The 70,927-nt window shown below is 47.5% G+C and overlaps 1 protein-coding gene across 1 annotated transcript; it reads left to right on the top strand.

Moving 5' to 3' along the window:
* The first annotated feature begins 17,220 nt into the window (after positions 1–17,220).
* On the top strand, positions 17,221–65,311 carry B4galt1 (beta-1,4-galactosyltransferase 1). Its single transcript, XM_028884053.2, has 6 exons — positions 17,221–17,863; positions 45,255–45,490; positions 57,269–57,456; positions 60,153–60,275; positions 62,283–62,387; positions 62,799–65,311. Exons 1-6 carry the CDS (start codon positions 17,443–17,445, stop codon positions 62,929–62,931), a joined length of 1,206 nt encoding a protein of 401 aa, XP_028739886.1. The 5' UTR covers positions 17,221–17,442; the 3' UTR covers positions 62,932–65,311.
* Positions 65,312–70,927: the final 5,616 nt, after the last annotated feature.

Below are 70,927 nucleotides of genomic sequence, written 5' to 3'. Positions count from 1 at the left end.
TGGAAGCAAAGGCAGACAGAACTCAGTGAGTTCGAAGCCAGCCCTGTCTATATCAAAAGTTCCAGCCTAGCCAAAGCTGCATTGTGAGACCTTGTTTTAAAAACGAAAACCCATGACCACCACAACAAAAATATTGCTGACTTTTATATCGTCGGGATATTTTAAGGTCTATAATCATTGGTAGCAATAAAGCAGAGGCATTGCGGCTTCCAGGGCTGGGTGGGGCAAGGGTCACCTGGTGTAGCTGGTTCTAATCCAACCAGGAAGGCTATGAGGGATTCCCAAAGTTATTTCTGCAGGACCAGTGTGGGGATGCTGTTCTTACTGCTTTTCAGATAAGACAGTCTTAGTCACTGTTCTATTGCTGTGAAGAGACACCATGACCAAGGCAGCTCCTATAAAAGAAAGCATTTCACTGGGGGGCTAGCTTACAGTTTCAGAGGCTTAGTCCATTATCATCATGGCTGGGAGGGGGCAGTGCGCATGGTGATAGAGCAGTAGTGAGAGCTACATCCTGATCTACAATCTGAGAGCAACGCTGAGCTTGGCTTGGGCTTTTGAAACCTTAAAGCCCACCATCAGTGACACACTTCCTCCAGCAAGGCCACGCCTCCTAATCCTTCTAATCCTACCAAAGAGTTCCACTCTCCATGACTTAACTCAAATATATGAGCCTAGTGTGTGTGTGTGGCGGGGGTGGGGTGGGGTGGGGTGGGGGGTGTCATTCTTATTCAAACCACCACTCCCTGGCCCTCAGAGGCTTATAGGCATATCAAAGTGCAAAAATGTATTGTGTTCCACTTTAAAAATCCCGATAGTCTTTCACAGTCTCAACACTGTTTAGGAGTTCTAAGTCTCTTCCAAGACTCATGGCAATCTTCTAACAGTAACCCCCCTGTAAAACCAAAATAAAAACCAGGTCACAAATTTCCAGCATACAATGACACAGGATATCCATGACCATTCCCAAAGGGAGGAAAGGGAGCATAGTGAGGAAATGCTGGGTCAAATCAAAGCCAAAACCCAGCAGGGCAAGCTCCAAATTCTGCATCTCCATGTCTGATGTTGAAGTGTTCTTCAGATCTCCAATTCCTTTCTGCTTTGTGTTTGTTTGTTTGCTGTTTTTAAGACAAGGTTTCTCTGTGTAACAGTCCTGGCTGTCCTAGAACTCATTTTGTAGACCAGGCTGGCCTTGAACTCACAGAGATCTGGCATCACCAATATCTTTAGGTCTCTAACACAATCCAGCCTTCACCTTCACATCTTCACGCAATGGCCCCTGTAGGCCTCCATATAGGGATACCCTTGCCACATGCCTGGCCTCAGCAGCTTTTCTTAGCCTTGGAGGGAGATTCTACAACCCCTTTCTTGTATTCCGGACTCTAAAACCAGAACTACATTGTGGTGATATTGTGTTCCCCAAAATATTATGTACCCTAAAAAACTTATCTGGGGTCAGAGAACAGAACAGCCACTAGATATAGAGGTCAGAAAATGGTGGCACACATGCCTTTAATCCTAGCCTTGTAGAGGTAGAGATCCATCCAGATCTCTGTGAGTTCAAGGCCACACTGGAAACAGCCAGGCATGGTGACTCACGCCTTTAATCCCAGGAAGTGATGGCAAGAAGCAGAAAGGTATATAAGGCGTGAGGACCAGGAACTAGAGCCTGGTTAAGCTTTTTGGCTTTTGAGCAGCAGTTCAGCTGAGATTCATTCTGGATGAGGACCCAGAAGCTTCCAGCCTGAGGAAACAGGATCAGCTGAGGAACTGGCAAGGTGAGGTGGCTGTGGCTTGTTCTGTCTCTCTGATCTTCCAGCATTCACCCTAATACTTGACTTCAGGTTTGATTTTATTAATAAGACTCTTTTAGATTCATGCTATACTACATAGCCAAAGATGCCAATTTCTGCTGCTTGATGGAGCGGGCATGGTGCCCTCCTTAATTACATTTGCATGGGCTTTCTGTTCTTGATGGTTTTCTTCACTGCTCAAGCTTTTCTTTAGTTCCTTTTCACAAGTTAGAAGCTTAACTGCGTGGAGTCTTGCCCTGAGGTCACCACTCCCTTTGTTCCATGTAGCATCAGGCTTTTTTAAAAACTGCTTATCTCCTTAAGCACAGGACTTAGCTCCATTATACTTCCTGGTACTCCGTTCTCCTCCAACTGTATACTTGGTATTTCTCTGTCTAGCTTCCTCCTTTTTGTGATAGATTTGCATAAGAATGATCACTAATAAACCACATGACACAGTCAATACTAGGCTGTCTTGAAATCTCCTCTGCTAACACCATTCATCCAAAATGCTTCAATTTAGCCTCAGACAGATTTTTAGGGCAAGGGCAAAAAGTGGCCACATTCTTTGCCAAAATATCATAAGAATGGTCTCTAGGCCACTTACTAATATTCTTCCCCTCCAAAGCCTCTTGAGCTGGGCCATCATAATTTACATTGCTTTCAGTACCACTGTCTTCCCTGCTCTTACTAGTATGGCCCATTAAGTCCTACTGTTCAATTACTTTCCTAAACCAATTCCCAAATTCCACATTCTGCTAACAAGCAGCATGGTCAGCAATACCCCACTCCTGGTACCAACTTCTGTCTTAGTTGTATTCCATTGCTGTGAAGAGACACCATGACTAAGGCAACTCTTATATAAGGAAGCATTTAACTGGGGCTGGCTTACAGTTTCAGAGGCTTAGTCCATTGTGATGGCAGGGAGCATGGCGGCACCTGTGATGCTGGAGCGGTAGCTGAGTACTACATCCTGATCCATACGCCAGGAGTGACACTAGGCTTGGCTTGGGCTTCTGAAACTTCAGTGCCCATCCTCAGTGACACACTTCCTCCAACAGAGCCATGTCTTGCAATCCTTTCAAATAGTGCCGTTTCTTGGTGACTAAGCATTCAAGTATATGAGTCTGTTTGGGGGGGTATTCTTAATCAAACTGCCACAGGTGCTGAGCGGGCTAAGGGAAGATTCAGGGTGGCCCAGCCTGTGTGAATCCCAGGGGTTGGTCTTCAATCTGTAAAACAAAACAGAAATGTGTCCACATAAGGCTCTGAGAGGCTAGATCATTGGTCCATCCAAGAAGACCAGCCAGTTTCTGGATGTGAGGCTTTTGAATCCACACTCTTTTTTTCCTTCCTTCTTTCCTTCCTTCCTTCCTTCCTTCCTTCCTTGTGTATTTTTGAGACAAGATCTTTTTGTTGTTGTTGTTGTTGTTGTTTTTTTGAGACAGGGTTTCTCTGTGTAGCCCTGGCTGTCTTGAAACTCGCTCTATAGACCAGGTTGTCCTCAAACTCACAGAGATCCACCTGCCTCTGCTTCCTGAGTGCTGGGATTAAAGGTGTGCGCCACCTTTGAGACATGATCTTATGTAGTCCAGGCTTCTCTTAAACTCTCTACCTAGCCTAGCATGGGAGAGTCTGTTCTGCTCTTATATGACTCTGCTATACCTACTCTATTGCTCCAAACTTCTGGAGAAATGCAGTAGAGCCAGGAATCAGCTTAAAAATATTCAGGAGGGTGGGCAGGGGGTGGTGGCACACTCTAATCCCAGCACTCAGAAGACAGAGGCAGGTGGATTTCATGAGTTTGAGACCAGCCTGATCTAGGGAGTGAGTTCTAGGACAGTCAGACGAACACAGAGAAATCCTGTCTTGAAAAAAAAAAAACAAAACAAAAAAACAAAAAACAAAAACCCCAAACCAAAAAAACAAAACCGCAAACAAAAAAAAAAAATTCAGTGGAGCTGGGAATTTAGCCTAGTCATGGAACAACTTTCTAGCATGCGTAGGGCCCTGTGTTCAGCCCCCAGTAGTTCAGGACTTCCCAGTTAGAGGACAACTCTTAGAGGAGTGGGTTTGGAATTTTGGTGGCCTTGAGCTTGGAACGATCCCTTTAGGGAATAGTATTCAGGCAGGTTTCACTGAGTTCCTCAAGCTGTTGCAATCATCTTCATTTTCCGGAATCTGAGAGGGTTCTTGGGATGTTGGACTTTCTGCCTTAGAAGCAGGGTGGTTCTGGGCAAACCAGGACAACTTGGTCACCTACCTGTAAAGGGAAGACCTGAGCTCTGCCACTCAGGTAAGCTTTGCTGCCTCTCAAGCTCGGGGACTGGGAAGGTGATACGTTGATTACAGGATGCTAGGTAAAACATCAACCAGTTGGGGACAGCTCTCCATAGATACTTGGAGGGCCAGGCTATAACCAACTGCACAAGGCAAACAGTCCCCAGAGCTTGGTGAAAACAAGGTGCCTTTTAGTGTGGCCGACTTTAATGAAACCAGAAAGGCTGGTGGGAGTTACCACTGGGGACTGCCCCAGGAGGGCAGAATGAACCTGGAGGCACTGAAGGAAGTCCAGAAGCAAGGCCTCTCTCCCTGCAGGAAGGAGTAGGGCCTACCCAGTCTCTTCCCTGGTATCTGAAGCTTTATTCCTGCCAGAAATGGCTCCTACCTTCTCCCTTGAAGGACCCATGTTGGTGTGTGCTCTTAGGCTTGATCCTTTTCTCCTCAAAATTTGTTTTCATTTGTGAGACTCTATCGTCTATCATTCCTTTTGGGTTTGAAGATTTGAAACTCACTGGTACAAGATCTGGAAGATTTTAATACAAGATTTTAATACAAGGAAATGGTACATAATGTGAGTACCGTGGTGCTAGGAGTCGAACCCAGGTCTTGCCCACGCTAGGTAAGCACTCTATCTTTGAGCTCTATACCTATCCAGGAGTTTGGGTTCTAAAGCACAAAATTTGTGGACAGAGAGGTTGCTAGGTCTCAAGAAGGAATGAGGGAGAGGGTGAGCAAGCCTCAGGAATATAGGCAAGGTCCTCTCTCCCTTTCCATGCCCACTTCACTTCGAGCTCTGTTTCCTTCTCTCGGCTTCCTCTGCTTCTCTGCACACTGGCAGAGGGGTAATGCTTATGACCTAAATGCCATCCGCACCACAGACTCACTGGCTATCCTGAATTTCAAATTCAAATACTCGGTGTTGACTATCTGATCTACCTTGCTTGGGTCAGATACTCACCCCTAGTATAATCAGCTCTAGTTGGTTGGTAGTTGAGGTGAAAAAGGAGAGAGGGGAGAGAGAGAGAGAGAGAGAGAGAGAGAGAGAGAGAGAGAGAGAGAGAGAGAGAGAGAGAGAGAGAGAACTGCCAAGGCCCCTTCTTGAAAAAGAGCACGTTTTAAAAGAAACCAGCATACTGAGTGGCTGGACATGTTCACTCTGTCACATTTCCTAGAACGGACACAGAAATGTGCCTTCACTTCTCAGAATTTCTCCCTTTTCCTTTGGGTGTCTGTGGCTGAACCCAGCAGGGCCCCATGAGTGGCTAAGGAAGTATCCCGCTGCTCTGCGGCACTGCCAGATTCTTCCCAGAAGCCACAGGATTTCCTTGTGTCTCCTTCAGTGCCTGGTCCAGTGTTAGCCTCCTTTTGGAATATTTTATAAGTTAGTTTAGATAGTCACTATAAGCTCTTCAGCAAGCCAGTTCTTAAGCCCTGTGGCTCATTACCACTATAGCACCCTATTATTTTCTTCTCTGTTTTATGGTTTAGGAACAGGTAACTTTGTCATCCATAGACACGCAGCATTAGTATCACTTAAGTATTGTTCCAGCCTTAACCCCAGCACTTGGGAGGTTAAGGCAGGGGAATTTCAAGTTTGAGGTTAGCCTGGGCTATCCTGTAAATTCCAGGTAGCCTGGGGTATGCAATGAGATTCTGTCTCAATAAATCAAATAAACAAGGCTGGAGAGATGGCTTAGCAGTTAAGAGCACTTGTGGGTTTTTTTTTTTTTTTTTATGACAGGGTTTCTCTGTGTAACTGCCTTGGCTGTTCTAGAACTCACTTTGTAGACCAGGCTGGCCTCGAACTCACAGAGCTCCGCCTGCCTCTGCCTCCCGAGTGCTGGGATTAAAGGCGTGCGCGGCCATGTCCAGCTGCACTTGTGGTTCTTTCGAAGGACTGGGACTCGGTTCCCAGCACCCACATAATGGCTCACACTCACACATAGCTCCAGTCTCAGGGGAGCCAGTGCCCTCCTCTGACCTCCCTGGACACCAGGAATGCACGTGATTCACATACATACATGCAGAGAAAACACTCACTCACATATAATAAAATAAATAAATCTTAAAAACTTTAAAGCAAATAAAAACAAAGCAAAACAAGCAAATGAACAAAAGCCGCTGAAGAATTCTTCCCTGACCTAGTGAAGCTGCACCTACATTAAAAACAAAAAAGTTACATTTTTACTTATTCATGAGTATGTGGAGGTCAGAGAAGGTTCCCTCCTCTCACTGTGCAGAAGCTTGAAGACTGAATGCAGACAAATGTCAGGTGTTACATTTTTAAAGGAGGTGATAGAAGCTTGGGGATTGCTGTTCTCTCTACTTCGTACACTTTCCATATTCAAGTTTTCCATAACAAATGTGAAAAGAAAAGAACAATGGCTAGAGGCACTGGAAAGGCTCAGTCTTCTAGCTGCTCAAAATAAATTTGTTTCCTAGCCAAATGAAGTAATCCAAGGCATGCAGCCTGCTGGCCAATGAATCGCGCAGACCTCAGTGGGAAGATTTGGGAGGTAAGTATAGCTCGGGGAAGTTCTGGAGCACTGGTCACTGCGAATGCTATTCTAATTCCACCACAGGAAAGACAGCAGTTTAATCCTGTTAGCTCAGATCTACTTAAAGAAAAATGGGGGGAGGTGGCACTTAGAACAGTGGGTCACAAGCAGTCAGACGCGGCTCCCCTTACATCCTTGTTGGCTTCATGCTCCTTGGTTCCTTCTACACATGGGGCTGTAGTTGCTTAAATAGTGAATTTCCAAATTTTACCTTCTTCAAAACTTCAGAATTGTATTTATGCGGAAACACAGTCTTTGCAAATGCATTTGTTAAGTGAAGATGATGTCATAGTAGATTAGAGTTGACCTCAAATACATTGTGGTGTCCTAGAAGAAAAGGTGAGGCTGGATGTGTTAGGAACATCGCTAATCCCAGAACTCAAGAGACTGAGACAGGAAGATCTGGGCTGACAGACAGCTGGGCTACATAGCAAAACCCTGTCTAAAGAAAGTAAGAACTCGAGCAAGAGTAAGAAATGAAAAAGAAAGGGGACAGAGAAAGAAGCCAGGGTACGTTAGCAGAGGAGAACTGTCCATGATCAACGTGATGTGGTGGCGTGGCCACCTTCACAAGGATGGGATTGTGATGGTTTATAATCCTCACTGTCAACTCGGTTGGATTTAAAACGCGCATTGAGACACCAAGATGGGTGTGCCTATGAGGGTGTTTCCAGAAAGGTTTGACCATGGAGGGAAGAGAGAAGGCCAATCAGAATACGGGCAGCAGTCCTCAGACTGAATAAAAAGGAGAAATGAAGCTGAAGACCACCGTTCTTCTCTCTGTTGTTCTCTCTGCTTCCAGCCTGTAGAAGCACGTGACCAGTCTTGTGACCTGCCATGCCTTCCCCGCCATGAGGGACTGTACCCTCACACTGAGAGCCAAAAGTGGGTTTTGTCAGGTCTGTTTGTCACACCGGTGAGAAAAGTAACGAATTTAAGAACCATAAACAGGAAGAAGTCTACATGAAGACAGCAGGAGAGACAGAGTGAAGCTACAGATCACAGAATGCTAAGGATTCCTGACAGCCACTAGCCGCCAGAAGATGCATGGAAGGATTGTTCTGTTTTAATTATTACTATTTTAGATTTATTTGCCAGGATGGATGTTTTGCCTGCATGTAAATATGTATACCATGTGCGTGCCTGGTTACCCAGGAGCTCAGAAGAGAGCCCTGGATCCTCTGGAGTTATGGATGGTTGTGAGCCAGCATGTGGGTGCTAGGAACCCAGCCCCAGGTTCCTCTGAAAGAGCAACAGACACTTAACGTCTGAGTCACTTCTCCAGCCCCAAGGATTCTTCAGCATGTTTAAGAGGATCATGGCCCTGTTGCCACCTTGATTTCAGACTTGACGTCCAGAACTGGGGGAGAATTATTTCTGGGTTTTGCTTTGAAGAAATGGTCTTACTGTGTAACCCTGGCTGGCCTGGAACTTGCTTTGTAAATCAGGTTGGTCTCGAACTCACAGAGATCCACCTGTTTCTGCCTCCTGAGTGCTGGGACCAAAGGCATGCACCACTGTCATTTGTTTTTTGCTCTTGGAGCGGGGGCTCACCACCCAGCTCCCAAATACATCACACATGGAGGCTTAGTCTTACTTATGAATGCCCGGCCTTAGCTTGGCTTAGTTTCTAGCCAGCCTTCTTTAACTTAAATTATCCCATCTACCTCTTGCCTCTGGGCTTTTCCCATTCTCTTACTTCAGTAAATCTTACTCTTCCTCTGTGGCTTGCTGATTGTGTAGCTGGGTGGCTGATCCCTGGAGTCCTCCTTCTTCCTCTCTCATTCTTAGCTCTCTCCACCCAGATTTCTCTCTATATACATTCTCTGTACCAGTCATCCCCTCCTAGCCTTTCTCCTGCCTTGCTATTGATCAGTTCTTTATTTATCAGGTGTTTTACACAGGCACAGTACCACAGCTTCCCAGAGTTAAACAAATGCACCATAAGCAAAAGAAACACACCTTAAAATAATATTCCCCAACATACCACCACTGAATTTCTGTTGTTTTAAACCATCAAGTCTGTAGCAACTTGTTCCAGGGATCCTAGAAAGATAATGTAATACTACAGAATGGCAATTGCAGAGGAAAAGAAATGCCTTTTCTCGACACTAGCAGCAGAAATTGTAAGGCAAAAGTGGGCACTGCTTGTCAATCATCTTTGGGCCATGTGTTGCTCCCTGAATTAGTCACTATTGTCTGAGAGATTATCTATCTAATGTAAGTTGCCTGATCCATTCAGAAACCTGTCCTAACCATGTGGAGAAAAAAAGAGGGGTCTCTCTTTAAAAAATAGTGTTGTTTTTTTTTTTAAATGTGTATGGGTGTTTTGCCTGCATGTATGTCTGTACCAGTGTGTGCCTGGTGCCTGTAGAGACCAGAAGAGTGTGGTGGGTCCCTTGGAACTGGACAGTTGTAAGCCACCATGTGGATGCTGGGACTAGAAACTAGGTTCTCTGGAAGAGAAGACAATGCTCTTAACTGTTGAGCCATCTCTCCAGTCCTGAAAAGGTGGAGGGTATCTCTTATTAGAAGAAATAAAGAATAGAAGTCAAACAAAACCAATATCTGTCCACTCCAGGAAATTCATTAGTCAGCTTGGGGTTACTATAACAAATGCCAAAGTTAATCAACCTGCAAATAGAAAACTTCATTCTGGCTTAAAATTTTGGGGATTTCAGCCTATGATTTTGTTTGTTGAGACAGGGTCTCATGTAGCCTAGGCTGGCCTTGGATTTACTTTGTAGCTGAGGATGACACTAAACTCCTGATCTTCCCCCAGCAGAAATTACAGATGTGAACCTCCACACCCAGCTCTCAGTCCGTAACTGACTGAACCTGTTCCTTTGGGTCTGTGGCAAGATCACAGAAGTCCATGGTGGAACAAAACCACAGACCTCATCACCAGGAGAGAACAGAGAATGATGAAGAGACCAGGGTCCCATAAATCTTCAAGGGTCACCTCCAATTACCTGGAGACTTCTTAGTAGGCCCCACCTTCTAAAGCTCCTACCAACTTCTCAGTAGCCCCGAGCTGAGGGCTGAGATGTTTTCACACATGGACCTTTTGGGGACACCCTGGATCCACACTATAGTAGGGAGAAAAAAAATTGATTCTGCAAACTATATTCTTATATGAAAGTAGGTTTTGAAAGATATAAAGGAAGTGGTTTATTCTGAGAATAAGCCAGGGCAAACACAATCACATTTCCCATTTGACAAATCCCAGAACTGACAGACTACAAGATCTATGTGTTCATCTGTTTGCAAACAGAGTCCTTGGCAGGGCTCTTAATCTCTGGCATGATATTCTCATAGGTAAAATAGAAGAACTGGACAATGCTATAATTAAGAGGGAAAGCAGGCATGGTTGGATGCCTGCAACCCCAGAACTTGGGAGCTAAAGGTGAAGATCAGGAGTTCAAGGTCAGCCTTGGTTATATAGCCTGGGGGCTACATGAGACCCTATCTAAAAAAAACCCAACTGAGATGTGGCTCAAAAGATTGCTCAGGCTGGGTGTAGTGTAACTCCAACACTCGGGAGGCAGAGGCAGGTGGATCTCTGAGTTGGAGGTCATCCTGGTCTACAGAGTGAATTCCAGGACAGCCAGGGCTACACTGTGTGTGTGTGTGTGTGTGTGTGTGTGTGTGTGTGTGTGTGTGTGTGTGTTATTGTTTTTAAGAAACTCACTTTTGGAGTCAGGTATGGTAGCACATGCCTTTAATCTCAGCACTCATGAAAGTCTATAAATCAAGTTCCAGCACAGCCAGGGCCACACAGAGAAACTCTGTCTTGAAAAACCAAAAGGAAAGAGAGAGAGAGAGAGAGAGAGAGAGAGGAGAGGAAGAGTGAGAGGAGAGAGAGAGAGAGAGAGAGAGAGAGAGAGAGAGAGAGAGAGAGAGAGAGACTCACTTTTGAGCCATTGGTGGTGACGGCACTTGTGGTATTGCGTGAGGCAGGAAGACCAAAAGTACTGGGGGTGGGGATCATTTCGGGTCAGAATTTTTCTTTGGTTTTGTTTTGCATAGTGATTAATCAAAGGGTGGCAAACTTTTTTTCTGTGAAAGATGAGGTAATGCAATAAGTATTTTTGGCTTCGTAGGCACATGGCCTCTGTCACAACTCCCTAATTCTGCAGTTGTAGCTTGAAAGTCACCGTAGACAAGACGCAAACAGAAGTGGGCTGCTGAGTTCTAGCGCACTGTCCTTCACAAAAATGGGTGGTGGGAGAGGTCCAGTGCATGGGACCTCGGCTTCCCAGACACGCTGGTAGACAACACACGCAGAAACTGCAGCTTCCGTAATAGAACCCTAAAGTGTGACATTTGACTTTGGGACCAGGAAGTCCGAGGAGTTCTGAGTGCAATGAGGATGATCAAAGTCCAGTGATCAAACTATTAATCATAATTATTCACCCAAATTACACACTGATAACGTGCCTTAACCAGAGAGTATGTGGCCTTGACCTGGGGATTTCTAAGTACAATATTCCAAGTCCAACTGATTCCTTTTAGCAGCCCACAGAAGAGTCCAGCACTGAAATCAGGCTGTGCCCTCCACTAGGTTACTCCACACTGTATACACTACTGTGGTTTTTCTGATTCTGTTAGTTTGTTTTGCTTTGTTTCGGGCTGTGTGTTGCTCTAGGAAACTCCATTTGACAAGCAGCTTTCTTTTTGAGGGGAGAGGTTGACTATAAGCACACGAGTGGGCCTAGAAACTGCACCATCTGCCAGGTAAAAGTGATGGACACCCAGCACCACAATGGCATGGTCCTGCAACAGCCTAATATCTGACTGAGTAACATCTGGAGTGTTTGTCGAGGCCTGAGGACTCCCTGACTCAGTTAATCCCCCACTCTTGAGCAGTCTGCTGCCCTGTCTGCTGGACCACCTGACCTGTTCGTCTGTCTGGATCTGGATCTGACCTGCCATTTCCTGCTCTGGACTCAGTTCCGTTAGCTGTTCACCTCAAAGCTGAACTCGGCAGCTTCAGTTTCACTCTCCAACTGGATTCTAGCAGCCTTGGTAGCGGTTTCTCCCAGCACTGGTCTGATTCACTATCTTATCAGTACCAACTCCTTCTCAACCTACTTCTGAGACCTCTTGTCCTCAGCAGCAGCCTCTTTTTACATCTATGTATAGAACTGTATAGGAATATTTGCCGTATGATAAGAGAGTTCATATTAGTGGCTAGGATAAAAGAACTTACATTTGCCTTGGCCGGGCTACTAAGGCAGGTGGGTTTTATGACAAATTATTATCATTAAAACTTCCAAACCTTGTGAATTTACTGTTATTCAGTAAACTCTGACATTGTGCAAAGACTGACTGCTTTTGGTTTATGGCATTTGTGACAACAGGAAAGAAAACACCATTGACTTGGCAAGACTTAGAGGATCTCAAGAGGGTCCAGCCAGGACAGTCCTAGAGGCAGGAAAAAAAGTAAGCTAAAACTTCGGACAAAGTAGGGTGTGGCAACAATCTCTAGGGAGGCTGAGGCAGGAGGATCAAGAATTTATATACACAATTAATACAAAAAGAGGCCATGAATTTGAAAGAGAGTAGGGGCAGGGTATATGGAGGGCTTAGAGGGAGGAAATGGGAGAAATGCTGTAATAAAATTATAATTTCAAAAACTAAAAAAATATATTTCGCATACATTAAATTATATTTTTATGTTGTGAATGCATTATTATAAATATATATTAAGATTTTTCTCTCATTGTTTACTAAAAGGAGAGGCTGATATAATTGATTTTCAGATATTGAATATGCCTTACATGCTTGTAAAAAATCTCACTGGACATGGTGTATTTTAAAAAAAAGAAAAAAAGAATTCTTTGAACTAACTTCTGAATCCATTTACATATCTTCATTTTGATGATATGATTCATCTTATTTTCTGGCCTATCAAGGAGTAGGCTTTTCTCCTACAACACTTAGGTTTTGTGTTTTTGTTTTTTGTAGGGTGGGGTTTAAGGAACTAAGATTTGGTGCCTAGCTGTGCTCACCGACTTGGTAAATTTCTGCTTCCAGACAGTCAGACTCATTTTCTTTTTCTTTCTGTTTTTGGTTTTTCGAGGAAAGGTTTCTCCGTGTAGGCCTGGCTGTCCTAGAACTCCCTTTGTAGACAAGGCTGGCCTCAAACTCTGAGATCTGCCTGCCTCTGCCTTCCTAGTGCTGGGATTAAAGGCATGCATCACCACTCGCCGGCTATTCTAGGTTTGGGACCCATGCCTGGGTTATTGGTTCTGAGAATGGAACCCAGAGTTTCAAGCATACTAGGTTAGCACTCAGCTGAGCTACCCCGGCCCCACATTCGCTTTCTTTCTTTTCTTTTTTTTTCTTTTCTTTTCTTTTTTTTTTTCCCAGATAGGCCTCACTTGGCCCAGGCTAGTCAGAAATTCACTTGACAAGGATGACCTTAAACTCTGGATCCTCCTGCCTCCACTTCCAGAGGACTATGATTATATTTAAATACTACCACACATAATTTATAACATAACTTTGCTGATGTCTCTATCAGCTCCACTCTCTGTCTTTAACTTGAGTGGATGGCAGGTGCAGCTCTGAGGTAGAGCCTTTGTGTAGCATGGGTGAAGTTCTGGGTTCAAACGCCATCGATGCAAAAGTAGTTCCTCCAAGTGGACAGTCGTGAGTTCATATCACTTTCTCTCATTCAAATAAAGTTTCAGAAGATTCATTCTTGTTCTCTGCATTTACCTCCCGTTGGCATAGAGTTGAAGACTTCAGTAGCTCTCCTTATCCACATACTGAGTTTCTTTTTAACCATATGCCTGTATTTAACAATGTCCTTTCCCTACTTGGGCTACACACCCTGATTCGGATTGCTCTAGCTTTTCTTCTGAACGCTAGTCCCGAGACCCTGTAGATGCCCCCTTTACTCTGCTTGAGTGTCTGTACTCTGTCAGGCTGCTGTCCTTACCCAGCCCCCCCTTCTCCTCCTGGTGGATTCTACCCTCGCATGTGCCATCTGGACTACTTACCCTGTTGAACTCTAGTAGCTTCTGGACTGAAGTTCTCAGGAAGGGTGGATGAGGAAGAGGAAGAAGGTGATTTATAACTTACAGGTTACTGAACTCAGGGACTATACCTGGAACTGGTTTAGATGATGAAATTTTGCACTTGAATGAGCTTTTGGGGAGGACAGGACTTAGAACTACAGATATAAAATGTTATATATTTTACACGTGAGAAGAATCTAAGTCATTTGTAGCTACTGGAAAAACTTAGAGATGCCTGCAAACTTCTTGCTCTTTCTACATCCACTAAGAAGTCTTTATTTTTTTTATTTATTATTTATTATTTTTAACTCTCTTGGAACCTAGACTTCCCTGTTACTTTTTGTTGTTCATTTTTAGACAGGGTCTTCTATTGCCCAGTCTAGATTAGAACTTGTTATTTATCTAAGGATGGTCCTGCCTCCACCTCCAAAGTTATGAGATTACAGGTGTATGCCACCATACCTGACTTTAAATTATCTAAAAATTTTGATTTTGAGACCGAGTTTCACTCTGTAGCCCTGACTGGCCTCAAACTCAAGATTCTTCTGTCTTCGCCTTTAAGTGCTGCTAGGATTACAAACATGTGTAACCATGTATAGCTGTGAAATCTATTTTAACCCAAAGAATTCTCTCAGAAGTGATGCTCTGGGGCCAAGAAAGTGGTTCAGCAGCTAAAAATGCTTTCCATCTGAACACAATGACCTGAGTTCAACCCTCAGATCCAAGGTGAAAGAAGTGACTTCTGAAAGTTGTACTATGAACTTCACACACTTCTGACATGTATGAACACACACACACACACACACACACACACACACACACACACACACACGAACAGAAGTGATGTTTTAAGGCTGAGTCTTAGGAAATGCTCTTGCGTTTATCTTGAGCTGCTTTTGGAACGTGTCCCCAGACCCAGTTTGTGAGGACAACCAAGCCGTTGTCAGCCTAAGTCATTACATGGGGAGGCCTTTGGGGTGGGGGTCAACTTGGGGAATGAAGGTCCCATAACTCAACCCAGCTAGGCCTTAGGAGCTCCCAGCCTGCATTAGCACCAATCACCAGGGCACCACAGGAGCTTGGAGAAGCACTGTGTGAAGCTATTGTGAAATGTCCAACTGCACTACTGCCTTGGTTATTACCACAGGAACCAGAACTGCCAGCCGACAACCCAAAGTGAAAAGCTGCTGTAACACTGTCTGGGAGTTGTGTGATAGACCTGTAAAATAATTGCCTGTTATGTGCTGGGTACTACTGCTGATCTACTGGGGTGAAACAGACATGTAAACTGGCAGGTGTAGAAAAGGTTCTTCATCTTCCTAGACAATTACCAGGTGCTGTTATTTTTTTCCTGGCTTTCTGGCCCAGAGGGTCCTGGGATAGATCTGTGGCCCTAACACTCTTTTAATCCCTTTCCCTGGCCATCATCTGTACCTAGAAAGACTCTCCATTTTCCTCTGCTCATTTTTTTCAGACAGTGAATTAATATGCCTCAGTCTAGCTCACGCCCAACCAGAATTTCCCCACTAGCATAGGATGGTGGAGTTAGCTTCACCCTGACCAGCTCTCAGAAGAGAACTTGTGACTTTATGTTTTAAACTAACAAAGGCTTTGTTTTAGCAACAAAGGCTCCCCTTTCCTTTTTTCCATACCAAGACAACCATTTCTAGAAGCCAGGTAGGTGACTCACACCTACAATTCCCACACTTGGGAGGTTGAGGCAGAAGGATTGTTATGAGAGTTCAAGGCCAGCCTGGGCGTCACAGAGTTCTAGGCTAGCCTAGGCTATAATGTGTGGGGTCCTGTCTTGAAAAAGAAAGAAAAGAAAGGAAGGGAGGGAGGAGAGAGAGAGGAAGAAGAAATGAAGGGAGGAAGGAAGGGAGATGCTCACAGGCATCCCTGGTCATGATAATGCAGGCCTACTTATAAAGTCAGACTTGTGAGGCTGAGAGGCAAGGATGCCAAGTTTGAGATCACCCTGGGCTATGCAGTGAGACACTAATCTCAAAACAAAACACAAGCAGGTCAAGCAGATTTTGCTATGAGTAATAGAATAGTCCAAGAAGGTCTTCTCCATAAGGTAGCATTTGAGGACTCTGAATGAAATTTGAGGGAAGAGTATTTCCGGTCAAGCGAAGAGCGGGTACAGAGGTCCTGACCTAGGAAGAAAGGAAGACTAGGGAGGGGCGGAAACAGGTAGCTACTTAGAAGGCAACCTTATAACCCAGGCCAAGATGACAGTTGCTTGCTCTGGGATGACGGCAGCAGAGCTGCAGGTGGTGGAGTCTGGTATTTGAAGGCAGCAGTGGCAAACGTGCTGAGGGCCTGGGAACATTTGGGAGCAAGGATAGCTTTCAGGTTTTGGTCTGGGGGAACTGTGCAAACAGTGGTGCCTCTTTCTGAGCGAGAAGAGGATGGAAGGGGACTGTAGGGGTGAAACTGTTGTGGGTGGGATTTGTTCAGTTGAGATGATACAGGAAGGTGGAGCTTAGGGAAGAGATGCGGGCTAGAGACGGAAATTTTTGGTGTCATCAGCTTACAGTTAATGGAAGTCAACAGAAGAAAAGTACATTTTATATGATTGCAACAAAATGTCAAACTGCTCAGCCTGTTTTCTCATCTATGAAACCGAGACAGCCCCTATTTCAGGGCATATACTGAATAACAACACAGGAGTAGCCAGAATTAGTTAACATTTCCCGTCTTAAGGGTTCTCACCCCAGGGCGAGGATGCACGCTTGTAGGGATGGGACTGGCAGAAAGATGCATTGATTCACAAGCCTGTGTGCAGGAGAACATCCGTTTTACATCCTACACGGTTGCACCTAGAACCAAGTTGGGCTGGCCCCTGAGGTTCCCCCCCCAACCGGGCAAACACCAAAGTATGGCAAGTTGGTCACTTCCCTCACGGCAGGACTCTCCACTAAGCCGCTCCTCTTTGCTAGCTCTCACCATCACCTCCAACACAGTCTGGCGGACCCAGCTAGGCTAAGAGGATCTTTGGAACGCCCCAGAGAATCCGTCCGCTGGCCTCGCGGGGCGTCGAAGCCGGTTTCCTAGACGACCTTTCTCCGCTCCAGTTTCTCACTAACCCCAAGGGCTACCCGCCAGTCCTCTTGGCCTCACACGCTCCTGTCCCAAGCGCACACCCGAGAGCAGCTCGTTGAACGAGGAGGCACGGTCTGAAGAGACTTAAGCCCCACGGTGAACGCTAGAAGGGAAAGCCGAGCGCCGCTGGGCGTGGGATGCCGGTTCAACCCCTGGATGCAGTGGGGCTGGCGGAGCGCCACGTTTAGTCCCCAGGAGCCGCTGCGTCCTGCATCCATCCCACCCTCCCGTGGGCCCGCCCCTCAAGCCCCGCCCTCCCTTAGCGGCCTGAAACCCCGGCTGAAGGTCCCGCCCCTGGGTCTCGTCCACCCCCCGCCTCGTCCCTCAAGCCCCGCCCTCCTCAGAGACCCGCGTTGCGGCCCCGCCCCGAGGCCCCGCCCCCTCAGGTTCCGCTCTCCTCGACTTCTGAAAACCCGGTGGAGGCCCCGCCCCCGGCGGAGGCCCCGCCCCGTGCCCATCCGCGCCTGTGGCTCCCTGCTGATCTCTCCTGAGTCCGGCGGCCCGGGGTGTCGGCTTTCCGCCGCGGGCGGCCGGCGCTGAGCTCCCTAGCTCCCTCCCCCCCACCTCGGCCCCTCCCTCGATCGCTGTGGTCGGGTGGCTCCTGGCGGGCGGCCTGCGGGCGGGCCGCCCTCTCAGCCGTAGCCCACCCCCTCTTAAAGCCGCGGCGGGAAGATGAGGTTTCGGGAACCGCTCCTGGGCGGCAGCGCCGCGATGCCGGGCGCGACCCTACAGCGGGCCTGCCTCCTGCTCGTGGCCGTCTGCGCGCTGCACCTCGGCGTCACCCTGGTCTACTACCTCTCGGGCCGCGACCTGAGCCGCCTGCCCCAGCTGGTGGGAGTTTCCTCGCCACTCCAGGGCGGCACGAGCGGCGGCGCCGCCGCCGCCAGCAAGCAGCCCTCGGGAGAGCTCCGGCCTCGGGGCGCGCGACCGCCGCCTCCTTTAGGAGTCTCCTCGAAGCCTCGGCCGGGTCCCGACACCAGCCCCGGTGCGGCTTTTGACCCCGGCCAGAAGAGCAACTTGACTTCGGTCCCAGTGCCCCCTACCACTGCGCTGTTGTCGCTACCCGCTTGCCCGGAGGAGTCCCCGCTGCTCGGTAAGAACTAAGATCCAAGGTCAGGGACGCCTCGGATTTCCTCTACGGGGTCCCCGGGACGTTATCCTATGTTCTACTTTAGGACTGCCAGCCTCCAGGTTCTGATCATCCCCAAGACCAACTTCGGGGCTGCCCTGGGAGAGGTTGCCTAGTGTCTCAGAGGCTGGGGCCCTGTTGGGAAGCCCTCATGCTCCTCTGGCCCCAGCACCAGAGAAGGCCCTGGAAACATCCTTGTTCTGGCCCAAGGCTCAGGACGTTTTGGAGTTGGGGTCGGTTTAGGGTAGACGGTAGACTGAAAGGCTGCTTCCAGCCTTGCCTACCTGTAGCAACACCGGTAGCAACTTCTACCGTTTGGGGACGGGACCGGCAGCGAGCAAACCACCTCCTTCACCACCAGCCTCCTCCACTCCGCCTTTGAACAAGTGACTCAACTTTCTCTTTAAGGTTTCTTTCTGGTAAATGGAGATAATAAACCGCATCTATTTAGGGGGTTGTTTTGAAGGAGTAAATGAAACACCGTAACTAAGAGTTGAAATAATGAGGATGAACTTTTACAAAGTTGCTACATTTGTGGGATTTCCTGGACCAAGGGGCCTTCCGTCTCCCACCCCATGTTCCTCCGCCTCAAGGTTCCTCTTAACCAAAGTGAGCCTGTCGCTCTCCAGGCGCAGAGGGCCTGTGTACTCAGGGGACTGGAGGGCTAAAATTATCCGGATCGCTGGGGGCTGCACTTTCCTGGCATTACTTGACTAGCTGAACTGAACCCTGGCCTTCACCAGGCAGGGAGCCGGTAGATTGGTTTACCTTTCTAGTACTAGGAGGCTGGCCCAGGGTAGACCTCCTGTTTGCCCTGTAGACCACAGGTTGCTTCCACCGCTACCAGCCAGGTGGCTGCTCATTTCTAGTGCCAGGTTTTAGAGAATGCTGTTTGGAGGAGCCCCACCTCCCCACAAACAGGCAGGCAGTCTGCCAGCAGTTCTGTCACGTTCCCGGAGAGCCCTGGCAGAGCAGGCCTTCCTATAGTCTCTTGCTCAATTTCTCCAATAATTACTTCAATATTTTCATATCAAGTTTGGGAGGAACCTCTTGGAATTGGCCAAACATGAGCAGAAAATTGAATTCCTTTGGACTTGGTTGTTGATCTGGGAAACAGGAATAGCCCTATGGAAAGTGAAGTAGAATATTAATCCTACTGATAAATGTCCAGCTTCAAACATGATAGTGTTCCTTCCTAGTGTGTAACATAGGCTTGTCCGTGCTTCCCTCACAGGGTTATTTTAGGACTGGTTGAGATTGTGTACATAGTAGCCGCTAGGTCCCAGATAGCAAGTAACCAGCAATACAGTCTGAGGTTTTCTTAGGCCCCCGTGGAGATGGCCCTGAAGAACACAGAGGAGGAAGAGAGTGGGTCCCCAGACCACAGTGTCTGGGCCTTTTGCTTTTGTTTTTGGTTGTTGCCTGGGCATTATGCAGATCAAATTAGTCAAGTTCCTAGGGCCAGGGACATAGCTCAGTTGGAGGAGTGCTTGCCTAGCGTGCGGAAAGCCTTGGGTTCCATCCCAACACCACGTAAAACTGAGAGCATGGTGGTATGTGTCTGTAATCATAGCGCTTGAGAGGTCAAGACAGTAGGATCAGTTCAAGGTCATCTTCTGTGTAGTAAGTTGGAGGCTAGCCTGACATACATCAGACCCCGTTTCAAAAAACGAAAACCAGGTGAACATGGTTATAGTTGTTTGGAGTATAGGGTCTTCCTGCTGAAATCTGAGAGACAGTGGTGACTATAGTTCTCTTGGGTTGGGTTTGGTAATGTGGTGTTGCTGAATTAATTCTGAAATAGACAGCTCAACAGGGCCTTCCTGAGAGAACATTTTTAGACTGTGGAGCCAGAGGGCCGGGCCTTTTCTAGCTTGGCTACCTTCATGTGTCTTGCATGGGACTGATGTTCAGGCTGCTGCTGAGGCCACAACGCCAGAAATGAGGGTAGAAGTTTTATTTATTTATTTATTAAGCTCCTAGAGTTGAATGATTGGGTGCAACTTTTGGAGGGCAGTTCCTGGCCAGGAGGAATCTTAAGAAAGCTTTAAATCTGCCAGGGACTGTGTGTGTGTGTGTGGGGGGGGTAGTCCAGCCCATCTGTCCTGCCGGGCAGGTGTCAGCCAAAGCCCTTGGCTGTGTGTGGTTTTGAGGTTTTTGGGAGAAAGCATCCCTGGGGTTAGCACAGTGGCTCTTTCACTACTTACAGTTTCTTTCCCCGACTTTCCTCTACTTTCTAGTGTCCAGCAGTCTAAACCAGATGCTTGGATCTTTTTCAGTTGATAGCTGGTAACTTTGAGGTGGCGAGGGACCAGACCAAGCTGCTGTTAGGTCACTTGTAGATCTGTCTTTGGTCTATTGGAACATTTGAGTGGATGTTAGATAGGCTCAGGTTAGAATTGTGCTGCTACAATGGGTGTGACCGGGGGCAGGCTGTATTGTTTGGAGTACTAGTGGTGGTGGTGGGGGACTCCTCTCCTGTGGGGCTAGTGTGAGTCCTTGGCTGTCTGTCCCACCCTCCCTGACTCCAGTGTGGGCTCCAGGGGTTAGCTGGCCTTTCCTGAGAAGTTCTCCAACTTGCCCAGAGAATTCCAGTTACTTCAGGCTTTTTTTCTCTAGCCTTGTGACAGGCCCTCAGGTAACTGTGCACTGTGTACTGTACTGATCACGGCAACCAGGCTCTCTTTTCTGGCCACCTGGACGCTTGCCTGGGATGGGAGGAGCCGCAGCCTTGCAGTTCTTTCCTGGAATGTTTATCTTTATCCAGAATGTTTTATCTGCTCATATTTGGCACAGCTCAATGTGATTTGACTGGCTGTGGCACAGGCATTTTGGGTGTGGTGTTGCTGGAGAAGGTGGACACCATATCAGTTGGCTTGATTTCGGGAAGCAGGGCTAGCTGGCTCCGCTGGGGGCCTGGGACAGATAGTACAAATCCTTCAAGGGGGCGGTGAGTTCTGGGCATCTTAAACCTCAGAGGCCCCTCTTGCCCAACTATGCTTTAAGGAGATACCCTTCATGTGTTGAAAAGGGAGGATTAATGTGTGTGCTGCTTTTGTGTATTTGTGTATGTGTATATGTGGATCCATGTGCCATGGTGTGAGTGTGGAGTTTGGAGGATAACTTGTGGGAGTCAGTAGTTTTCTACCCTATGGGTCTTCCGGGATATGGGTCTCAGGGATGGAACTCACGTGGTCAAGCTTGGTTGCAAACACCTCTACCTGCTGAGCCATCTTGCTGGCTGAGGATTCTTATCTAGAAGCAAACAGGAGCTGTAGGTAAGCAAGGCCCTCTTAGAGTACTTTTTCTTAGCCAGCTTCCCTGGCTTTTTGGGGGGAGCCTTTAGCCGAGCCTCCGCCATGGCTTGTGACATTGAAGATGAAGTGCTTGCTAGGTCTCTTCTGGGCTCTTGGCTCTCAGACATTTCTCTTTATCATGTTGCTGCCTTCACCCACGTGTGCACATGCAGACACAAGCAAGCTGATTAGAACAGCCTGTACTGTACACGTGGGAGAGGGCTGTCCTTGACTTCCCATTCTGGGATGACTCGGGACCTCATCACCCTATGTTTTAGGGTGGAATTTCATCCTCGGGGTTAGAGGAGGTCCTCACCTGGATGCAGATCTTGCATTTTTGGATTTGGGTAACTAGCCCTTTAAGCCAGTTTTGTCTTGCTGCTTTTCTCTGGAGGCAATAATTTATTGATGTGCACACAGATCCCACTGTCTCTAACAGTCACATTAGACATACCCTAACTTGCCTGGAGCAGAGATATATGTTCCAGGAAAAGTATTACAAGGCCCCAACTCTTCCCATCTCAGACACAGTCAGGTAGTTAGAACATGGAAACCTGGTGGCCAAGGTCCTTCAGAAATACCCTCCATGACGGTCTGGATCTTTTTTTTTTTTTTAATTGTGAAACCTGTTCATTTCTCCCAAATAGCATTATGGCAGCAGAAGTGATCCCTGCCTGTTAGTTATTTTACACTTGCTACAGATGTGGCTCAGTGGTTGCATATACAAGGCCTTGGGTTTAATCCCAGCACTGGGGGAAAAAAAAATCCCAGGCTCTGAACGAGTGTGGGAACCACCGTGTCGGGAGGGCATCAGATAATCTGGTAGATGTTCCTTGGGACATGGAAAACAAGAGCCAAAAGCAGGATTGGATTTAACCATGGTTTCTCGGGTTAGCGTTCCTGGTGGGGGGACTCGGTGGTATTCTTGCCTCAGGTTAATGCCCAGAGGACCAGGAGTTGCCTTGATTGAAAGAAGATCTTTCTAAGGGTGCTTGTGCATCCCTTCCTCTGAAAGGTCTTATGTGCATGTCGGGGTGAGTGGTAACTTCATTCATTTACAGTGTGGACTGTGTGGAGCTCTAGAGCTACAGAGAAGGAAGAGGTCTCCCTTGTAGCAGTTCACAGTTTAGGCAGGAGAGACATAATTACTATCCCAGCCTCTCTGGACTGTGTGTGTGTCCCTTTCCCTGACACTATGCTGCCCTCCTTTCATTCAGAGAGAAACTAGGCTTGATATCAGAGTTCTTCTGTCCTGGTTTTATTTGATTGTGTGAAAATGTTCCTTTTCTTTCCGAAGCCGTCCATTAGCTCTGCTGGGTAATCTTAACTTGCTGCTTTATAATGATTATAATAAGATATCAACGGCCATCTGCCTGGGTATTATGGTCTTTGAGTAGCAGCAGGGTAGGGATTTCCAGGCTAATTTAGGGGTTGAGAATGATGGGGCAGTTGGTGCCAAGTCAGTCTGAGCCCTCCCACAGATTCTGCCCTGAACCATTCAGACTTTGGACGCACAGTCAACCGGTTCACCTGGAGGCATTGGGCTCAGTGGATGAAGGGTCTCTGTGAAAGGGACCTAGGTATTTTTTGGTCAAGCCTGGTGATTCCTTCACTTCCCATTTATTTACTGCCTCTGTTCCTTATTCCCATTCTTTGTTCCCTGTTTGTTCCTACCAAGAGAGACAGCAATTCTGCTTGAATTAATTAATGTCTACTTGGAATTTGCAGGTTTTTTTTTTTTAATGCAGAGGAGTGGTAATCTTTTATAAGAAAGAAATTGTATGCATGTGTGTGTGTGTGTGTGTGTGTGTGTGTGTGTGTGTGTGTGTGTAGGTATGCTTGCCATGGCACCCTTGTGGAGGTCACAGGACAACTTTGGGTATTAGTTCTTGCCTTCCACTGTGTTTGAGACGAGGTTTCTTGTTGTTTCCTGCTGCGTTCATTAGGGCTGTCTGTCCCATGAGCATCTGGATTCCTGGCTCCACCTCCCACTGGCTGTGGGAGCACTGGGAACATAGACGGGCTATGGTCTGGCTTTTACACGGGCATTCAAATTCAGGGTCTCCTGATTTTACAGCAAGAACTTTATCCACTGGACCATCTCCCCCGCTCTGGAGTGGTCTTATGACAAATAGGCTTCTCTTTGAGACTGATAGTGTGATGGTTTTACATTTGATTCTGTCATAACTGATGTGCTCCCTGGGCCAGTGGCCAGCCAGGCCCTGGAACTTTGAAGGGCCTTAGCAAGGCATGGGACTGAATTTCATGGTCTCCATAGAGCTAGTCTTCCTGTATCTAAACTGGGCAAGATCTCCTAAAGGCTGACTGCAGCTGTGACTGAAGAGACCTCAGCTGTGGAGCCTTTGTTTGTCTGGGTCTCTGCAGGGTGTGGTGAGGGTGCCATTGTCCTGAGCTCACTAAGGCCTGTTCTGAAAGTCAGAGACCTCCAGGTTAGAGGGTTGTAGTGGTTTGGCCTGATCTTAGTTCTAAGTGAACGTGGCCTAAAGGGATTCGTCATTAGGAGACAGAGGGATGAGTCACACACTCGTGGTCTTGTCCTCAGCCCTCCACTTCCTTATACAAATGGAGGCCAGGGGCTGTATCATTTATTGGCTGTTGCTGAATTCTCTGACGGTGATTTTAAGTATGTTCTGGGTGTGTTGTGTAACTATGATGATTTGCCTCATGGAGGTGTCAGGACAAAGGTTCTTTGCTTTTTTCTTTTTGAGGGTAGGAGTAACCTTTCTTTTGTGGAGAGTAATGCAGGTGGTTGGGGGTGTATAACTCAGTGCAGAGCACTTGTATGACGTCCTAGGTTTGATGATCCCCGGCTCTGAAAACATACACACAAAACCCAGGCACATTGAAAATAATTTGCCAAGTTAAAAAAAAGAAAAGTACACTCACATTCTTTTCACCTAAGATAAACATGCCTCCCTATTTTCTGCTAGTCTTTTCCTTCAAGTGTTTAAGAATATAGCTGATACTTTGTTTCTGGATTTCTTTCTTTCTCTCTTTCTCTCTTTCTTTCTTTCTTTCTTTCTTTCTTTCTTTCTTTCTTTCTTTCTTTCTTTCTTTCTTTCTTTTCTTTTCTTTTCTTTCTTTAACAATGTCTTGCTAGGTTTCCCAGGCTTATAACTCTTGCCGCAGCCTCTCAAGGACTAGGGCTCCAGGTGTGTTGGCACCGTCCTCAGCTCCTCAGCCAACTGGCTAGTTTTTATGTCATTTGACACAAACTAGAGTCATTTGGGAAGAGGGGACCTCAACTGGAAAAATGCTCCCATCAGATTAGCCTATGAGTAAGCCTGTGGTCCATTTCCTTAGGGCTTGATCCAATGTGGGAGGGCCCGGTCCATTGTGAGTGCTTCCAACCTGGGCAGACCGTCCTGGGTGCCATAGGAAAGCAGCTGGGCAAGCCCTGCGTAGGAACAAGCCAATGTGCAGTCTCTCCAAGGCTTCAGTTCTAAGTGTAAGATGAAATGAACTCTCTCCTCCCCAAGTTGCTTTTGGTCATGGTATTTAGCATGGCAATAGAAATAAATCCTAACTAAGATGCCCAGTATGGCTGATATCTTTACAGGAGGAAGAATAGAGTGATATAAATTCATGTAGTTAGCCTGGTGATCATTCTTTTTAATTTAAGGTTCTGTTACAATCTTGGTCCTGCATCTTTAAAAAAAAAATCACAGAGGTGGGATGGGGATGTAATTCAGTAGAAGGGTGATTACTAGCAGGTGTGAGGCCCCAGGCTTGATCTCCAGCACTGCAAGAAAATAATAAAACAAAACTAACCAATAAATCACAAAAGCGGTGTCATCTTGGTCAGGGAATGTGCCATAGCTTTCCTTTCTCATCACTCAGCTGTTGTTAGACACATATATGTGGGTTTTGTTTTTGTGGTGGTGTGGTGAGCTTTGTGTGCAAAATTGTACTTTGTGTATGGTGTCTGTAGGACGTTTTCCAAAAGAGAAAAAAGAATGAGTTCTGTTTGAGAAGCCCTGGGTTTCAAGCCTTCTTGCAAAGGGTTAAGTACATTGGAAATGACAGGTTTGCACAGTGCTGTTAAATGAATATCACTTACGTGGAATGATATGTTTAGAATTCTGATTAAAAGGAGAAAAGGCCCAGGAAGTACCAGGGCAGGGCCAGAGTACAGTACACAGCAGATCTGTAGATCTGGCTGAGCAGACCTGCTGTGAATAGAATCCGTGGGGATGGTGCCACCTCAGGAACTTCTCCACTTGTTTCCTTAGCCGCCAAATCCCTGGGTAGGTTTATGTGGCCTAATATGGCTCCAGGGCTGAGGGCCGGATGAATACTAGTGGACCAACCAGTGCTATTGACCTCATCGAGATGTGACCCAGGAGAGGTGGGAATGAGCCAACAAATTAGATGCTGAAACAGACACAGCTTCCTACTACCACGGGTTCCTGAGTTCTAGGGAGGGTCTGTGGAGTGAGAATCTTTTACGTTTCCGGGAATTCTCTTAAGGGAAAAGCCTGGGAAAGTAACAGAGGCTGGCTTTCAGCGAGGACTTGGTGGATTACGTCAACAAAGCCTCAGGCTGCTGCGCTTGGCTCTTCCCAAGGAGCGTGTTTTGAAGTTACTCCATTTTGAATGTTCTCAGTGGAGCTAGATTCTCTTCTGAGGGCATGTTTGGTGCGGAGAATCTGCCGGGGCTCATTTGGCACTGAGCTTTTTGGAGTGAGAGCAAGGTTGCCTTGAAGGAGGGGGCAGGATTCTGCCAGACTAGTTTGACCCATGCAGCGTCTGAGGTCAGGTTCCTTCCTGCCTTTCCATATGGGCCTGGAGAGGCCTGGCAGGGGCGTCAGTAAATGCTTGGCCCAATGACAGGGTTCATTCTAAAAATGCCCTTAACATTTTCTTTGAAAGTTCCTTCCTGTTTTGCGTAATGTCCACTTGTCTTTGACATCCTGAAACCACAGAACTGCTGTTGGTGTGACAAGACATCAACAGCTTGAAGAAAGAGAAAGACAGACTGACAGGCAAAAAGTACTCTAGGATGAGGGAGACGCAGAGGAGCTGGCGTTTGTATTAGACAAGCATGGAGGCATGGCCTGGTGGCTTCTTATATTCAGATGAGCACTGTAGGCAGCCTGAGCAGGGGCCCTGCTGGCCAACATGCTTAAGAGAGACCCCAAAGGAAGGGGACAGACATGAGCTCGTTTGTTTACACAGCAGACTTTATGGGAAACTACACTGTACGAAGTGCAAGAGGTAGACCCAAACGAGGTCCAGCCTCCTCTTCTAGAAGAGTCCCTTCCCAGTGGGTGAATCTTGGCCGGCCAGGGCCAGAAGCCTTGCCGTTCAGAGGCTCCTAGGGGCAGGGAGTGAAAATGGGTGGTCTGGACTAGGGCCAGCAGCAGACACCAAGGGCCCCTTGCACACACTGATTCTGGCAACCCTGCCTCAGCCTGTCTGAACACTCTCCCCGTGCTGTGGTGGGCTGGGGTCTGTTGCTGGAAATAGCCCAGCATTTCTTCTAGTTGCTGTCACACAGCCAAATCTCCAGCTGTTGCCCACAGTCCCCCACAGGGTAGGAGAGGAAAGGGAGCGAAAGCCGAGGGCGTGGAAGATGATCAAAGAGGCAGTGGTGGAGTTCAGGCTGTGGGGACTGCTGTGGGCAGGCATCAGAAGGTCAGGGACCTCAGCGAGGAAGTGAGGGAGGATGTCAGTGTGTAGAGGGCAGGGACAAGTCTGGAACCGCAGCGGAGTCAGGCTTCTGCTCCTTGGTGTCAGACTCCTTTGGTTCACGTTGCCTTTCTGAAGTTTTAAGTGGACTGTTTCTCTCCCTCCTAAATTCTAGTGCGGGGTGTGTGTAGAGACAGCAGCAGCTCTGTCTGCATCGTGGAAGGCCTCAGAAATTCTTTGGGAAGCTTACCACCCACTACTTTCAGAGCATTTGTGCTGAGGCTTCTTCTGAGGATTTTGTCATCTCTGTCAAATAGGCGTGATGATTTTAGCAGGTGCGTGGCTGACTGAGAAATGGAGCGGGGAGGCCGGAGAGGTGGCTCGGCGGTTAAGCATGAACTGCTCTTCTAGAGGACCCAGGTTTGGTTCCCGGCACCGACATCAAGTGGGTCACAGTCACCGTGATCCTAGCTCCTGGGATCTGATGCTCTCCTGACCTCTGAGGGCACCTGCACACACATCGTATCCACTCTCACAGACACACAAACAAAAATGAAAATGACTCTTAAAAAAAATGAAGTGAGGAATGTCTGTCATACTAGGCAGCTGTGAGATGTGAGAAAGTTGCCTCTGTGCCTCCATGTTCTCATGTATAAAATGGGCTAATAATAGTATCACTTAAGAGATGAGAAGTTTAGGGAGTGGCCATGAAATGGCCTAAATTAGTGCTAGCATGTATTAAACTCTGATTATGTTGTTTATCCTTGATAGTAGTAATACTGTATAGTCCCTTGAGGATACCCGAGGCCACACAAATTGTACTGAACCCTATTTGCCCATGACAAACCTTAATTTCTAAATCAAGCATAGTAAGAGACAATAGTAATAAAAATAGAACAATTTTGGGGGCTGGAGAGATGGCTCAGCGGTTAAGAGCAATGGCTGCTCTTCCAGAGAGGACCCAGTTCAATTCCCAGCACCCACATGGCAGCTCACAACTGTCTGTAACTCCAAGATCTGACACCTTCACATAAACATACATGCAGGCAAAACACCAATGCAAAAAAAAATTAAAAATAAATAAATTACTTTAAAAAAAAGAACAATTTTATAATTGTTACCAATATGCTGTAAGAAGGTTATTTGGGAATGGTGAATTGTTTGTTTCAGGAACTTTCCATGTGGTATTTTCAGTTAGTAGACACGACTGGAAAGGGATGGTAACTGAAATTGTGGAGTGGGAAACTGAAGTGGGGTGTGGGTGGGCTGTAGTTCTTATTTTGGATGAATTTCCCCCTTGACAGGGGTCAAGAATTGAACTGGGAACCTTAAAACAAGCACGCTACCACGGAGCCACATCCCCAGCCCAGCCTCCCTTGTGTGTGTGTGTGTGTGTGTGTGTGTGTGTGTGTGTGTGTGTGTGTGTGTACGTGCAGGCTTGCTTACAGGCACACATGAATTATGTGCGTGTGGAGGCTAGAGATCATCGTCCTGTGTCTTCCTCAATGATTTCCACCTTGCTTTTTGAGGTTTCTCCTTGAATCTGGAGCTCACTGTCTAGCAAACTCTGGAACCCCCCTCACCTCATTCCTCCCAACATCAAGGTTACAGACGGGTGCCACCATGTCTGACTTTCATGTGATGCTGGGGCTCTGAACTCAGATTTTCAGCCTGCACAAAAAGCACAGCACTTTTCCCATGAGCTGTGTCTCCCCTCCCCCACTAATTTGTCCCCACTTTGATTTTTGCTTTATGAGATCTCTTCCCTTTACAGTTAACAATGATACCACATTAATTTTTTTTTAAATTCTACCTGCTACTGTAACAAAGCTACTTCAAAATGCATGCATAATTTACTATGTTACAACCATAATTATTGTGTGAAACTAATTTATATTTAGCTGTTTGTCCATTACCTTCCAAGTGTAATTTTGCCTATAATTATCCTGATTATCTTTAGTTGTGGCTGCCTAGTACCTTTAAAAAATTTTTTTTCAAATTTTAAATATTTATTTATTTTATTTTATTTTTTTCTTTTCTTTCTTTTTTGCGGGGGAATGGGGGCTGGTTTTGAGACAGGGTTTCTCTGTGTAGCCTTGGCTGTCCTGGAACTCTCTCTGTAGACCAGGCTGGCCTCGAACTCACAGAAATCCTCCTGCCTCTGCCTCCAGAATTCTGGGACTAAAGGTGTGAACCACTACTGCCTGGCTTAACTGTTTTTTTAACTAATTTTTTTTTCTTTTCTAATTAAAATTTTTTCATACGATATACTCTGATCATGTTTTCCCCTCCCCCAGTTCCTCTAATTTTCACTGTGTAGTCTAGGCTGACCTAAAATTCATAATCCTCCTGCCTCAGCCTCATGCCTGTTTACTAACCTTACTGCTAATTCCTTAGTGTTCTTCATTCCAGGTTTCCCTGTCATAATCTTGAGCACATTTTGCAGGACATAGCTCTTTATTTCAGTTGAATTACTGAAACGTTTATCTAATTATTCTGTATCAAAAAAAAAAAAAATTGGGAGTCAGATATTGGGGTAAGAACCTGAAAGGGAAGAGATGCAGGGACGCAGTCACCAGTAACCTCCTACCTCTTCTGTTCCTTCCTCCAAAAGGGCCGAGTCCTCTCTCAGCCCCGCCTTATTACTTCCTGTTTTCTATCTGTCCTCAGTCCTCCAAACCTCTAAGTTTAATTTTGGTCAGCTAGTGTCTAGCTCTGCCCTCTGACTCAAAGCAAGCTTTATTTTCAGAATGAAATAAAAATATTATACAATAAATTGCTTCCTTGGGATACATTCTTAGAAGGAATCTGTAGGCCAGATAGGGTCATCTTGACAACATGGGTTCATACTGCCACACTACTTTCTAAGAGGTTTGGAGTCATTCACAGGCTTTAAATATGAAATTCCTGGCTTCTAAAGAATGTGGATCCAGGGATCCAGAGAGATGGCTCAGAGGTTAAGAGCACTGGCTACTCTTCCAGAGGCCCTGAATTTGATTCTCAGTACCCACATCATGATGCTTACAACCATCTATAATGAGATCTGGTCCCCTCTTCTGGCATTCACCAAACATGCAGGCAGAACACTGTGTACATAATAAATCAATAAATCTTTAAAAAAAAAAAAAAAAAAAAAAAAGAATGTGGATCCAAGGAGTGTTCAATCTATCTTGAGTTTCATGTGAACATTTCTAGTGTCTCTCTCTCCCCCACACCCTGTGTGTGTGTGTGTGTGTGTGTGTGTGAGAGAGAGAGAGAGAGAGAGAGAGAGACAGAGACAGAGACAGAGACAGAGAGACAGAGAGAGACAGAGGGAGAGGGGGAGTTTTCCCAAGTTAGACATGCTTTTCTTGACATTGATTGCCTCTGGGCTGTTCCTTCCCGGGTACTCAGTATTCTGAAAAGGAATCTGTGGATTCTTTATACTCCATAAGCAGAGATGATTTATACAAATTAAGAATGAACTTTCCTCTTTCCTTTTTATGTAAAGCCAAACTTACAGAATAGGATCAGATGTTGGCTATAAAAACCCAACTTTAAAATGATATTGATCTAAACCTTTGTGAGTTGGTTGCTAGTAACAGCTGCATGCAGCCAGCTATAGAGACTGTTATTAATAGTTTGTGGTAGACTAGCCTGGGTGCCTGGTCATTTAACCTGAGTGGACAAATTCCCGAATAACAGTTCTGGTTTTCAGAAGCCAATAACAGTACCCAAATCAAAGAACACTGAAATTATATTGGATTCAAAATAAGTTGGCGCAGTTGTCTAAAATCTGCAGCTATGAAGGGCTGATATTTTCCTTGTACATGCCTTTTGTCTGGCTTACAGGGCTGGAGTCTGAATTCAGGGCCGCATACATGCCAGGGCAGGCCTCTTTGAGACACTAATAGAAGCCTGCTTAGTTGTAGAAATAGTAAGTAATTCGAGCCAGTGATTTCAGATGACCACAGGTTTACAGATCCAGGAGATGAGGCCATACCCAACTTGTAAGGGACACTGCCTTCCTCTTTTAGTCCCTTCCTGTATCTTCTACCAAATTCACATTTCCCTTCTGACACAATAGGACATCTAGGTCCACTGAGTCAGGCCAGAGCTGTTTTTTCCTACGTGAAATGGGATCACTTCTTTCCTTGGAGAGTTCGCAAGTGACATGAGGCATAGAATTGTTGATAAATACTATTCCCTTGGGCACAGAAGGCATACATTCAGTTCCTTAGGCGATTTGGTAAAGTTTCTTCCAAATAGAGAAGTGTGAAGCTATGACCAAAGCTTACGGAAGTGGAAAACTCAGAGTTGTGGTCTGGGGAGATGGCCTGGCCGGTGTGTACAGGTCTACTCTAGGCCACAGGGAGAAGGGCTCCATCTTGTTAATCCACACTGGGATCTTGTTAATCCACACTGGGAACATACCTGGAGTATGGGCTTCCATGTGTTAGGTGTGCCAGCCTTCTCCAGGTGGACCTAGTTTATGAGTACTCGGAACATAAACAGTTAAAAGTTTTTCAGAAGGAGCCAGAAAGGAGTGTTGGATGTTTTGTGGCCTCTCAAGATGTGAGAAGGTATGTTATTAAAATTTAAAAAAAAAAAAAAAGGAAAATTCTGCATAGAGAAACCTTGTCTTGAAAAAAAAATGGAGAGAAAAATGTGTCTTCAGTTAGGTTGTATGTCTGGCATGTTGGTAGACCACCTAAGACACACCTGGGATAGCCTTCTATGTTCTGCATGGGAGCTGGAGTTGAAATCCAAGATGCCTTGTCCGGAAGTCAGGTCTGTTGCCAATGTACTGAGCAATCTCTGGGTCTCAGTTATCTAGGGATAAGACTGAGGGTTGGCTTAAGTGCTCATTGGAGTATCTTCCTGCCTGATGTTGCTATTGTAGCCGTGGTGTAGCCGTGGTGAGCCAAAGGCTTCATTGGAAGACCCTGGAGTGCTTACTAGGGCCGCCTTGTAAAGCTGGGAGGGTTGTCAGTGGGCCTTGAGAACCAGGATTGAGTCTTCACTGAAGAAATGCACACCTGTCCGTCCTCACATGACGTTTTTGTTTACGGATTCACACTTGAGAACTGTGCAATCCAGTCACAAGAAAGCTCTCTCTCTCTCTCTTTCTCTGTCTCTGTCTCTGTCTCTGTCTCTCTCTCTCTTCTCTCTCTCTCTCTCTCTCTCACACACACACACACACACACACACACACACACACACACACCACACATATACACACACCGCACTCCGTGTGGCGCTGCATTCACAGCGGTCTGTGGTTGCTTTTGGCAGACACACCTGCGGGACTCATCTGGCAAACCTGGGGCCTAAGCGGGACAGCGGCCGCTGGGGATCAGTTGACGACTTGCTCAGTGTGAGACTCGGGTCAGTAGGAGCCATTCTGACTGTAGAGCCCTAGGCTGCAGCCACGCTAACATCAGCCATGCACAGCTTCACATTTGTTCAGCATTCCCTGCAGGCCAGGCACTGGGAAAGTTTTCCATTAACAGTTACAGCAGCTCATTTTCTTGCTTGATTGTCCTGACCAGAACCTCTGTTATAATGCTGAGTTGGTGTGGTAAAAGAGGACATCCTTTTGTTCTTCCTTAGTGGTGAAATACTCAGGTTTCAAGAATTGGGTTGGGAGTTTCATGGTGCACGCCTTTTATCCCAGCACTCAGGAAGGAGGCAGAGGCAGGTGGATCTCTATGAGTTCGAGGACAGCCTGGTCTATAGATAAAGTTCTAGGACAGCCAGGGCTGCACAGAGAAGTCATATTTTGGAAAACAAAAGCAAAAAGCAAACAAGCAAGCCAAAGACTTCTGTAGATGCAGACGGCCCTACACAGAAGGCCACAGATTGCTCAGGGAGCTGAGAAGTCAAAAACCAGAGTGGAGAAGTCAGTGTGCTCTAGCCTCAGGCTGTCCTGGTGACAGATAACCCAGATCTGCAGGCCTGGGAGTCATGCCTTCCTCCCTCCCTCCCGGCAGCCCTTGAGGAACACATCCCGCCCCGTCCTTGTTTTCTTCCTTTCTTTTAATTTTCTCCTTTCCCACCCAGCTATCAAACGTCCCTTCGTGGCCGGCCCATTGTCATCTTTGTTCTGCTTACAGATTCTCTCGCCTTGCTCGGATTTGTTGTATTTTGTCTTTATTTTCACTTCTGTTTCTGAACCCTGCCCCAGGCAGCCCTGCTCCTGTGTTCACAGTGTGTGCTCCTCACTTGCCACGTAGAAGCCACTGGAGTGTGCATGTGTGTATTTTTAATTAAAACCATTACATTTTCTAGATTATCATGCAGTGACATTGATTTGTCATATAGTTTTATGGACTCAAACTTGCTTATATTTTATGGACTCAAACACCACCATAATCAAAATATAGAACAGTTTAGTCCTTTCCAAAGTCCTCCTTATTAGTCATAGTCTCCTCTCATTAATCCCAGACAACTGTTTTGTTGGATACAAGGTCTTACTTTATAGTTTACACTGCCCTAGAACTCACTGTTCAGGCTAGGCTGGCATTGGACTCTGAATAATCCTCCTGCCTCAGCCTCCCTCATGCTAAGATTATGAGTATGAACCATCACACCCAGCCATCTTTTTTCTACTACTTCTATCTCCCTCCATCCCGGGCCTTACATGTAATGGGTAAGCATGTTACTACTGAGCCCCAGTGTGTGTGTGTGTGTGTGTGTGTGTGTGTGTGTGTGTTGGCATTATATGCACCACCATGCCTAGTTCCTTACGAAGATTTTGTCAATTGTACCAATAATGTGGTAAAAAGAAGATGAGCAATTATGTATTATATTCAGCCTCTCCATCTGGCACCATATCCCAGACTTCTTTGTATTTTAAAACAGGATGTTGTTGAATAATAGAAGCCAGTTATTTGTAGAAGTTTCCTCAGGTTTGCTGTTTGTTCATGATGACACTTTTTGTGTGCTGGGTCTCACTATGTAGCCCAGGCTAGCTTTGTACTTGAGTTCCTCCTGAGCTATTCCCTCAGCCTATTGTTATTATGTAACTATTCGATTATTCTTCAAACTTCCCTTCACTGGATTGTTTTTCACATCTGTGGTCATTTATTCCTGAATCAGTTACGATGGTGGTTGATTTCTTTGCATTTGTTACTTAAAAGAGATCCCCCCCATCAATTCTCTGTTTCATTTACTCTTTGATTTATAGATAATGCAGACTGTGATTCCTTTTTTAAAGTATTTTTTTGAGGTTATAGTATAATTACACCGTTTCCCCTTCCCTTTCTTCCCTCCAAACTCTCCCATATACTCCTCCTTGCTCTTTCAAATTCATGGCCTTGTTTTTTCATTAACTGTTGTTATATACATATTTGTATATGCATCTATATCCCTAAATGCCTAAGTACAGCCTGCTCACAGACTGTTGAGTCTTGGTTTTTACTTTCTTCAGTGGGTTACAGCTTTTACTGTCGTTATTTATTCCGATGCTTACCATCCCAGGCTTACCAATGAGATCCCCACTGGCTGGCTCCTGTATCCTTTTGATATATCTGGTCATTCTTAGAGCAACTTCTTGTAGGAAAGAGTGAGGTGTTTCGGGAGGCTGCTCTTTCCCCGACAGCCCTGGCACCAGCCATTTTTCCAGTGAGTCCTAGTTCTTTTCAGGAGAGGATAAATTTAGAGAACAAGAATTAGCTGCCAGGTGTTTACTTTTGTTTTTAGGGTCCATTTACCATGTGTACACTTAGCCTGTTGATTCTGACTGCCCAGTGATACTCCTCCGATTTTCTCCTCTCTTTCCCTTTTCCCACACTACTTGGCTAGATAGCACTATAAGGAGCATCTTTATACAGGATTCCCCCGTCCTTGCCTTTTATCTCATTGGAGGAACGCCGGGATTACAGATGTGTGCTAGCAAGCCCAGCTTTGTGTAGGTTTGAGGATCTGAACTCAGGGCCTCTTGCTGGCGCAGCAAGCTGGGCTATCTCCCAGCCTGCCATGGGGTTTCTAGGAGCCTTCTTTCTGAGCTGGACAGCCAAAGGCAGGTGCACTTTCTACAAACCCCAGCAAGGGGTAAGAGCAGGAATCTGTCTTTAGGCTTGCACCAAATGAAGCAGAAATTCTTGGATTTCCCTACAAAGGTGGACACCAACCTAGTTAATTGGGCCAGAGACATTCTTGACCTGCAGTCACAAACTCGTAAGAGTCTTCAGTGCTGGTAAAACCTCTCACCTTGGGTGGAAACCTTTTTACCTTTGGACAGAAGTAAACTGTCACTTCGGGTGGAAACCTTTTCACCTTTGGACAGAAGTCAACTGTCCCATCTCCAGTTCTGGAGTCTCCTGGAGGATTCCTGCACTGTCTTGTTTCTACTGCCCCCACTGAATTCAAGAGCCACAACCAACCGAGAGGCTGAGGAGAGGTTAGCTCAGTGAAGTCATGTGAGACCCAACTTTTGTGTCGCCTCCCTCCCTTGACTCCCTGGAACCCGAGACTGAGAAGGATTCAGAGACAGAGATAGGGCAGAGCATGGGGACACGGGGACAGCAGAGGCCTGACTGTTCACCTCTGCTGTCCTCCATGTAGCTGTATCATGACCATCAGAACCCTAGGGGATGAGTGAAGGGCAGGGACAGCTCTTCAGAGGCAAGATGGCTCCTGCCGACTGTGTCAGCCCCTCTTGCCTTAATTTCTCTTCAGATGGAGGGATTATGGTTTCCCCTCTGGCAGGAGTCTTAAGGGTCTGGTTTAGGTGGATCCTGACCCTTCAAGGTGATGTAATCTGGTCATAACGTTGTTCCTTTACTTAGATTTAGTTAGGTCTTAACGCCTTTGGTGACATCTTCACGGACTGAATGGCCAAGGCTTAGGCTTTTCTGGTCATCCCACAGCCTGAATAAGACGTTGAGATTTGGAGATCTGGGCTTATTCTCACAAAGAGTGAGTAGCACGGGGTGAAGAGTGTGTTCTGTATGGCAGCGTGAGGCCCAGATGAGGAAAGGCAGTGCATTTTCATTAGGTTAGTCCATCCTTTGCCACAAATGCAAATTACAGGCCTATAGCCTGAAGAAAGTTTAAATTAAACAGTTAACCTTAATTTGGGCAGTACCAGCAGCTGATGAATCAGGAGCTGTGCCTGGAAACAAAAGGCTTGCTTAGAGTCTAGAAATAAGAGTTTTGTCTCAAAACAAAACAAGACAAAACCCAAGCGAGCAAACAAACAAAAAACCCTAGTACTCATATTAAGATGCAGCTTCCTGGAGCTGGAGAGATGGCTCAGTGGCTAAGATTAGCTGCTGCTCTTCCAGAGGACCTGGGTTCAATCCCAAGCATCTACATGGGGGCTCATAACTGTCTATAACTCCAATTTCAGGGGATCCGATGTCCTTTTTTGGTCTCCAGGGGCACTAGACACACATGTGGTACATATACATGGAGATAAAACACTCGTACACATACAATTTAAAAAAAATCAAATCAAAATCAGAGATGCAGCTTTCTGGGCTACTCAGAATGTGTATGTGAGTAGACATGCTGCCCAGCACGAGTTTCCCTTCAGTGCACAGCTTGAGTGTGGTAGATGGCAGCCTCACCAGCAGTGTGAAGGCCGACCACGGCACTTGGCTTTGAAGGCTAGCTAGGTCTTGAATGATGTAGACAGCCATGTGTCACTGTGTGGGAAGTGACCGGTCCATGAAGCTGATGGCTGACGGTTGCTGAGGCTGCTCTCTACACATGGAAGGTGACAAAGTGAGGCTGTGTAGGCCGGTGACAAGGCTGCCCCAAGCAGAGAGGTGGACAGAGCAGCCACCAGCCCCTCTGTGATACAGCTTTCTGCTTGACCGTCCGTCCGTCCGTCCAGCTTTGTCTTGTAGGTCTCCTCAGGCAGGTCCCTTTATGTTTTGAGCAAATGCTTTGTTTTTCTCTGTCTCTAAGTCTAGAGATCTTCTCCCACAGATGTGTTCGGTTTCCTGTCGAAATAGGCTTCTCCCTCTGGGCCGAACAGTGGGTGATGAGTTGGCAGGAAGAGCAGTGGGTGTGGAACTTGTGTTCTGTGCACATGCCCAAGATGTTGTGTCAGCAGCAGGAAAAGAGACGCTTCTTTTTCTTCTCTCAGTTTGCTCTTTTTCATAGCCAAGTCCTGTGATTTGGAACCAGACATAGTTGTACACACCTGTAATCCCAGCACTTGAGAGGGAGAGGCAGGAGCAGGTCAAGGTCATCCTCAGCTGTACAGTGAGTTTGAGCCACCTGAGCTATATGAGAATCTGTCTCAAAATTAAACAGAAATTATATGATTTGAAGCTTTAAAAAGTTTGCATTTATTCAGGCTGGAGAGATGGCTCAGTGGTAAAGAGCACTGGCTGCTCTTCCAGAGGATTCAGTTCTATTCCCTGCACCCACATGGCAGCTCACACCTGTCTGTAACTCCAGTTCCAGGATTTCTCGACACCCTCACACAGACATACATGCAGTCAAAACACCAACGAACGTAAAATAGAATAAATTATTTTTAAAAATTTACATTTATTCATTTAGTGTATGTCTTAGTTAGGGTTTGTATTAATGAAGTGACCCCATGATTGTGGCAACTCTTATAAGAGAACATTAATTGGGGTGCTCACTTACAGTTTCAGAGGTTCAGTCCATTATGGTGGGGAGCATGGTGGGAAGCATGGCAGCGAACAGGCAGATGTGGTGCTGGAGTAGCTGACAGTCCTACATCTTGCCAGCAACAGGAAGTTGACTGAGACACTGGGCGGTATCCTGAGCATAGGAAACCTCAAAGCCTGCCTCCACAGTGACACACTTCTCCAATAAGGCCATACCTTACTTACCCTTATCTCACTGGCCCTGAGTTCGATCTTAAAACTTAGTGAGAAATGCTTTCTATGGGAATTGAGAGTCCATCCTGGTGTCCTTCACCCTGCTCCCTCACGGCTTCACTTGGAATTTACTGAAATGCTTTGTGTTTGTGTCGGTAGCAGAGCAGCAAGGAGAGCAGAGTGCAGGGCCAGGTGGGTAGGTTGGGTAGCTGGTTTTTGTTTTTTTACTCTTTGGGGGCCCGCTACCCAGCTCCCAAATAAACACGGGGAGACTTATTCTTACTTAGGAATGTGCAGCCTTAGCTTGGCTTGTTTCTAGCCAGCTTTTCTAACTTAAATTACCTTGTTTCTCTTTAACTACATTTTGCCTCTCAGCTTTTTACCTTTCTTTATCCTATATATTTTTTCTTTCTTTCTTACTCTGTGGCTGGTTGGGTGGCTGGGTGGCTGGGTGGCTGAGTGGCTGGCCCCGATGTCCTCCTTTCCTCCTTTTCTTGCTCTTCAGTCTCTTCCCAGATTTCTCCTTTTATTCTTGCCTGCCAGCCCCACTTACCCCTCTCCTGCCTCATTGTTGGCCACTCAGCTCTCTATTAGACCATCAGGGGTTTTAGACAGGCAAAGAATCACAGCTTCACAGAGTTGAATAAACACAACATAATGCAACGCATCTTTGCATCATTAAACAAATATTCCACAGCATAAGTGAATGCACGACATCTTAAACTAATACTCACAACATAAGGTGTTTTTGTTTGGTGTGTACTATGTTTCAGAAGCACAGGCCAGTGGCTACAAATCTATGTGACCCCCCCCCCAAGAGGCACCAGAGGCCGGGCTGAGCGAGCTGCTTGTCTGCAAAGCTTTCCCTGACTCTCTTCTGGCACTGGTGTTGATTTCCCTTCTTTGGTAACAGTTCGCCATTGTCACATGCTCCACCATGATCAGCTTTGCCGGTCCTCCTCAGGGTTTGTCTTGGCTCTCCCCAGCTGTCACTCTGAAGGCAACAGCCATTTCTTAACCCACTTCTGCATGCCTGGTACTTAGTACGTGGTAATTCCTAATGGGGTACCTGTTTGAGTAAATTTGATGTTGTGAATATTTCAAATAAGTGGATGAAAATAAATAACAAACCTCCTGGGATGGCATCCTGGAGGGGGTGCTGCTAGAGGCGTGATAGGTTTAGTGATAACAGTTAATCAATTAGTGGACATGTCTAGAGAGCTTGTCTATTGGGGAAAATTATAAAGGCCACTCCACGTAGTTAAAAGGAAGATTTATTTAGTGGATGACTTACAAATGAAGGAATAGATAGGTTGCGGGGGTCTGGGGAAGGTATATTGCAACCAAGCGGTGTTCTTTGGAGCTCTGCTCGGTCAACCTCCACCGTCCAGGGTCCAGGCACAGAGAGAGCGCACAGAGCAAGCGCTCGCCCATCCAGCTCTCGGGTTTCCAGCACCTCCCCTCGCCCCGCCTCGTAGGCGTGACAGTTGCCAGAGTCTCAATGAGGGTTGGAACTTCCAGATCCAAGCTGGAATGGCTACCCACTACACTTGTCCTCCTCAGAGGGCTGAAGAGAAGGTTTGGGGTGAGCTCTCTGCAGCAGTCAGTGGTCTCATTTCTAGGCTGACAACCATCTGATAGAGCCTCAAGTAGCACAGGCTGGTCTTGATCCTCTGACCCAGCTACACTTCCCAGGAGGTGAGATTATTGGCGTGTGTCATCAGCCCTGGTTTAATAATATGTCTTTCCCAAGCCCCGACATTCTGTTGCATTGCCCGGCTTCTGGTCCGTTCCTGCCCTTTGGAATCACAGAGGCCGGGAGAGGAAAGGCTCGACACGCACACTGAGTCTGTGGAACAGCACGGTATTGGGGCAGAAGGTCAAAGAGGGACTAGATGATGAGCTCTGAGACCTGGCCCCAGAAGACAACATCACAACCGTTAGACTGTCAGCCTCCTAGGCTCTGTCTACTCCTACACATTCCCCAAATGGTGGAATTTCTTGCTCAGAAATTTTTCGCAAGAAATTTAGAAGCCTCACCCTTGAATATCAAGAAAGATATTGTTAAGGTAAAATTTTTAAAAAAAAATGACTAACAAAATCCACCATGGTTTCTTATTTTCCTAAGAAAAAAGACCTTTGAACAGACAGATGCACTCAGTCCTGGAAGAAGTCCTCCTCCAGTGGATCATGTTAGCTTCACGTACATGATTTCAGCATTTCTTTTCTTTCTTCTTTGGTTTTTTTCGAGACACGGTTTCTCTGTGTAGCCCTGGCTGTCCTGGAACTTGCTCTGTAAACCAGGCTGGCCTTAAACTCAGAGAACGGCCTGGCTCTGTCTCCTGAGTGCTGGGATTAAAGACATGTGCCACCACTGCCCTGCTGATTTCAACATTTCTTAATCTTGTAAACTGTTGTCACAGCCTAGCCTCAGGTAAGGATCATGTCCTAAAACACTCACTGGCCTGTCAGTTGGAAATCAGTGAAATCAATGTTCGTTCCAGCCTGTTTTGCTGAGGCTCAAGGATTGAACCAGTGGCCCAGCCAATTTGAAAGTGGGCCTTTGTTGGGGCTGGCTTAGATTAGCCCTGTTTTTTTTCTTCCTTTTTTTTTTCTTTTGAGACTGTGTGTGTGTGTGTGTGTGTGTGTGTGTGTGTGTAGCCTTGGCTGTCCTGGAACTCACTCTGTAGACCAGGCTGGCCTCGAACTTAAAGAGATATGCCTGCCTCTGCCTCCCTAGTGCTGGAATTAAAGATATGCACCACCACGCCCAGCTTAGCCCTGCTTTTGATACAGGGGCATAAGTGTGTTTGGATTTGCTGTGTCCTGTAAGGAAGCAGTGGAATTTGCAGAGTTGAGCTCACACATTGAAGTTATTGAGCGCCTTACACAAAAGGCCACGACCTGGACTCCCAGCCGCGAGGCCCACGTGGCAATGCTCAGGCCTGGGGAGCTGAGGACAGCTCACATCTCATCTGCTTACGTAACCCTGCCTCCCAGCTTTCGGAGCCAAGAAAACACACAAGCCAGCCCAGCGGGGCTGAGAGCCTGTGGAAGCTCATGCCATGCGCCACGCAGCAAGGGGGCCTTGGCCCAGCCTGAGGATTCTCATGAAGTCCTCAGGCTTTGGCTGCCTCGTGTCCCTCTTCCTGTGTCTCAGTGGTTCTGAGAGGCTCGCAGAGGCGTGTGTATGTGAATGGTGTCAGTCCTTGCCTGCCTGCCCGGAGTCCAGCTCCTCGGGTTTTGAGGTAGAGCTGGGTGTGCAGTGGAGGCTAGCCCTAGGGCGCAGCACAAGTTCCTGGCTGACACGGCCCCAAGATGGCATTCACCTCTGGGCCTGGTGCTGCTGTGAGTTCTTCACGCCAGAGGTGTGAGCTGCAGGATTCCCAGAATGTGGGGGTGTCAGAGAGGTGGAGGGGGGGGAGAATTGTCATGCGGTAAGCGGTGTGGGGGTGAGGTGCTCTCAATGTATTGGAGGCGCGGTGGGCTACAGAGGGGAGCTGGAGGGTGAAGAAAGGCTGAGCCGTGGCCAAGCGGTGTGGAGCCGTTGGAAGAGCGCATGCCTTGGGCAGCTGGAAACCAGGGCAGTTTTCAGTTATATTTAGTATATACCCAGTGGGGAGCTTCTGGGAGGTGGGAACATTCTTGTCTGGCCTCTTTCTCTAGTTCCTTCAACTTACCTTTCTTGGGCTGGCATGCAGATGCGCACTCAGTTGGTACAGAAAGCACTGACTGACACAAATTGAAAACATGTTCTTGTCTTATCACAGGGAGAGTTTGTGCAATGCAGACATTTCAGGATAAAGGCTGGTTTCCTTCTTGGTAGGCTCCCAGGGACTCGGTCGGCATGCTGTTCATGCCTGCGTGCGTGCGCAAGTCTGTGACAGAAGCCAACAGAAACAGGGAGAGAGAGTGCTGGAGTTGGGTAGGAAGAGGAGGGAACGGAAGGTAGACTGCCCATGTCGGCTCCCCCACTGCATGGAAAGCAGTGTCGTGACCAGGGGAGTCCTGGAGGAGAACACGTTAGAGGGTAGGTGCTGAAGGGTAGCAGGCGTATGTGTTATTTGGGGTAGGTTGATTAAGGTGTCTGTGGCACCTGGGGAGCCAGCAGAAAGCTAGGGAAGAGAGACAGAATTTGGGGAATGGTCATTGTTTAAATCAGAGACCCGAGCAAAAGGGAGAGTGATTGATGTTATCAAGGAGAGAGCCTGAGAGGCTTGGGTGGTGAGGTAGGGGACATGAGAGGTCATGGTGTGTGGTAACTAAGGCTTCCTCCTGCCTCCTCTCCCCATCCAGGCATGCATTCATTTCTTCCTTTCTGCTTGGTCATTCATCCATCTTGGGATCAAGGAAGGTGAGAATAAGGATTTTCAGGATCTCCTAGCTTGGGGTCTGGTCTTCCTAGTTTTAACCAGCACTCTGAGCCTGTCGGATGTTTGTGAAACCTTAGAGTTCATCTAGTCCAATTGTTGCAGTTAATGGATGGGAAAATAGGTACCCTGAGAGTAGATGGAAATTGTCCGAGGATCACCCAGTAAATCACTGATGCAGCTGCACTGGCGTCTGGGAATCCCCCGTCTTATTTGGGGCTCTTGACCTCAACATATTTCCGCAGGGGCAACACGGGACACTTCACCTTGCAGGTGTACCTTTGGAGAGGCTTGGAAGACCACATGTGAACTCCTGTCTTCTGGGTTGGTTTCAGAAAGTGTAAGCAAGCTGGTAGGAAGGCAGCCCAGCTGCCTCTTGGGTTCTTGTAAATAGGGTTATGTTTTTCAGTATCTCTAGAACAAAGGGTATGTAGGGAACAGATGGTGTGGGGCCCCCTGAAGGAAGAAGAACCCAGTGAAGGCTCATGAGTTCCCTGTACCTTGAGATCTCTCAGAGGTCTTGTCCTAGGATTTAGAGAGCTGAGCCTCTAAACCTAGTAGGTCTTGTGGGAGAGTGGGGATCTCTAGGGACCTTCATTGCTAGAAAGTTTCAAGGCTTGTGAAAATTGGCCATCAAGCTCTCTGTTGTCCACTTTGCCCAATAATTACTATTTGGGGGCTGGGGAGATGGCCCAGTCAGTACAGTGCTTGCTGCAAGCCTGAGGACCTGGGTTCAGATCCCCAGTACCTAGGCTTGGCAGCATCTGTCTGTAACCCCCGTGCTACAGGGGCAGGGAGCAGGAATGCGACAAGCCCATCCCTAGAACTCAGCCTGGCTCAATCAATGAGCTCCACGTTCAGTGAGGGACTCTGTCTCAAAAATTAAGGTGGAAAGCAATGGCGGGGGGGATAATGTTGACTCTGGCCTTCACACATCTTACACACCCATAGGAACACATATGTACACAGCATACAGACACATTTAAACCAAAATCTACTGGGCTTTTTGTTAATTATCCACTTCTGGCCCTCCCAAGGTCAGCTGAGTTGAACCGAGATTGTGTGTTGGTGCCAGTTACCCCAGGAAATTCTGCTGATAGGATTGAGGTGGATTGTACCAGGTGACCACTAACCTAGTCCTAGAAGAGAGTGTCTGCTCCCACCTCAGGGCATCTTGGGAGGTCAGAACTGGGACAGCAGCAATATTGTTAAGAACTGGTTCTACAAGACCCCTGGCCTCCAAAAGGGAGGTCATAGCCCAGATTCGAGGCACAGCCTTTCTGCGGCTCCGCTGCTTGACTGAGCTCTGTGGTCGTCAAGAGATGAAGTTCTGCTGAGGCCCTGCCTGTCAGTGCAAAAGTTATTTGGTTCAAGGAAAGTAGGAAAGGCTAAGGAAATCGCCACCAAGACGGGGAAGACAGCTGAGCGGTAGGCCTTGTTGCCTAGCCAAAGCGTTTGGCCTCATTTTGTGTAAGCCCAGACAGCTTTCACCATGAGGTGATAAGATTAGAGCTGTGTCTCAGAAGAAAGGGAACTAATGGAAACAGGTCCTGTGATGAAGGACGGAGAGATAAGATTGAGGAGGTTCCCAGGAAAGGGAGAGGAGGTGGCAGCTGTCCAGAGCGTTTACCGGGCACAGGGAGCAGCTCACGGCTTCCTTTGATAGGAAGATTTGCGGAGGGCAAATGCTCTCTGGGCATGAGAGCTACGTTGTTTTTTAATAAACAGGACAGATTGGGGCCTGCACAGCGTGGGATTTCAGGTGACTGATCTGTTAGTATCCCTCCCGTAGAGAGTCCCCCTGTCTTCTGGTACCTAGTTTGTTTCAGATGTGAAACAAATGACGTTCCCCCAGTGACAGCCTTAGTTCAGTGGTGATGTGGATTTAGGAAATGGTGAATTCGTGAACTGCAAGGGGTTTCTCCACAGCACAGCGTTTTCAGTGCCTTGGGTGCGGCGGCTCCCGTCCCGGCTTGTCCCGGGCAGGTAGTTCTCCACTGAGGACTGTGAGCCTGGGCTTGCGGTCCTGGATCTCTCCGAGTCCCTGTGAGAGCCTGGACCACTGGGTGCACTCCACAGGCTCCTTCCTTGCCTCTGTTCCTGGCCACCATGTCAGAACCGACTGTCTGCCTTTTCCTCGAAGCCAATCACTTTCTTACTGGCCCATTTCTCTGACCAGAGGACAGAAACTCTGGAGCCATCCAGACCTTGCCTTCTTGGTTCTTGGTTCATATACTTTATCAGCCACTATTAGGAGGTGTTCTCTCTGTCTGTCTGTCTGTCTGTCTCTCTCTCTCTCTCTCTCTCTCTCTCTCTCTCTCTCTCTCTCCAGGGTTTCTCTGTGTGGCTCTGGCTGTCCTGGAACTTGCTCTGTAGACCAGGCTGGCCTTGAACTCACAGGTTGCTGGGATTAAAGGCATGTGCTACCATAGCCTGGAGGTTTTTTGTTGTTGTTTTTCTTTTCTTTTTTGATGTTCTTTCTGAATGTCCCTTTTGTTCCCCTCTTTTTCTTCTGGGGTCTCATTCCCTCCATCCTTCTCCGTTGAATTCCTTCCCCTCCTCACTAACCTCAGTGTGAGCCCCACACACCACACCCTCCTTTCTTTTCTCTAGATTTTTTTTTTTTTGGTCTAGTTAAGTTTTATTTATTTATTTATTTATTTATTTATTTATTTATTTATTTATTTATTTTCTGAAGCAGGGTTTCTCTGTGTAGCTCTGGCTGGCCTGGAACTAGATTAGACCAGGTTGACCTCAAACTCAGAGATTGGCCTGCCTCTGCCTCCCTGAGTCTGGGACTAAAGGCGTGCGCCACCACATCCTGCTTAGATTAAGTTTAGAAAGAGCCGTAGTAGTCCTTTGTCTAGAACCACACAGATGGCAGGTGGCAGAGCTACGTCAAGTCAAGACTTGTGAGAAAGTGCTTCCTCAGCTGTGCTCACCAGTCTCTACAGCAGCCGTCAAGTAGTCTGGGCAGGACTCCATCTTCCAGCGCAACCCGAGGGGGAGAGAGTCTCTTGGGCTCGAGTGTTCCATGGGTAACTGAAGGTCTGGGTTTGCCCAGCTCTAGGAGCTCCTGGAACGAGGGATTTCCTGAGGTGATTAGTCACGCCACCGGTGGGCATGGATGCCCTTTCTGTCCTCCCTCCTCCAGGAGGAGCTGTCTCTGTAGCTGTGGTCTGGTCAGCTGATGCAGTCTGTGGCATGGTGGGCGCTGCCGCTGCCTAACTTCTTCCTTCTGCCTCTCTAGTTGGCCCCATGGCGATTGAATTTGATATTACTGTGGATCTGGAGCTTTTGGCAAAGAAGAACCCAGAGGTACAGATGGGCGGCCGTTACTCCCCCAAGGACTGTATTTCTCCTCACAAGGTGGCCATCATTATCCCATTCCGCAACCGGCAGGAGCACCTCAAATACTGGCTGTATTATTTGCACCCAGTCCTACAGCGCCAGCAACTGGACTATGGCATCTACGTCATCAACCAGGTGAGGTTTGGGAAGATGGGACGAGGGAGGTAGAACCCGGGTGCACGCGTGCAGGCACAGTCGGTACTAAGGGAAGGGAGTGATTTCATAGACAGTGTGACATTTTACAGTGAAGTCCCCACCCTACCTGCTACTGCTGCTGCCCTTATAAAACAGTGCACTGAGCTGAGTGCCAAATGGTGTGCTTGCTTATCGATAACAACCCTGTTAGCCCTGGAAATAGGGAGGGTGGGTTTTAGAAGTAACCTTCCAGCAAAAATGAAAAAAAAAAAAAAAAAAAAAAAAAAAAGACTGTGTCTAATTATCACAAAGTGAAACACTGATTATCATTTTAAGGTAACTGTGTATTTTTCTTCCTACTTTACAAAAAAAAATATCCAAAAATCCATTTTTGTGTCAGATTTTTGGACAACTTTGAAATTGACCCAACTGGACAGTATCTTTCTTCTGGGGCATCCATAAGAGACCATATACCAAGTTGAGGCTGTCATGGTGAAAAGTCAGGGAAAGTCCTATTCAAGAGCCTCAGAGAGTGATGTGGACGAGGCTGAGTTTCCCACTGCACATCAGCTCGTGTGTGTCAGGCTGTCAACCACTTAGGACATGAATGCCGAAGACTTTCCTGCCTTATCACCAGAACCTGGAGACTCAGACAGACCTAAGAACCTTTTTTAAGGTTCTTTTGAGGCAGGATCTCACTATGGAGCCCTGACTGTCCTGGAACTCACTCTGTAGACCAGGCTGGCCTCAAACCCACAGAGATCCCACTGCCTCTGCCTCCCGAGTGCTGGGATTAAAGGCGTGCGCCACCACTGCCTGGCTTTATCCCCAATACTTAAATTCATGTTTATACTGTAATCTCTTAGGTGCATTCACAGGTCTGAGTTATCTGTGTGCCAGATTTCATTGAAATGTGTTTGAAAAGACAGTTGTTCCCTTTTGTTTCCAGAACAACTTTGAGCCTGCTTGAGGTAGTAAGATTGCTAACTGTTTTCTGCTTCCATCAAAGTCAAGGGCTTTGTTTGTTCAGGGAAGCTGGGATAGTTGTTGCCCATTTAGCTAAGGGCTCCTGTGGCATGGTGCTGACTCAGTTACTATAGGGAAGTTCCAAAGAAGTGTAAGATTCTGCCATCCTGAAGCACTCAGTCCACTTTAGGCAGGTGAGACTTTGCTCTGAAGCAGTTTGTTAACAATTAAAAAAAGCTGTGAGCCAGGCAGTGGTGGCACACACCTTTGATCCCAGAGCTTGGGAGGCAGAGGCAGGCGGATCACTGAGTTCAAGGCCAGCCTGGTCTATAGATCGAGTTCCAGGACAGCCGGGGCTACACAGAGAAACTCTGTCTCAACACCACCACCACCACACACAACACCCCCCCCCCCCCCCCCCCCTGGCCCCAAATATGATTGGATGATGACAGTCTAATGCTTTGGAAGTTTAGAGGAAGGAGAGAAGGCCGTTCCCTGATAATCTAGTACAGGGGTTCCTAATTTGTGAGAAGGCAGATCTCATTGTCACGGCGCTTCCCATGCCCTGGTACACTGTGACCCTGGAAGCTTTCCTAAGCTAGCCAGCCTAGACAGAGCTGTTTTCCAAGAATCATCTCCAGTGATGAGTGTTCTGTGAATCACACTTTGGTGAAAACAACCCTAACCCAGCCCCCTCTCTACTTCCTCCTCCTCTCCCTAGGATACCAGGAACTCCTTTCTCTTCTTCCCCGCTTGTACCTTAGTAGCAGGAGCTGGGGTTGTAGCTCAGTGGTAGAGTGCCTGCCAGGCATTTAAGAGCCTTATCTCCGAGCTCCAGCACTGAAGAAAAGCAAAAAAGTCCTGTGGTGCTTTCCCTTCCCCATTTGCCGGGCCTTGCCTAGACCCTAGAGGGCGGGGAGGGAGCTTTCTGCTGTGTCTCAGCTGAGAGACTCAGAGAGAGGGAATAACCAGCAAAGACACATATGGTCACAAATAACAGCGGGCTGCCACTAACCCCCACCCCAGACTCCGCGTTTAATGCCCACCTACTGGGTCACAGTAGCACTTTTTGAGGCCATTTAGCCTCTTCCTGGGGTGTTTCTCAAAGCCTGGTATCCAGGGCTAGGAGTAAGCCTCATTCATGCCTGGAGAATCATTTCCCATCAGTGATCCTGGGCAGGCCACGTAAGCCCTTGACACCTCCAAGAAAGAAGGAGTTAGTATTTCCTCTCCAGGCTTCGAAGCAGCTGTTGTGTGGCTAGCCCTTAGTAAATATTAGCTGTTATTGCCTTCCTTTGTGTCTTTCCCTCTGTCCTTCCTGCCTCTTGCCTCCAGCTGGTACTTTACTAATAAATTCTTTGTTTTTCTTCCTGCCTTCTGCTTTATTCCAATGTAGTACCAACACCAGGGGCTTGCCTTCCACCTGTTGGGACCTCTGTGGGGTCAGAAGATTATTTGTTATAGTGGTGTGAGTCAGAGGACAGACTCGGGAGACTCAGGGACCATGCCGTATAAACTTGTTCAGTGGAAGGTTGTATCTTGAGTCCCACACACAGAAATGAACTTCCACTAGTTTTTATGGTTTATAGTTGTTCTCTCTGTAGGAAGCTGTTAACCTTGTTCAGTGTAGGCTCCCCAGCCACTGTGAAACTTAAAGGTTCAAAGTAAGTGTGCCAGAGGGGTGTGGGGGGGCTTCCCAGTTGTTGCAGAGGAGCAAGTCTGGCTTTTGTCCTTTGGGTTTCTGTTTCTCTTCTTGCCATAACATATGTGGGTCCTGTTAGAGTCCCAGCGCATCCTACTTAGTGCCATGTCCTACTCTGAGACATGATATCCAGCTAAGTTCAGCCCTGGGACGGACCTTGACATGGAAATGAATGTCAAGGTATCATACAGCAAACAGGGGATGCATTCTGTCTCTCATCCTTTAGTCAGAAAAGAACAAAGCCAGGTAATGGGAAGCCGTTGCCACCTGGTAGCACCAACTTTAAATTAAGAGAAAGGAAGGAAGGAAGGAGGGAGGGAGGGAGGGAGGAAGGAAGGAAGGAAGGAAGGAAGGAAGGAAGGAAGGAAGGAAGGAAGGAAGGAAGGAAGGAAGGAAAAGAAAGGCAAGATGCTTTGGGGACTATCCATCATTTAAACCCCTCAACAATCTCCCCACTGCCTCAGGCAAGGGCCAGAGTGATCTGAACCTTAGCTGTGATAGCACCTGGGGGCTGGTCCTGAGCTCCCTCCTGCCACTTCCTCCCTGTCACCCTTCACACAATGTGCCATGGGCAAGCTGCCTGTCCTCCTCACCCAGACACTGGTCCCCCCTCCTCGTGCCTTTTTTTACCCTGCCCCCTCTGTCCATGCCTCACCCCCCCCCCACCCCGTACTGGCCTTTTCTGGATGCGTTTTAAGCTCCTCTCCTGTACCTCAGTAGCTCTGTGAAGCCCCTGAGGTAGAGGTGACTTCTCCCTCCTCACTGTTCCTAACCCACTTGGTGCAAGGGACAGCCTCCCCCAACCCCAGACAGGGTTTCCTCTGTGTAGCTTTGGAGCCTTTCCTGGATCTCGCTCTGTAGCCCAGGCTGGCCTCGAACTCACAGAGATCCCCCTGCCTCTGCCTCCCGAGTGCTGGGGTTAAAGGTGTGCGCCACCACCGCCCGGTTTGATAGCCATCTTTTTTGTGCCTCATCTTGGCCCTGGATTCCCAGTCCCCAGCCAGACTCTATCCACATCTCTGACCATGCCATTCCTCCACAGTCTAGTATGGACTCTGTAGGGTTTGGAGTATGGAGTATCTTGCCTTGTGCCCTGCCCATTTATTTATACCACACTCAAGATGCCTGCTCCTAGTTCTCTGCTGGGTCCATCCCTGCTGGAAGCAAAGTCTCCTTTCCTAGCTTGGTCAGACCATGACCCTCGTAGAACTGGCCCTGTCCTTCCCCAGGACCCTTCCCTTGAAGTTCCTGTGCATTGCTGACCAGGGCATAGGCTGCCTGTGATGCATCTCTCGGGGTGGCCTTCCCCTCCGGGAAAGATGCAATGTACCTTAGCGCCCTGTGTTTGTTCATGGTCATAAAACTCATTTTTGAGCCAGTCATTTTGCTATAGTCAGTGATTCATACCTGTAATTGTAGTAAGAAAGAGGAGGATCGCAGGTTTGAGACCAGCCTCACCACACAGCGTGAGCCTGGACTACACAAGGTGAGCCTGGACTACGTAGCAAGACCCAAACCAAAAGCAAAGGCTCTTGTGTTCCTTTGCGTTTTGACTTCCTCCAGTGAGGGCCTCTCATTTGTCCCTGCTCTGAAGGCTGCAAAGGGAAGCATGGCATGGCCTGTAGCAGAGCTGGATTAGACAGACGTGCTGAGGAATATCTGCGTGCTGTGTTTGTTTCCAGAAAGGGCCACAGACACTTGCCCGGGTGAGATGGGCAGTGGCTTATGTGTAGTAGCCACAGAGACCCCGGGAACCTTTCTCACTTGTTATGCTTCTCGGCAGACCTGGGGCTGAGCAGGCTTTGGGAAAGCGGAAGAGCCCAGCCTGGGCCAGGACGGCAGGATGGTGCTCCGTCTGGCTGTGACGTGTTCTGTCTCTGTTTTTTTATTTCAAAGATTTTTTTAAAGTGTGTGTGTGTGTGTGTGTGTGAGAGAGAGAGAGAGAGAGAGAGAGAGAGAGAGAGAGAGAGAGAGAGAGAGAGAGAGAGATTGTGTGTACATGAGTGCAGGTGCCCACAGAAGCTGAAAGAGAGCATCAGATCCACTGGAGCTCGAGCTATGGCCAGTTGTCAGCCTGGTGTGGGTACTGGGAATGAAACTCAGGTCCTCCCCTAGAGCAGTGGGTATTCTACACCCCTGAGCCACCTCCAGCCCTCCCGCTGTGGCCTGTTGTAGGTTAATAAGATGCACTTGTCATGGGCTGTGGTCCAGGACTCCTCCAGGAGGCGGGCATCAGTTGTGGTGAGGATGAGGGTGGCTGCCGTATGGCCCCTGTGGTTTGGCTTCTGTCTTGATTATCTATCTCTATGTCACCTCTGTCTACTGTTTCCTCTTCCCATCAGTGGATGCTAGAGGGGTGGGACTTCGGCAGGGGAGGGCTCGGCTGTTCACCCTCCCTTTCCTCCCTTTGCTGGCACAGAGGTGGTGTGGGGAGGCTGAGAGTGTGTGTCACCGCAGTCTGCCACCCCTGCTCTGCTGTCTCCCTGACCAGGCCTGTGTATCCTCCCGGGGAGTGGATCCTAGCACTTATTGGCACTCAGTTGCTAGTGAATAGCCTCCAGACGTCATTCTGGGAAATGTCAGTTTTCCCTACGCACCCTTCGTTCCACAAGAAGGAAGTGACAGCTAACTGGCCTTGGCCCTGGAACGGGGTAGTCAGAACGGGTCCTTCCCCTGCTGCAGCCCAAGTTTGCCTGACACCCATCTCTTTTGCATATGCCTTTTTTTTTTCCTTTCAGTGGGGGACTTTTGCCTTTTCTTGTTAATCCTGTTAGCAAAGCAAACTGAAGGAGAGGCTCCCATTTGTGGGCGGCTTCTTACTCTTCACCCACCTTCTCTTCTATCCTCTCTGCCTCCTCTAAAGAAAGAAAAGTCGACTTACCTACTGCTGCTATCCTAACTACTGCCGCCACCGCTGCTGCCACCGCCGCCACGGCCACAGCCACCCTGGTAATGTTCTCACATCCGACACAGGCCTTGCTGGCAGGGGAAGCTGTGAATAAGCCTGTGAGTGTGCTGCCCTCCCGCTGTGGGCTCTCCCAGACAAGCTCAGGACAGCTGTGGGCTTGCTGGGAAAACATCGAGATCAGTGGAAGCCAGCTCATGGTGCAGAGCCCGAGAGACTTCGCTGTTGTAGATTAAACCCTGCTAGAGCTCATAGTGTATGTATATAAATGTTTCTATCTTGATGAGACTTCGCTGTTATGGATTATACCCTGCTAGAGCTCATAGTGTGTGTGATATACATATATATACATATATATATATATATATATATATATATATATATATATATGCCTTTCTCTTCAGCTCCATATCATCAGCATCTTCCCACGCTGTTTCATAGTCTCCATATTCATAACTTCCATGCTTTCATAGTAGTTGATCACTGAGTTCTACCATAATTACCCTTTCTTTTATTAGAAACCTAATAAACAGTAACAAACATCCTCAAGTCTCAGGTTTACTCTGTCTTGGTTTCTACATTCAAGATTGTTTCCTCAGACTGGATTTTCAAACATAGGATAGTCTGTTAAGAAATACTTCACACATTTTTATAGTTAACTGATACAAATAGACAAGTTGCTTTGGAAGGAGAAGTCTTTATTTTAGCTTGTGTCTTACACCTCCTGGAAGTGTTAGTACCTCCTTTTTGCTGTATTCGGCAGGTCTCTGTGCCTTGGGCCCAGAAAGAGGCAAGCCTTCTAAGGTTATGGCCTCAGTGTAACTGTGGTTCTAAGCTGACCTCTGCACACATCACCCAAGAATCCTGTGCTGTTCCTCAGACCTGTGTTCTTGGAAAGCAGTGTGCTCATCCTTGTGAGTGACTACTTCAGCTAACAGAGAATTGGGTGAAAAACTTAAGTCTCAGGTTCAAGTTTTGTTGGAGACTGTGTCTAAGCCCAAGGCCACTATCTTATGGATAAAAATTAGAACCTAACTGCTAGGAACTCAAGAACAGATATTACCCCCCCCCCATTCAGTATTTGTATAACCCCGGGCTCTTACATTGCTCCCCTAGGTGGTACCTCCAGGCTGTCTGCTGTTCTAAGGTCCACAGTGAGGCCTGCAGGGCTGCCCAGTCAGAGCTTCCTCAGTCCTAAGCTGTCCGAGCCTCCTCACAGCCCACTCAGCTGAGATCTTCTTGGCATCTGAGGAAGCATGGAAAGTCACTTGGGGCTTGGTCAGCAAGTGCCAGTGCCATTGGCTGCAGACCTGCAGCTGGCTCTGGGGGTCACTGAGTGGGCGTGGCTCTGTAACAGGGGCCACAGCAACCAAATCCCTCCCATCACAGATACGGTGATTCATAGTAGAGGATCTTGGGAACACTTGGTTGTTGAGCTGTCTTGTGCTGGCGGAGAGGCATGTGTGGTGTATCCCCAGGCCAGGCAGGTCTCAGGATAGAGCTGTTGCTGACACACGTGGTGGGCCTGCAGTCCTGGCAGGCAGGACGGTTGGACAGAATGAAGAGTCTAGAGGCTGTCGAGACATGGACAAGGTGAACCATGGCTTTCTGTGGCTGCTCCTCTGGCCTTTGTTGCAGTCAAGGGATGTCTACTCTCGCCCTCCGTAGCTGCCCTCAATTTTTCCTGGAGACTAGACTCGACTCTGGTACCTGTCCTGGCCTCTCCCCCAAAGGACTCTTAGGAGTGGACATACTTAAGGACTGGGCATGAGAAGGAAGTGGATGAAGCCTCAGCCTGGAGCCCTGAGACGAGGGATTCAGTCGGAACTTGCTCACCGTTAATTACTTCCTAGGCTTGCCTGTCTTGCATGAATCACAAAACAGCTTTCTAACTGGCTGTCTCCCTGCCTTTACTTGGATGGAGACACAAATCCCCCCGATAGATGAAACACAGTGTAAGGCTCTCTGTGGCCTAGATGAAGATAAAGCCTCCGAGTACCTCAGCAGGGGCCCACTTTCCGCTCTGCCTGTGAACTGGCCCACCTCTGTCTCTGTTTGAATTCTTGTAATTTTGAAAATGTTCCTATTTCCTCACAGCCTTCACAGATACTCTTCCCATCTGATGCCCTGCTGCACGCGCCCCCACCCCCACTCCAGAGTCTGCTCTCATCTGCAGCTTCTCAGTCATTTAGAGATTGGAGCTATTTTTGGCCTCTCTTCTTTCTTCCTGTTTCTCCCTCTAATTAGGAAAGGGTAACTATAAGTCTTGTCTACCAATGTGAGATGTGAGAAGAAGCCAACCTTTAAAAACTGAATCATGCTGGACATGGTGGTGGGGCATGCCTTTAATCCCAACACTCAGTCTCTGTGATTTTGAGGCCAGCCGGGTCTACACAGTAAGATCCTGTCTCAAAATACCCAAAACAGACCAAAAAAAAAAAAAAAAAAAAAAAAAGAGAGAGAGAGAGAGAGAGAGAAAGAAAAAGCCGAGTCACTTTTTAAAGAGAAACTTGCTTGGGTGGAAAGCCCCCTTCCCCAGACTCTGTGCCTTACCTGGGTCTAAGAGTCTCACTTTCTTCTCCTGCTGGAGTCTTAATCATTTGAGCCACAGGCTAACTCAGTTAAAGCCAAATCCTTTTTAGAAATTTCCTGTCTGTCAGAGAAGCAGGAATCGAGGAGGACCTTTAAAAAAAAAAAAATTATTTATTATATATACAGTGTTCTGTCTGCATGTCTGCCTGCAGTCCAGAAGAGGGCACCAGATCTTATTACAGATGGTTGTGAGCCACCATGTGGTTGCTGGGAATTAAACTCAGGGCCTTTGGAAGAACAGACAGTGCTTTTAACCCCTGAGCCATCTCTCCAGCCCCGAGGAGGACACTTGAAGCTGATAAGAAAGGCCAGAACGTAAACACTAGAGAAGACAGAGTGTTGGAAAACAGCCACAGGACTCAAGAATCATTTTGATAGTTTCAGAAGGATGAAAAACCTGTTTCCATAATTGGGGTAGTAGCTGAATTGTCACTAGGTAAGGTACTTTCGTGCCCTGTTTTATTTATTAGAACTCACCTGGTATCATCCCCGTGTGACAAAGCAGGAAACCGAGGCCAGAGGTAGGATTTGCCCATTCACTTAGCTACAAGTGGAGAGACTGGAGTGAAAGTGTGTGCGGCCCATTAGGTGCTTGAGAAATCTGCACTTGAGTGAATGAAGTAGCAGGTTGTGTGAGGAGGGGTGGGAATGAGGCTTGGGGGAAGGGTCTTCACACCTCTGGGGAGGTGGAGTGAGGTTTAGAAAAAGATAATTGGAAGTGTGGTAGCATGGGCCTTTAATCCCAGTTCTCAGGAGGCAGAGGCAGGTGGATCTCTGAGTTCGAGGCCAGTGTGGTCTACAGAGCAAGTTCTTGGACAGCCAGGACTACATGGAGAAACCCTGCTCAAAAGAAACAAGCGAAAAGAGAGAGAGAGAGAGAGAGAGAGAGAGAGAGAGAGAGAAAGGGGAAGGAGAGAGGAAAGGAAGGAAGAAGAAAGAAAGAAAGAAAGAAAGAAAGAAAGAAAGAAAGAAAGAAAGAAAGAAAGAAAGAAAGAAAGAGAAAAAAAGAGAAAGAAAGAAAGAAAATTGGGTTGGTCATGCTTTCTTACCAAGAAAGGTAAGCATTTTACCAAAAGAAACTTAGAAAATACTTGACTTTTCTGCAGTCTCAAGAGAGGAAGAGGAACACACACACACACACACACACACACACACACACACACACTCTACCCATCTTCCTGTTTCAGGTTCCTAGTGGGCCACAGCACACCTGCTAGCATGTACCATGTACTTCCTTTCTTCCTGGTTCATATAGGTCACACTAGTTGGAAAGGAGGCATAGGACGAAGAATGTGGTTCAGGTTATTTAGAAAATTGTCTGACCAGTTTTAAATGTGGTCCAGACACCAGGGTCGCTTCTGAGTTGAAGGAGGTCTGTCACACTCTCCTCAGGGAAATGGGCTCAAGCAGGTCTGCTGAGACTGACTTCTCCACGTTGCGATTGTTTATGGCCTATGGTTCGAAATTCTTAGCTCCTAGAAAGTGTACACTGCTAGTCTCAGGCTGTGCTTAGACCAAACAGTCATTGCCAGCAGGTCCTGTGGTACAGAGGAGGCCACGAGGGACCTCCACCCAGATCATGGGAGTATACCCATAGAGTATACTGTAGAGGGGTTAGAGGCTTCGGGAATACGTCCCTTTCACTTGTTAGAAAAGTGGTCATGGATCTGCGTGTTCCAGAGTGTAATTTGGGCTGGGACAAAGGTTGTTAAAAGATTGTCAGGATGATCAAGCCATGCACCATAAGGGTAGAAACAATTACTCTGTGCCTTGCATATGCCATCCCCATGGACATTAGCAGTGTGTTGTCACAGTAACAGTAGTTCCAATAACTTCGTAGTTTTCCTATTCAGTTTCTACTGTTTGGACTTTTTGCCCCCTGGCTTACCTGGAATTAATGGAGCCCAGAATTTCCAGTCAAGTCTCTGTGGAAGAGCAACCAAAGAACAGGGCGTTCCTCTGGCGCAGCTTTCTTGTTATGCACGAAGGCCTTTGTTAGGGCTGGAGAAAGGAGCTCTGTGTGCTGAGTGCTTTCTTCACTCATTCATTGTGTTCTGACTTCCGGGTACCTGCCTTTCTCTAAGTAGTTTGTTCCTGTGTTATCTACCTGATGGGCAGCCTGTTTCCAAGTTTTCATCCAGGCACGGGGAGAGGAGTTTTCACCTATGGACTCCAGGCCCTTGTGGGACAGAATACTCAGAGTGGAGGCCCCTTCTCTTGATTCCAAGAGTTTCAGGGAAAAGAGCCTTAGTAAGTGAGGATTCCTAAGTGTGGGGCCTTCACTGCTTCATGGCACTACTATGAGGTTGGAATGAAAGCACATGTTCAGGAGGGGTTTGTAAGCTGCTGAGTGTAAAGGGCAGCAGGGTCGATGTGGGACCATTCCTGCTAACGTTGGGTCTCAGGAGTTGGTAAGAGCAGATAACCCTGGAGGAACCTACAGAGAGCTACTTTTGGAACTTTACAGAAAGTGCCATCATCTGCCTTTGTACATTGAAACTTGTTTATCAGTCTCTCCATCCGTCCAATCTAATCTATCCATCCATCATATCCGTCTGTCCGTCCATCCATCTATCCATTATCCATCCTTCCATCAAACTTGACAGCAACTATTACATTTTTATGTTATGACAATGGGGCACTAGGTGAATAAAAAGCAGAAGTGTAAGTTCTTTAGCACACTTATATTTTCATGGATAATACTGGAAATAAACAAGGTAAGTCATGAAAATATTCAGGACTTGGGCCCATCAGCTAGACCTAAGCAGGCACTTTGCTCTAACTCTGTCATGTGTATCCAACTGTTTCCTGCTGTACACTGTTGGTATTATGAGGGCGAGGATTGAGTGGGCCTCACCATGTCCCTGCAGCGTCTAGTTGATGATCTGATAGCTGTGTAGAAGTTAAAAAAATATGACAGTCAGGCTATAATAGAGAGTGGAGGTGAAGAGGCACCTAATTTTCACTATTTCCTGTGTTTCGTTCCTGGAGTCTATTTGTAATAATGTAATAATATAAATAACATCTGACATATGTTTAAATGCCTTTTCACCTCTTCTTTTAGAGCTACACACACACACACACACACACACACACACACACACACACACACACACACACACAGAGTAAAACAGTCTTACTGTATTCCAAGCTGCTCTGGAATTTTCTGTTTAGCCCTGGCTGGTCTCAGCCTCACAATCTACATCCTTCAAGCTCTGGGTACCGGGTTACAGGTGTGTGCCACCACACCTGGCCCTTGGTTTTTTTTTTTAGCAGCTCTGTTCCATTATGTGGCTGAGCATGACTTGTTGAACCAGTTCCCCAGGGATGCTTATCTAACTGTTTGCAATCCGCTGCTGTGATGCACACTTCACAGTGGACAAAATTATTCAGCTTGTCACATACATGTAAGCCCGTCTCCCCAGCAGGTTCCTGGAAATGGGATTGTTGACTCGGAGAGTTGACACTCAGGATTGATTTGTGCAGTAAGGGCAGAAAAATGAAGTCCGCCAGTTAACTAATGACCATGTGTAGCAGACAAGTCACTGACCCTTTTGAGTTTTCTCTTCCAAGGTCTTGTGGCCTCTGATACTACTTCTTGTTTCTGCCCCAGGCTGGAGACACCATGTTCAATCGAGCCAAGCTCCTCAACATCGGCTTTCAAGAGGCCTTGAAGGACTATGACTACAACTGCTTTGTGTTCAGTGATGTGGACCTCATTCCGATGGACGACCATAATGCCTACAGGTGTTTTCCGCAGCCACGGCACATTTCTGTTGCCATGGACAAGTTTGGGTTTAGGTAAGACATTCTCAGCAAGAGTCTGCCACGGACCTGCTGCATTTTAGGTGTGGTCTAGCGAATGTAGTTCTTCCATGGTGCTGCTCGGCTCTGCAGGAGAACGCTACCTCTGAGACATGGTTGCTTTTTTAAAAGTCTGCAGTCATTTATTGCTGGAGAAGGAACTTATCCAGCAGTGTCTTTAGTTACTGTGTATCCTGATAACAGGTCTTAGTGCTCAGTATGGCTCTTACCTTTGGGCTCCCAACAGAGCCTGGCTTTCCTCACCTTCTGCCCTCCTCTGCCCCACAGTTTGGGAAGCAAAGTGGACCCTCAAAATACACACTGAGTCTAGAGATTGGGTATCTTGGCAGATGTCCCTCAGCATCGTCAAAGAAATATGATTCTGTTTCCAAGAAGAACACAGGCTTCTGCTCAAACACGAGGCTCGAACTTTTCTCTCAGAGTGCTAGTGAAGAGGCCAAACATTCCTGTGTGATCCAGACCTTACTGGCGCGTGTGGAACATAGCCATACAGTCAGTTGTTTAGTCTTAAAAGTCAAAGGGCCAGGCATAGTATATGTGTGTATAAAGTATATACCTTGAATCCCAGCACTCCAGAGGCGGAGACAGGCGGATCTCCACAGTGCAAGGCTAGCCTGGCTACATACTGAGTTCTAGGACAGCCAGAGCTTCATAGTAAGACCCTGCCTTTAAAAAAAAGGGGGGGGGGGGGGGAGAAGGGCTAGCTAGAGAGATGGCTCAGTGGTTAAGAGCACTGGCTGCTCTTCTAGGGGTCTGGCTTCAATTCCCAGCACCCACATAGCAGCTCACAACTGCCTGTAACTCCATCCAGTTCTAGGGGTCTGACAACCTCACAGACATACACGCAGGCAAAGGATAAAAAAAAAAAAATCAAAGTCAGTAAGTAAATAAATGTGCATTTTTGTTTCACAATTGACATCCTTGTTTGCATTAAGCATAGAAATGTTTTTGAAGTACTCATATTTGAAAAGCATTATCTTTCCCTTCCTTAAGTAAACCTGAGGCTCCAGGAATCTGTACTGCAGCTACCTGGGTTTAGGTTGGGTCCAAGTGTACTTGGCCTGTGCAAATAGCCTCTGTGTGAATACAGCCACTCTTCTGAGCCAGTGAGGTGTTCTGTCCCTGTAATTGTAACAATTGGGAGACTGAGGTTGGGAGGGTCATCTGTCCAAAGATTTCCTGGGTGACTTAGTGAGTGAGCACACACACAGGCACAACCTTAGCACTTGAGAGGCCAAGTAAGGCAGGAGAATTGTGAGTTCAAGGCTAGCCTGGGATATTAAGTGAGACCCTTTGTCCACAAACGACTTCCTCTCCCAAAAGACAAGGAACCATTACTGATTTTCAGTTGTATGTGTTCTGTGTGGTTTGGCTGGTATTTTCCTCAGTTTATGTGATGGTTCTCTTTGGAGTCTAGTAGGAACCTAAGTGTTGTTTGGAGCTGTACGTAGGGTAACAAGAAACTGAAGCCTTTTGAGGGCCCTTGGACAAACCTTTTCCTTTGGGGCAGTCGATCCTTCCTAATCATCAAGATGTTAAAATATAAAAGGGTATAGAAGGACAAGAGCTCCCAGTGTCCCGTGTGAGAATCTGTCAGAGTCCAGCTCCGACCTGTGAAGGGTTCTTTCGGGGAGGAGAGAGGAATGAGGAAATGATAGATAGAAATATAGATGGAGATGATAAGAAAGGATGGCTTTGGGAGGCCCTGGGTCAATACCCAGTCACCTCGAGGTTTATTCCAAGGGGCTCTTTATACAATGCCAAGGAGAGAGGCAAAAGACCTCCCCCTTTCAAAATAAAAGCACAGTCAAGTGCAGACCCTTCAAAACACCTGGTAACTACACCCATGGCCAAATCATCCCATTATGCAGCCCTGCTGGGTAAAACAAGCTCAGATTCTCTGACCCTGAGTGAAGTCTCACTAGGCAGCCTCTGTGGACCCCCACAGTCCCAGTACTTGGAAATATGGATAAGTAGGTTCATATCTTACTAAATCGGATAAGGTAGAAAATTTGAGGCAGTTTCCAGGGATGTAGCTGCCATTGTTAGGGTTAGTGTTCAACCCTTATGCCTTTGGGAGAAAGAGAGATTGACAGACAAGAAGAACAAAGAAGCATGGTGTGAGAGTGGGCAGGGCCACCTGAATGAGGACTTCTTTGCAGGAACAAGGTACACAGAGAGCAGATTCCAGAGCCACAGCAGAAGAACTGCTTAGCCTCCCTGTAACTGACCTGTTTTCTAGGTAACCATAGGTACAGTGCTGTACTCGTAGAAAGAAAGATTCTGCATACCTGTGTGTCTCTAAGATAATCTGAACACTGATATAAAAGCAAATTAAACATCAAAAGGAACCGTTTTGGTTCAGGGCTGGATTTGGAAAGACGGTGAGCAAGTGAACTGCCTTTTAAAGTGGGGCCGGGGAAGCAAATTAAACAGAGATTTTCTCCCAGAAGAAAAAAACTTCAAAAATATTCATGTGGACAGGTGCTTTTAGTCCTAGCACCTGGGAAAGAAGTGGGCAGATCTCTGTGAGTTCAAGGCCAGCCTGATCTACAGAGTGAGTTGTAGGCCATCCAGAGATACACGGCCCTTGTCTCAAACCGACAGGAAAAAGTTGGTATGTTCCAGCCATTACTTGGGATCAGAGCTCTGTGTATGTGTTTCTTCCCCAGCCTGCCGTATGTTCAGTATTTCGGAGGTGTCTCTGCTCTCAGTAAACAACAGTTTCTTGCCATCAATGGATTTCCTAATAATTATTGGGGCTGGGGAGGAGAAGACGATGACATTTTTAACAGGTAATGCTCATGGTTCCTATCTCTTTCTGGTCTCTTGGCCTTGCTTCCAGTTTTTTTATTTTTTTTAAAGATTTATTTGTTTGTTTATTATTTATACAGTGTTCTACCTGCATGTATGCCTGCACACCACATCAGGGGAGGGCATCAGATCTCATTATATGGTTGTGAGCCACCGTGTGGGTGCTGGGAATTGAACCCAGGACCTCTGGAAAAGCAGCCAGTGCTCTTAACCTCTGAGCCATCTCTTGCTTCCAGTTTTGAGGCAGTGCTTGCTCTTTCTGGAAGGACTGGCACCCAGAAGGAAGCAGTCCCCACCCAGCCCCTGTGCTTAGATCTGTGCTCTTGTAGGCCCTACAGGTGCTTAGCAGAGTCTCTAGGAAAAGAGCCTCTGGGATTTTCAGAACAGCTTTGGGAAATGTAAGATGGCGTAGGATGGAGGGGCAGGTTGACTTTGACTTCCTACCTGGGCTTTCTGTGTCCCCTGTGAAAGGCCAAGGAGATGGCCCAGTGGGTAAAGCATTTCCCTTGCAAGCAAGAGAGCTTGAACCTCAGAAGCCATGCAAAGCCAGGTGTGGCAGTGAGTGCACTTGGGACCCCAGCACTTTAGTGAGATGGGACATGGGGACGGGAGGGGCCCCAGATTTGAAGGTCTCCTTTGAAAAGAAAACTTGCACCTCACTGTAGTTCCTTTTTGGTGTAAAGCAAGTTTCTTCCCACAGAATCTTTGTGCCATGTTTTTATTTTGGAATATTTTAACCACAAATAAGAAAAGACAGAGGAAGGCTGGAGTGGTGGCTCAGCAGTTAAAAGCACATACCACTTTTGCAGAGAACCCAGGTTTTGTTCCCAGCACCCATCTTAGGCTCAGGTGTCTCACAACTGCCTGTAACTCCAGCTCCTGAGGACCCAATGCCCTTTTCTGGAGTCTGCAGGCATTTGCACTCAGATGTGTGCACACACATGCACGTACATATTTAAAAATAAAATACATCAGCCGGGCATGGTGGAGCACTCGGGAGACAGAGGCAGGCAGATCTCTGAGTTCAAGGCCAGTCTGGTCTGCAGAGTGAGTTCCAGGGCAGCCAGAGCTACATAGTGAAACCCTTTCTGAGCTTGTGTGGAACTCGTCCATGCTCATTATACTGTGGCCAGTCTTACCACATCCACATCCCCAGACACTTTAAAAACTGGCAGACCTGTCTCCTGTAGGTTGCAGGTGGCAAAACCCATCTGGGAGCCAGTCTGAACTCATTACCTGAATTGGAAACATTTGATGAGTTAACAGAAGGGGTCTGTCAGAACAACATCCATGCCATTCAAGGTTACCGCTACGTGAGAACTTGCCAAGGCTCCAGATCCTTATAAGGGCCTTGGAAAATACTTGAGTATTAGAGTGTGCAAGCTGGTTATCAAGCACGCACACGTGAGTATCTGTTGCACACAGAGCACAGCAAGACCCATCTAGCAGGGAAGATGCTAAGAACCGTGACCCAGGGTTCAGACACACACACTGCTTCCACAGAACCTTCCAGGGCTGATGGTGTACCACAGGCCTGAGTGGTCAGAAGGGTTGGGGAGGGAGGAGGCCTTGGGGGCAGGACTAGAAAGACGGGTAGTACATGGATGGAGTCGCTCTCCAAGAGATACAGGCTTTATGCATCTGCTTACTGTATGCCAGATGCTAACACGAACCCACAGGGAAAACATTGCCAGAACGTGCAACCCATCCAGATCGGCCGGTCTTCCCCTAACTTGGATATTTGGTGCTTTGGTTTGGGACCTTAATGAGGCAAACACTATACTTCGCAGAATCTGTCATTTCGGGATATTGGGAGGGAGTGTAAATTTTAACTAAAGTCTTCCCGGGCTGTGTCCCAGCAGATGCTGAGGGGTTAGGCTTAGTGAACAGCTTTTAGGTCCATAGATGAGTCCACAATCTTGCAGCTGGGCTATTAGACCCAAGCCTTATGACAGCTATGGTGATGACTGTCCCTTTACTCTTCGCAGAATAGTTCATAAAGGCATGTCTATATCACGCCCAAATGCTGTAGTTGGAAGGTGTCGCATGATACGACACTCAAGAGACAAGAAAAATGAGCCCAATCCTCAGAGGTATGTTCTGTGTGGGTCCTTTTTGTTTCTTTTTGAGTTAGATTTATTTGATTTTATGTATATGAGTGTCTTACGTGCATGTGAGTGTGTGCACTACATGTGTGCCTGCTGCCCTCGGAGGTCGAAGAGGTCATCTGATCCTCTGGGACTGTGATCCACCATGTAGGTCTCATGAGTAGCCAGTGCCATCTTTCCAGCCTCCTATTCATTCCTCCTCCTTCTTCCTCCTCTCAAATGGGGCAGGCTGTAAGTCCGAGGCTTTGCACAGGGCCCTGTTCCTCCAGTGAGGTGAGGTATTCCATCTGTGGTAGCCATGCTGGGCAAAGGTGTTGGTTGGGGAAGGTGTTGAGACATTGGCCAGTTTCCTAACATTTGTTTTAACATTTCCCTCTGCACGTTTTCTCCTGGTAGGTTTGACCGGATTGCGCACACAAAGGAAACTATGCGCTTTGATGGTTTGAACTCACTTGCCTACAAGGTGTTGACAGTACAAAGAGACCCATTATATACCAAAATCACAGTGGACATCGGGACACCAAGATAGCATTTTGGAACAAATAAGAGACCTTAAAATGGCCAGGGACCTCCAATGTGTGTCTCTGCCCGTCGACTGGGCTGGTCCCTCTCATTTGTACAGTCTGAATGGTAGTTTTCCTTGCTATCATTCAGACACCTTCCCAGATGCCCAGGGTGAATGTAACATTTGCTCCCAGCCTGGCTCGGCACTGGATGAAATTCTACAAGGTGTTTATCAGTGTAAAAACGGTCAGCCTTTGGAGGCTTCTTGGACATGTCCATCGTGTGGTCTCCAAAGAGGCAGAACTGTACACAGATCAATACGTAGTGACTGTGAGTCACATTCCCACTGCTGAGACTGCTAGATTATGAAATGGGTAAGAACTTTGCTTTAATCAGTGATGTCTATACTTCATGACAAATTGGAGACTGCTGCTGGATTCAGATTGATGTGATAATCTTGAATTTTTAATACAAAAAAAATCAAAATTTCAATCAGTCTCATGTTCTGTCCCTGTCCTATGTCCTCTCATTGTATGCAACTGTTACAATCACGGTGTGTGTGTGCTTTCTTAGCAAAAGAATTTTAAAACTTGAGCCTGGAGCTTGGTACTCTGTTAGTGTGTGGATTCCAAGGCTTGCACTCAGAGCAGGAGCTTGGGTACTCTCACTCACATGACCTGTCTCCAGATCCCTGTCTGATTTCTGAATGTAAAGTTTTGTTTTTTTTTTGGGGGGGGTTGTTTATTTGTTTGTTTTTTAAGAAGCAGTTTGTAGTGTTTTAAAGAATAAATCGAGTGCTTCTAATTATGCTATAGCTTGATTTTATGTTGATCCAAATTGGAATAGCTATTGAGTGTTAAGTCATGACAATTTATTTTTCTAGGCATGCTATGTAAACTTGAATTTCCTATGTATTTTTCTTGTGGTATTTTAAATGTGGGGAAGGGATTGATTATTTTTTAGGGAGAAAAATAATGTATGCTGTAGTGGTCACAAATGAGCCTCTGATTTGGCTGGCAGGCCAGGTTTTACAAAGAGCAAAATTACCCTCAGGCCCCTTGATGAGGGCAAAGCATACAGGTCAGCATTATCCTGCCAGACCTCTGGGTCAGGAACTTGGGAGACAGCATCTGCCTACCTGGCAGAACTCTCCCTCCTCTCCCCCAGGGGGGCCGGGTGGAGGGCCCTCAGCCTCCTAGAGCTGACCCCTCAGGGCCCTGGCTGTGGGGTTGAAAAATCTCAGCAGTCCTTGTTTACCATCCCTCAGAGCCTAGTACCACACTCCCTGACCCCCCAAAGTCGCAGTTCTCTCTCTCCTCCTGCTCTTCCTTCTCCCTTTCCACTCTTTTGCTTTCTCCCCTAAAATTTCCTGGGGCACTCAGGGTCAGACTTCATTCTCCAGCATGATTGTGCCTTTTAATTAGAGGTCTAGAAAGTTCCCCGGAACCCACACCCTGCTCTTCCTGAGAATCCTGGTGCCTATAAAGCCCCTCATCGCCACTCAGGGTTTTAGCAGGTGCTCCCGTTCCTCCATCTAACCCACGGGGTCATTCACAAACTCACCTGTGCTGGTGGGCAGTGCCTGGGGTGACTCACCTGTGCTGGTGGGCAGTGCCTGGGGTGACTCACCTGTGCTGATGTACAGTGCTGGGGTGACTCACCTGTGCTGATGTACAGTGCTGGGGGGTGACTCACCTGTGCTGATGTACAGTGCCTGGGGTGACTCACCTGTGCTGATGTACAGTGCTGGGGGGTGACTCACCTGTGCTGATGTACAGTGCTGGGGTGACTCACCTGTGCTGATGTACAGTGCTGGGGGGTGACTCACCTGTGCTGATGTACAGTGCCTGGGGTGGCTCACCTGTGCTGGTGGGCAGTGCCTGGGGTGACTCACCTGTGCTGATGGGCAGCTGGGGGGTCAGATAACCCGAGGCATTTAGACCATCAGGCTTCGAGGGCTTGTGAAGTGCAGCCTGGGTAGAGGTCCTAAGATTACAGTCTGGTCTCCAGCTGAGTGTAGATGCTGAGCGGAGGGATGGCCCTGATCTTACCTGTGCCTTTATTGCTTTGAGCATCACAGTGTCTAACTTGCTGCTTTTTCCAGAAGCTTCTTTTAATGTGTGGGTTAGAAACTATTATCCCAGCCAAAGCAGGCAGGCTGTGTAAGATCTGTGCTCTCTCAATTCCCCGTGCCTCTAGAAGGCCATTAAAACGGAGACTGGCTTTGGGGAAACGGAGAGGACTTTTTTCCTGTCCCCAGATCCTGACTTTTCCAAAGTGCCTTAAAGGAGGGGAGACATGCTGAGTGGGGTCTTCTGTGTCACCTCCTTTACTCCTAAAGCGAAACTGCCTCTTCCTGTGCTGGTCCTCCTGGGTTGCTTCATTCTCAGAACCGTTCCTCCACCTTCCAGCATCCTCTGGGGCACCTCAGGCCCGGGGCACAACTAAGAGACAGTGGGACCTGGGCATTTGCCTGGCCCAGGAGATGCCGTCCTCAGCAGCTTCCCTGGGGCCTGGAGGGTTGAGGAGTCGGGGAGCATTTCCTTCACCTGGGAGCTCGGACCCCGGTGAAGGTCACATGCTGTGCCTTTCTCTGTCTATATTTTTGCTGGTGACCTGTGTAGAGTGGCCTTTGGGAAAGATCAGTGCCACAGGAAGGCAAAGGAAATGCTGTGCTGGCCTTCAGCCTGGCAGGGTCTGCACTGGCCACTGGGCTGTTTTAGACACCTGTGATGCTGTGTATGTATTGTGACATCCCGTGTATGCAAATGTGTGTATTTACCAATGGGGCTGGGGCGGGGGTGGGGAGCTGTCTCTGACCTTGATGTTCAGAACAGACAACTGTATTTTTGCCTTTGAAATGCAGTAATATAACATGAATAAATGACCCTATCTTTGTAACCGTGGTTTCTCTTCTAATTTAAAGGGTTTGGGTAGTGGGGGGTGGGGGGAAGGGGGGTGGGCAGGCTACACATGCCTCCCAGAAGTCACAAGTTTCCTCATTAGAATCTTCATTTTTCTTATCTGTAAGTGGGAATGATACCGTGGAAAGACAGTTTTAGGAGAGATGATATGTTTAAACTCATGACCAATACCTCACAGGTACTCACTCCATAGTATCTATTCCCAGTGCAGAATAAAATGGCCCCTATCAGTTTTCTGACACAGTCTGCAGTTCTCAACAAACGTCAGGATAGTTAAGGATGGATCCGAGAGCCGTTTGTGCAAGGGAGTCGCAGTGTAGGTTCCAAGCTATTGTTCCATGTAGACTTTCTTGCCAGCCCTGAAAGTTTAACCAGTGGCTTTAAACCAGTGTTACTGGCGTTGGGGGATCAGAACCTGAGTGCCACCAGTCCTAGATAAGCCAATTAAACAAGTCATAGTGAAAAGCAGGAAATGGAGATTTATTCAGTGTGGGTACTTGAGAAGTCCTGTGCCCCTCCCCCGGGTCTTTAGCATCCTAACATGTTTAGGTTTTTAAATAGAGGGCAGGAGATACGCACTACAAAATTGTCCTTACCCAGGAGTGGTCCTGCCCATCACCATTGTCCTTGGCTCCAGTCTCTCCACTGTAGTGGTATTGTGTGGTATTCAGTGGTATTAAAATTCATGCGTCATCTAACAAGATGCTAGCAGTGTGGGAAATCTCTTTCTAGGAGACAGTTTCCTCTCTGGCTGAGAAGTTAGCTTTTCCTCCCAGCATGAGCTTCCTGAGGAAATCCCAGTTCCCTGGGGGTGCATTGTCACCACAGTGTGATCCCTAAAGGAAGGGGCAGAAGTGTCTCCTTCACTTTCTCTTAAGATTTGTTTTTATTTTGAATTGTGGTTCTACTGTGTGGTTATGTGCACATGCATGCAGGTGCCCGGAGAGGCCAGAAGAAGGCATCATATCTTCTTGAGCTTGAGTTAGAGGAGGTTGTGAGCAGCCTGAAGTGGTTGATGGGAACCAAATTTGGGTCCTCTGCAAAAACAGTAAGTGCTCTTAACCACTGAGCCATCCATCCCTCCAGCCCCACCAGTGCCTCTAGAATATCTTCTTGCCCTGGGACTATTAGAAAAGCATCTCAGTTGTTACCAAGGTGCTTGAAATAGTACATCCCGCATATGTCCTCTTTAATACCGTGTGTCAGGCACCACCGGCTGATTAGCTTGACTTGAAACAAGCCAAAGGGAGTCAGTGCACAGGAGAGACTGTTCTTGCTGTCCTACAAGAATGAGGCTAGGAAATTGAGCATCCTTTAGCCACCCCAAGGCCATCTGGGTTAGCTGCGCTACTGGAGGAATCTTTAGTGGTTTCTGGCCTAAGTGTCCATGGGAAATATTCAGACGTGACCTTCATTCATGATGTTCTTGGGTCTTCTGACCGTGTTCTTTCCGAGTCTGATGAAAAAGCTGTACTTTCCTTCTCACACATCACTTCAGCACTCGACATCTGATAGCAGGTGTATGGACTCTCCCTACCAACAGGCACTTCAGGAGGATGATTCGAGTGTAACTCACTCTGTTACCGTCTGCCCTGGAGCCAGAATTGCATGCCACAGGCTAAGGACTCGACCACAAGATGGCCTACCTCCAGCACCAATCGCAGGTTAACCGGTTGTGACCTGTTCTCCTGACCAGCTGGCTGCAGACTCCCAGGACCTGTGCGGCAGTCTCAACTCCTTAGCCAGGATGACTCACAGGGCTCGGGGGAAACATACATTTGCAGTTTATTATAAAATGATCGTTCTATCCAGGCCCGGCAGTTCAGGCCTGTAATCCTAGGCACTCAGAGCTGACAAAGAAGGATCACAAAAATTCTGGGCCTGCCTGAGCAAACTAGTGAGACACTCTGAAAAATACAGAAAGGGCACTGTTGAAATTGTTTAGTAGAGCACTTGCCTTGCGTACGTGAGACTCTGGGTTCAATCATAATCAATAGAGGTAGTGATAAAGGATATTGGGTCTGGGGAGATGGCTCCATGGACAAGGGCTTTCTGTGCAAGCCTGAGAACCTGAATTTGAATTCCCAGAATCCACGTAAAAAGCCAGGCACGGCTGTAACCTCAGGGATAGAGAAAAGAAAAAACCCAGTGTCCTCCTCTGGCCTTCTCATGCTTGCACACATGCACACACACACACACACACACACACACACACACACACACACACGGGCAGGCCTGTGGGAAGGGGAAGGGAACTCCATGAAAGGATAAATAAATTTTAAAAAAAGGCAAAGTGGGTACCTTTCGGCAGGCCCTGCCAAGGTACACCAGTAAGCAAACACACCATGAGTTAGCGCGAGAGGTTTATGGGGGGAGGGGAGGGTGAAAAAGCAAAAGGCCACGTCAGAGTAGGGACATGAGGGAGGCAAGCAGACAGACAGACAGACGAGAGGAAGAAGAGAGACAAGAGCAAGAGGCAAGAGAAAAGAGGAGGCAAAGGGGTGAAGAGGCAAGAGGGGCGGATGAGGCAAGAGGGCGGGCCGTGCCTGGCGGGCCGTGCCTGGTGGGCACTTTCACGGGTGCACATGTCGCACAGTTGATGGTGGAAAGGCATCTGGCGACAGGTGATGACGTAACTGCTCGGTGGCAGAGGCCAGCTGCTGCGGAAGCTAACACCCTGTTCCTCCTCTGAATGCACCCCCAGACACCTCCCTGTGTTACCTCTCCAGAGGCTCACCCAAACACTGTGCTTCTGGGGAGTCTTCATCTTGTGATGCTGATTACAAATGTGAACCATTTGTGATCTGCCAAACCTTTAGCCCGTCATCACTTTTGGTGTGACTGGGCTGGGGAGGCTGCAAGTTCCTAGGTTCTCCTCATGCTTTTTTTTTTTTTTTTTTTTTTGTCTTCCTAGTGGCCAGCTTCCATCCAGGAGTCACCTTACTAGAACAAAGGACATGGCTGTCCTGAAGGAGAGTCCAAGGAATGTGTGCTAGGAGCAAAGCCAAATGTGAGATCAAAAGATTCTAGCATTGCTATTGCTAAAAAAGGTAGAAAAGGTTTTTTCAAGACAGGGTTCCTCTGTGTAGCTTTGGAGCCTATCCTGGAACTCGCTCTGTAGCCCAGGCTGGCCTCGAACTCACAGAGATCCACCTGCCTCTGCCTCCCGAGTGCTGGGATTAAATGCACGCGCCACCACTGCCTGGCTAGGTAGAGAAGTTCTAAGGGCCCTTTAGAAAGCAGGGCAATGACCAAGTGCGTCCCATCAACCACAGTGAACACAGGCCTTGGCAACTTGTAAGGTCTGGGTTAAAGACCAGAATGAGGAGGTGTGGTGGCTCATACAGGTAATCTCAGCACACAGGAGGCTGAGGTAGAAGATCGCCATGAGTTTGAGACACAGTGAGGCCCTATCTGAGAGAGAGAGAGAGAGAGAGAGAGAGAGAGAGAGAGAGAGAGAGAGAGAAGGAGGAAGGGAGGGGAGAGGGAGGGAGGGAGGGAGGGAGGGAGGAGGGGAGGGAGGGAGAATGAGAATGAGAATTTGAACTTCTTACCTTGTCAGAAAGGAAATGAGATCTGGCTGAGCCAGTCCTGCAGGCTAGCCTCATTTCCTCTTGACCATGTTCCCTGCAGGGAATGTAGCTACTGCATTCTGCAGGGAAGATAGCTACTACATTCCTCTGGGCATGACCCATTCAGAGGTCACGAGGCTGGTTAATCTTTGTTGATAGGTTGTTACAGGCTGAACGTCATTAGATCAAAATTCAGAGGTACTTGAGGATGTGCACATCACCAAATTGAAGGTGAAGGGCAGAAGGTCGTTGCAGAGGTAGATGGGAAGACAGAAATCATATAAACAATGGCCATTACTACTGCACTGGCTTTCTCTGCATTTACCCTTGCTATGTGGCTCTGGGCAAATCAGTTTCCTTTCTAGACCTCTATTAGCTCTTGATTTTTTTATTTGTTTATTTTGGTTCTTCTTTCTTTTTTATCTTTTTTTTTTTGGATTTATTTATTTATTATGTACACAGTGTTCAGCCTGCATGTATCCTTGCACGCCAGAAGAGGGGACCAGATCCCTTATAGATGTTGTGAGCTACCATGTGGTTGATGGGAATTGAACTCAGGACCTCTGGAAGAACAGCCAGTGCTCTTAACCTTTGAGCCATCTCTCTAACCGCTTTCTTTTTGGATTTTTCAAGACAGGGTTTCTCTGTATAGCCCTGACTATCCTGGAACTCACTCTGTAGACCAGGCTGGCCTCGAACTCAGAGATCTGCCTGCCTCTGCCTCCCAAGTGCTGGAATTAAAGGCATGTGCGCGCGCGCGCGCACACACACACACACACACACACACACACACACGCACGCACACACACATACACACCCTACTTTACTCTTGATTTTTATGTCCTGCATTCAGAACCCACCCTTGGGCCCTTGCATACATAGTTCTGCCCTCCTGACAGAGCCTGCCAGTTCTCTGGTCTAATCTCTGTGATCTGGAGAAACTCACTCTGGTAGCTCTGGTCTTCATTTGTGAAGACAACAGAAGCAACCCTGCCACCCCCACCCTCCACCCTTGGTGAGGAGAGGTCACCAGCTGGAGGGCACTCCTCCCTTTGCTCTGTGCCGATTGCTGCATCCCCACTGGTCTCTGCTCTTCCTCCATCCAATCACCCTTTACCTTGTTTTCAGATCAGTCTTGTTGATCATCCCCTCCTAAACTCAGCAGGCTATAAGGGCACCTGAGGGAGAGAGGCACAGGGAAGCTGGTGGGGTATGGGCTTCTCTCTATTCAGCTCCCTGGAGAAGGTGATATAGGAACGAACCTCCACATCAGGTCCATTTCAACTGGACCATCCACCTTATAATGAAAAGACTTAGGAGAGAAGACTCAGCAGAAATGCAGATTAAAAAAACAGAACCCAAACCCAGTGATGTATTTTCCTTAGGCTGCAGCCAGGTCTGCTGATCCAAGGCTGTAATTCCAACAGGTGAAAGGCTCAGGCAGGAGAGTTGAGAATATGAGGCCAGCAGTGGCTACAGAGAGATCAAGGAGAGAGAAAAGAACAGGAGCCAGCCACCCAGCTAC

Source organism: Peromyscus leucopus, chromosome 2, assembly GCF_004664715.2.
Source record: "Peromyscus leucopus breed LL Stock chromosome 2, UCI_PerLeu_2.1, whole genome shotgun sequence".
Taxonomy (NCBI): Eukaryota; Metazoa; Chordata; class Mammalia; order Rodentia; family Cricetidae; genus Peromyscus; species Peromyscus leucopus.
The sequence above is the reverse complement of the archived record's forward strand: the minus strand, read 5'-3'. Positions and strand labels throughout refer to the sequence as shown.

Excerpts from the sequence above, each read along its gene's own strand:
- B4galt1 (XM_028884053.2), top strand. The coding sequence starts at position 17,443 with ATGAGGTTTCGGGAACCGCTCCTGGGCGGCAGCGCCGCGATGCCGGGC. Across the intron at positions 17,864-45,254 it reads GGAGGAGTCCCCGCTGCTCG|TTGGCCCCATGGCGATTGAA; the intron begins GTAAGAACTAAG and ends CTGCCTCTCTAG. Across the intron at positions 45,491-57,268 it reads GCATCTACGTCATCAACCAG|GCTGGAGACACCATGTTCAA; the intron begins GTGAGGTTTGGG and ends TTTCTGCCCCAG.